Consider the following 72,089-nt stretch of genomic DNA (forward strand, 5'->3'; position numbering starts at 1 on the left):
GTTGAAGAAATGATTCAGTTCATTTGCCCACCTCACATCCCTCCCAGGCAGAGAGTTCTGATGTTTGTGGCCCGAGATGGTTCTGAGGCCTCTCCAGACTTCACCAACGTTGTTTTGTTGAAGAAGAAGGAAGAAGGTGTACTTTATTGGTCCCCGTGGGAAAATCCCTCTCTGCATTTAACCCATTCACTCAGTGAAGCAGTGGGCAGCCACTGGGCGCCCGGGGAGCAGTGTGTAGGGACGGTACCTTGCTCAGGGGTACCTCAGGGTAGCTGTTCAGGGGAATCGAACCCCCGACCTTCCGATCATGGGGCCACCACTCTACCTACTGAGCTATCCCTGCCCTGTTGAAGCTGGTTCTCCATCTTCTGCCTGTAGCTCTCCTTCCCATTCCTTATCAGTCCCCTCAGCTCTCTCTGCACCCTTTTCAACTCCTCTTTGTCTCTGGATTTGAAGGCCCTCCTCTTCTGCTTGAGGACGGTTTTAATTTCTGGGGTAATCCAAGGTTTGTTGTTGGAGAAACACCGTACAGTCCTGGTAGGTACAGTGTTATCCACACAGAAGTTTATATAGTCAGTAATGCATGTAGTAAGGCTGTCGATGTCCTCTCCGTGGTCATCACAAATCACCTCCCACACAGTCGACTCAAAACAATCCTTAAGAGCCTCCTCGCTCTCCTCTGACCATCTCTGTACTGTGCGGGTGGCTGGTGGCTCCCTGCGCACTAAGGGCTCATACACAGGGACAAGGTGCACCAGGTTGTGATCAGATCTGCCCAGGGGAGGGAGAGGTGATGAACTGTATGCCTCTTCTGCATTGGCATACAGTAAGTCCAGTGTTTTATTGACTCTGGTTGGGCAGGTCACATACTGGGTGAAGGTGGGCAGTGTGGAGTCCAGTGAGGCATGATTGAAGTCCCCTGATATTATGAGAAGGGCTCTCGGTGATTGTGTTTGCAGTCTGCTGACCACAGAGTGGAGAGAGTCACAGGCTGCATCCGCGTTGGCCGAGGGGGGGACATACGCTGTTATCGCGATAACATGCGAGAACTCCCGGGGCAGGTAGTACGGACGCATGCTAACGGCTAACAGCTCAATGTCTCTGCTGCAGAGTTGCTCTTTTACAGTGATGTGCCCAGGGTTACACCATCTGTCGTTCACAAAAACTGCCAGTCCCCCTCCTTTCCTCTTACCGCTGTCTCTGGTCCTGTCCGCTCGCAGCAGCTGGAATCCCGGTAGTGTCACGCTTGTGTCCGGAGTTAGCGATGTTAGCCACGACTCCGTTAGCATCATGATGCTACATTGCCGGTACTCCCTCTGTGACCATTTTGGCAGCAACATGAACAGCGCCACTGTAAGCGGCACTGCAGAAACTTTTCAGCCATCGGAGTATTCATCCCACTTTAATTCACATGACATCAAGTTGTATATCAAAAAAAATAAATAGGTTAAATATTACCGACCCGTATAATGCTCCTGGCATGCTTTTCAAAAGTATTTCAGCATCCCAGATCTATGCCATCCGGACATACATACCTTATAAACTTCCCATCGCACTACTCGGGGGACTCTTTAAAAGCCTACAAAAGCCTGGAGGGTTACAAATGGACCCAATCTGGCTTTGTGACAAACATTCGGCTGTGGAATCTTCAAGCAAAAAAAATTCTTCATCATCACTGGAAAGGTAAGTGTCATATTATCCCAGGCAGTGTAACGTTAGCATTGTTAGCGTTGTCCTTTGTTTACATTAGCTTTGCTCAAACGCCTCTGGTTGTCAGTAGCCATTTTGTGTTTTTGGTGTACTTAACCAAGATTTTTAACATTTGTAATTGTATTTATAGGTTCAACATTCCCAAAGGCTAAATGACCCACAGTTGAAGCCATGGGTAGTAGTGAGAAAAGACGGGGTTGTCTTGGGAGCACACTGTAACTGCACAGCTGGCCTTGGTGAGAGCTGCTCACATGTGTCAGCTGTGTTGTTCAGCACATGGCAGCATACCAGTGGAAAAAAAAGAAGAGATAGCTGTTACATCTAAGAAGTGCAAGTGGGTCATCCTAAGTGAGGAGTCTTTAAAGAAAGTGGAGTATCAGCAATGCAATTACATAATTTTTAACAACTCTAAACAAAATAAAAAAGAGAAATCTGCAAAAGATCATCCTCTGAGCTTTCCCACCTCTCCTACCTCTGACTGCTGCTGAGCAAGACCAACTGTATCACAACCTCTCCCAATGTCGCACACAAGAGGGGAAGATCATCAAACCCTAAATTAAAATTCTAAATTAATGCTATTTTTGTTATTTATATAATTCAGCGTTTTATATTGCACCTTACCACTGAAGCAAGTGGCTAGTTTGTAGATTTTTGTTCACTGACACAGGCAATAAAACTTTTTTCTGATTTTGGTTCTGATCTGTATCTGTTAATCAAGAATATGAAACGTGGTTAGTAGAAATCATTTAGATGGATGTGAAGAACAAAAAATAGTGAGCCCAGGTGACGTCTGCTATTCTCTTATTCTGATATCTGTAAGTAAGAAAGCTTTCCCTTCAAAAGTCAAGTCACAATAAGGAAACAAAGTGAGAGCTATAATGTGTATTTGTTGGTTGAGCACATCAGTCACATCATTTTCATTTACATCACTGGAAGGGCACCACAGATTCACCAAAGCAGCTAATAAAGCATAATGAAATACAATTTTGCCTCTTTCTTGTGAGATTCTATAATAGAATGAAACAGTAATGCCAGTTATAAATAAAGACAATAAATTGAATGAATTACGAAACACTTATTTCTATTACAGCTGAAAATATTGTGTAATACTACAACCTGAAATGACAAATAGATTGCGTTGGCCTGTACAGGAGATAAAGAAAAGAAATTTAACAACAGCTGTGAAATGGAATAGTCCAAATCACCAAAGTAAACTGGACCTGGGCTTGTTGCAGGGAGCTGAAGTTAATAAACATCTTGTGAGTGTATGCACTCACACTTAGGACCATATAATAATAATAAATATGTCCGTGATGAAAGTTGTTCAGCACGCTAACGTCCTTAGTCCACTCTGTATGCTAGTATAGGTCTAACCGTTTCACTCCTTTGATTTTTTTCCTCGTACTTTTTTTTTTTCTTTTTGTCTAGTCTGTCTTTGTACAGACCTGCCGTGTTCTCCGTCATTTTGTACAAAACTGTTTTTGGGGCAAATAAAATGCAAGTAGGGATTAAAACTGCAGAATTAATGATTACCGGTGCTGGAAATGCTAGCGCTTGATGCAGTGTTTTGATTTTGCTGCCACTCATGCCCACAATGCAATGCGCGAAAGTCATGTGGTCTGTCAATCTCTGTTTGCTCTATCCATTGTAGCTTTGCTTTCTGTCTTCTGTTGAACACATCCAGTCTTATTTTTCTTCTCCTCTTCTCTGGAGATAGAACGTAGTTGAAAAAAGCTGGAATAAAGTCCGGACTCAATGGATTATCGCTCTTTCTGCCTAAAAAATAAACATAAACATTTCAGTATTTCTACTTTAGAGCTTGCTAACTTAGAAAGCACGACAGAAAGGCCACGATGCATGCAACTATGTGGTTTTGCACTCATCAGAAACCACAATGATAGTCTAGTAAAAAATGAAAATTCTTATGTTAGAAAGCTTGTATTTGGTAACTTACCCGATATGAAATGATTGCTGCACAAGCGGAATCCGACGGTTTTCTCTCTCTCCAAACAATATTGACTGAACCAGCAGCCAAAGACCATCCAAATTACGCTGCACGTTTCGCTTTACATAAACATTGTCACGTATTTCCTCTTACTTTTGCTGTTTTGCTTCCACCACGATAAAATCACACTTCATGTAGAGCTCTCTCTAAATCGATAATCAAAACCCACCCCTACTTCTTACCCATCAGTCTACGGTGTCGGCCGCTGTTTTTTTTTTGTTTTTGTTTTTTTTTTACTTACTTCCAACAAGAAAGCCTCATTTCTGCTGTTCAATACTGAACAAATTTAAACTTTTTATGCAAAATGCTTACGTGTTTCTCTAATCAAACCTCTGTAACTTTGCTCTGCTTCACTTTGTTATTGTAGCGGGTCAGGGCTGTTTGGGGTTTTGTTTTGACAGCTATGTTCTGTTGTTCCAGGCGGCAGCGTTATGTTGCCATGGTTACAGGTGATGCTTTCTCTCTGCAACTGTGTGTTTCTGGATGGAGAGAGCGCCTTTTTTGGTTGTTACGCTAGAGCTGCGCCGAGCAGTTGTGTTAGCGTTGTGTGTTCATCTGTTAAATGATAATAAACGGCTGTGCTCGATGGCTAACACTGCAGGAAGCAAGACTAGACGTTACCTCTGTCTCCTCCTTGTCTGAGCTCGCCACAATATTTTTAAGGTCATCTACTATAAAAACCCAGACCAGGAAAACCTCCTTCATGTTTTTCTGTGTTTTACCCTCAGTTACTTCGACACAAAGGAATCTGCTGTGATGCTTACACCTTTGATAAAGCCTCGCAAGTGTCAGCTTTCTTTTAATAGATACAAAAATATAGATATGTACTGATAAGTGATCAGAATTATAATATTTCTGACTGTCTGAGTCAAAAATTTCCCCGATTCAAGTCGAATCGATCGAATCATGGATCGAATCGATTCGGGACCTTGTGAATCTGAATCGAAAAGATTCTAGAAATCAGTGACGATACCCAGCCCTAGTTATTACCCATATAGTATGAAAGATAATGTCACAGCTAGCCAATGTAAAATACTTATTTATTAGACACTTTTTAAAAATAATTACATAACAATTATAAAGTAAAAAATAAAAAACAAAAAAAATAAAACATGACATACAGTAGATAACAAATGATGTACAGACCACTGAGTTTCAATGCAAAGTGCATTAACAGAACAATCTGTAGTGGAGAAAGCAGGAAACAGCATGTTTCAGAATTCATAACAGCAGTATTTATTTTTTGAAGAGGGGCCATATAGGATTTTTAGGATATATTTAAAGGGTAGATGTTGATGAATATAATATTTCATGTTAAAACTTTAAAAATGTACCATATGGTTGGAACACAGGTTTTTGCCAATATTTTACACAGGTATAAAACAGCTTTCAGTATCATTCTCCATGCAGGTGTATGACTTTAAGGTGTCCTCTGAAAATGACAAATAAAATACTTTCCCAATTCTGCAGGGGCCCTAATATGACTGGAATGCAATATGCACTTTATAAATAATGACTGTGTAATGACTGCACAAAGGTCAGTCAGTTACTGAAGGTTCAGCTCTAATGATCAAAATGGCTGCAGTCATGTTATAAATTAAAACATGACGCAATATATAAATTTTAAAAACATATTCTTTAATAAATACCTTTCTTAGAATGAAAAAAAGTGCTTAAAAGGTTTGCAAATTGCAATGATTAAAATGACTACGTGAAATGGATTTATATGTCTAGCATGGTAACATCCCACAATCACCTTTATGTCAGTCCTGACAGCAAAATTAACATGAACAAATGTGACTTCGTCAAAATCAAAATAATCAGAGTCATATTTTTATGGTGATATCATGCACAGACACAAAAATTATAAAATAAAATGATGTTGGTTCAATTCACACAGCTTTAAAAAAAAAAATTCAGTCCTTGACGCCCTATCAAATCAACACAACACACAGAGCAGAAAAGCTCACACATTATAACCACAAATTTCAGGAGCAGTTGTTTAAAATCAACAAAATAATGGATCTGAAACATTATTTGAAGGAAACTGGTGCTCACAATGATCTATGCCACATCAGCTAAACCAGTAGGGAGCAACTACCTGGTGTCACTCTTGATAAAGTACATCAGTAAAAGAAGGAAGGATGTGTGTGATGGCACCTATATAAATCTACACAGATGCATACATTAGTTTATTTGGAGTACATGCCCTAAATTAAAGGCTTATTCGCTCTCTTTTTTTTTTAACTCTTGTCTAACTTTTGACTGGAATGGTCATAACCACAGCTAAGACTAGTTTTCACAACAAAACAATGTAGGGAAAAAAAAGATATATTGGTGAATAGTTGACAAAACTTATTTAATGTGCTCAGTATGATCATCGCTAAATAAATAAACAACAACATAACACAAAAACAGTTAAGCTACCACAGTGCATTTTGTCTTTCTTTGACCTCAACATTTACATTCTTGATTGTGCCGCTGTGGTTTTCTCAGCCACGAGAAAGACAAAAGCAGCGCGTACTTATCTGAGGTCTTTCAATGAGGTTTTCTCAGCATTAGTAATCATTTTGAGTCCTTACATTTTTGTCTGTTTTAATTACAAACGTGTTCATGTTCTACCACATTCTGCTAAGAAAAGATAAAGTTGAGCACTGCAAAGGGCAGTCACTGGAACAAATAGAGGCAGATTAAGTGGGAATGGAGTGACATTACCATACTAAAGAGATGCACTGTAACTGGTAATACAAATTGTGTGCATAATCTCAGAGTTGCTAACCTCTTATAATGTTTAGGTTAATCTATAACTGTCATGCAGGTTACAAGAATTTACTGAGCCAGTATTTTCAGTCACAATATAGACATGGGTGCCATCACTTTGGGCATCACTCAATGCCACTGTATATGCACTTGCCTTAATCATTCCCTTACAACCTTTGAAAAACCAAAATGTACCAAATAAAAAAGGGGGAAATTACATTACACATTAGATCTTGACGAATTAAGTATTCAAGTAAAACAATCTTTACTGACATACATTGTGTAGTTTTTTCAGAACAAAACAACCTAACAACAATCAGTAAAAACCAAACTCATTAACCCTCTGGGGGCTGGATTCAAAAATCACAGCAAAGATCATAGTTACAATCATTCAAGTGTTCCCTTAATTGTCTTAGCACTATCCGATTGTTCAGTCTGACGTCACTAGCCGTGTCTGGGTCTAAACTCCGCTGCAGGTCCATATATCAAACGATCACTATGGCATTACTGAGAGTTGAAAAACTGTCTAAAGTCTTTCATCTTTAATAAAATGATCGGCGTTCTGCTCTACCAGGTGTAACAATTGAGTTTAACATCCAGGCATCCATGAAAACGGAATTTATGACATTTAGCGGAGTTAGAAGTTAGCAGGGAGTTAGCTCGCTAGCTTCTATCTAAATACAATATAGCATGTCCTGACTGCGGGGTTTTGGAAACAAATTAAAACGTACAGCTCTGCTATCACTTCCAGCATAAATGAAGACAGAAAACTAAACAGCAGTGACGTTTGTAGGGTTACTGAAGTTGGGCTAGCTGGTATATAATGATGTGCTACGTGACAGCTAGCGACACAGCTATGTTAGCATAATATAAACAAGCTATCTTTTTTCCCACTCGATAAAAGTTAACGTGAGTGTTGTCGGTGGTCAGGAACAAATGTAATCGCATGGCAGGATGCTGTAAAAGGACCAAACTTCAGCCAGGAGAACAACTGAGATAATCCATCCATAATACGAGGTTAGTCATTCATATACTGCTGCATGGGCTGGGCTGTAGTTACATCCTAAGGTTTTAAAAACTGAGCTTAAATAAATGATTAGTGGTAATAAAAGCCGAGGGAGGTCAACAGTGATCACTGACTGTTTTAGGAGCTTTTTGAGATCAAATAGAAGAAAATACGTAACATTAAACATGTTAACAACACAAAAGCCATATTAAACGCAGACTACTTTAGACCCGGAAGTAGGATTCGTCGCGTCATCACTGAACAACCGGATATAGTATATATAAATTAGTAGTCATTTTGGTACTTAACAATATTTAATAAACTAATAAATACAACATTAAGAAATTAATGAAAAATAATTTACCACATTTCCTTCATTTTAGCAAAGTGTGAGAGAAGCTGTGCTTTTCTCTTTGCTGCTTTACTGTGAAATTGTTTTTAATTAATTAGAGCACAACTTTTCATTTTATTAAAATGCACTAAAAGCTTTGCAGCATGTGACGTTAACAAACAAAATGCCAAAAGACAAGCTGGCACAGACAGCACCGTCAACTGCACTTTTCTGTCATCAGCTGACTTTGCCAAATCAAAACTAATACACAGAGCACTGCAAACAAACAAACCAAGCAAACCTACTGGTGTAGGAATCATGAAATGCCTCCACTTACCCTTTACTGTTGGCTCCCTGCATGCTTTGTTAGTTCTTGCTATTAAAATGAAGCTATAGTGGGTGTTGGTGGCCAAAGATTGTATATTAAAAGGGCGATCGTGGCTCAAGAGTTGGGAGCTCGCCTTGTAATCGGAAGGTTGCCGGTTCGAGCCCCGGCTCGGACAGTCTCAGTCATTGTGTCCTTGGACAAGACACTTCACCCGTTGCCTACTGGTGGTGGTCAGAGGGCCAGAGAAATCAGATTTTATGGAAGTAAAATAACCCTACTTTTCTACTGACTTATGACCACCGTAAACACTTTACTAATGAGTTTATGCTTTCAGTCATCTTATGTAATACTAAATTATGTTCACTTTGGAAACTGCAGTCGCATTCAGGGTAAAACTAGGGAAAAAGCAGGTTACTGTAAGAGCACTGTTGTGTATGTAATGACTAAGTGTCACAACCACCACTCGTTTGCCAGTTTAAAAAAAAAAAAAGAAAAGAAAGAAATAATACTTGAAGTACCCAACATCAGGCTTCAAAACAGGTGCCCAAAAACCACGATGTTCTATATAATTGTGTGAATGTGTGAATGACTGAATGTAGTGTAAAGCGCTTTGGGGTCCTTAAGGACTAGAAAAGCGCTATACAAATGCAGGCAGGCCATTTTACTATAGTCTATGTTACGTATTAAATATTCCTATAGTAAACAGAGTAACACAGAACTGAAGTGAACACAGTGACCCCATTTACCCACCAATCCAATCCAGCTATTAGTTAGTTGCGCTGATATATGACACAAAAATCAGATGTGATGTACTGCATGGGAAAAGCAGCATCATCACTTAAACTGCCTTTTACAGCAGGCTTCCTTTAAAATAACTCTTTTCTGTCTGTTTTTCAGTAAGTGGCTGTCTAACTGAATCATTTGTTATTTGTTTGTATGGCTTTTAGTGTATTACTGTAAAGCAATTACTATAACCCTCAGTCCAAATTTTTTTCTGGGAATCAAGTCAACATTTTACAAACTTAATTTGTTCCCTCGTGCTTATTCAAGGCTGCTTCTTTTGGTCAGAATGGATCTAACTGGTGAAACCTGGAAGGAATATACACTAGATTTTTTTTTTTGAAAAAAGTGTGGCTAGCATTTTGTACACTCGGTGTACAGTTAACAACAGCTCCAAATATAGAAAAGAATGCTTCATCAGATGGGCTTATAAAGCAAGGTGGTGACATATTTCTTCTTATAGCGATGTGTTGCACTGAGTACCATCACTCCGTCCTGTGACAGAAAGACACAACACACAGGAAAAGTCAATTTAAAACCTCACGCAATGCATGCTTTCAACTAGGATGGAAACAGTAGCATCAGTCTTACCATGTACAGTTCCACCATGCTATAAGCCAGTATGGTTAAACTGTAATTGGTAGGGCTATGGCTTTTTTAAGACACACATGAAACCAGAATTGCAGCATCATGGTTGCAGGCCTCCTCCTACCAGTCAAGTAGCAGTTCACACCCAAGTCTGTTCAGACTCGCATATAAATGTAGATAAAGAAAAAAAAATGAAAGAAGAAAATACTGGCAACCGCCAGCCTCCTGGTAGACACATCTATGGTATTGATTTCAAAATCCTACGTCACCTTGTTCTGAAGTTTCTCGTATTAACAGTGTTGGGTTTATCTTGGCACAAACCCCGCTGGAACGCGAGACCAACAACTGCACGACAAACAAGGCAAGAAGGTACTGTCCGTGTTTGTGGCTTGCAAGGGAAGCCAGCCAAAGTTGAGGAAAAGATTCCTTCACCTGAACTCAACCAACTTCAACTGATTCCTTCGCTAGAGCCCTTTTTATTGTCAGCAAGCAATCATTCATGAATATGCAATTACAAATACACGTGACATTCTTAAGCTGGCATATCTGAACAACTAGTGATGGGATTTCCGGCTCTTTTTAGAGAACCAGCTCTTTCCGTTCGGCTCACTGAAAAGAGCCGGCTCTTTTGGCTCCGAACTGGCTCTTCAGGTTGATTTGTTGCTTTAATTAATTTATTATTAACAATAATATAAAATTATGCACAAAAGGAATTACTAATTACCTGCATGAATAAACTTTCTGAATCCTTTATCATCTGCAACTGAAAATAGGATGATTACTATACCTTTCTAATGTGAGGTTGTTGTCCCTGGCTCTTTCTCTGTCTTTTACATTTTACATTGTACATTTGTTCCATATTTAGAAAGTAATTCTGTAAACACTTTCTTGCTTTTAAAAACATAATTTCCTTTTTATTTTCAAATTCTTAACATGGATAATGATGGTAACATTTCTTGGTTTACTTCAACAAGCTTCTTGGAAAAAAAATCATATAAATCAGGCCAATGTTGGAGGTACAATTGAAAATGTCACTGAAAAAACATTAACGTTAGAGAGGTGTAATGAACTAAAAACATGAGCATATAAAAACATTGTGCCAAAATAGAAAAGAATGTTACATAAAGTCAATAACTTGCTCAAATGGCTTTTTTCTTTCCAGTTGTTAGAAGTTTACCTTTGGTAATAATAACTTTTGAAGCAATTTCTTTCCTCTGTGAAACAAAGACGTGCATCACATTTTTCACAGAGGGTGGTAGTTGCATTCACCTTGCAATTTTTGCACCGACCTCGCTTTTCACATTTTACAGGCCAATGTGCAACCTCATCAGTCTGGACATCCTCTGGAACTCCAACACGAACTCTCTTGGGTGGTGGAGGTGGTGATGAGATGTTCTGTGATGGGCGCCCCCTGTGTGATTTCCAAAGGATCAGGCTTGTGGCAACTTCTGCCTGGAAGCTTCTTTGTTTCAGTGGCTTTTGGACACCAAGTAGCTTGCAGTCACGACGGTAAATCAACCATGCGTTGACAACACCGAGCATGATGGTTTGCCAGAACAGGTAGAGATACCACCTCCGTGACTTCATGTGGTACTTGTACCTTGCAATGCAGGCGTCAAGCAGGTCAATACCTAGAATGTGTTGTACTCCTTCACAATGTGTGGCCTTTTGACCTCAACAAATGCCTTGCCCGATTTGCTCCAGCGACGGATTGTATCTTGAGGCTCAGTTGCACAATAGGATGAGATGAGGGTAACAGATTTGTTGTCATACCACTTCACAATAACCATGCTCTCCTCCTTATTCACCCTGGCATCAACAGATCCCCTGCCTCTCTGGGCAAGACTTTTTTTCATCTTCAAGCTGACAACCTGCTAAGCGATTTCCACGAAGTGTTCCTACAAAGTAGATCTGTCGCTGAAGAAGTGTGAGCACAAGTGGGGCTGAGGAGAAGAAGTTATCAGCAAAAACTTTGTAGTTTTGCTCAGCTGGCAGAGTTTCACACAACTTCACCACAACATCTCCTCCAATCCCAAGTAAAGTCTTCTTCCCAGTACCACCTTGATAAACAACAAAATCATGGAGCATACCAGAGGATGAGCACCGGGCCCAGATTTTCAATCCCCAGGGGTGGGGCTTTCCCTTCACATACTGCCTTATTGGGCTGTGTGTCCCCTTGAAGGGTACCATTTGCTCATCAACAGAGTTGTACTCCTCTGGGACGATATCCAGGCATTGTTTGCGAAACATTTCAAGCCATGGACGGATCTTCCAGCACTTGTCTTCTGCATCTCTGTGTAATAAATCTGTATTGTCAGTGAAATGTAGAGATCCCAACAGGGTTTGAAATCGGTTGCGGGACATGTTATCTGCTACCATAGGACACCTGGTGTCATTTTCCCAGTATGCTCGATTTCCAGGCATTTGGCATAGACCCATCCTCAGATAGAGACCAATGAGTATTTCTAGTTCTTTAACAGTGGTATTTCCATTTCTCAGATGGTTGGAGTTTTGTACACTGTATAAATTTGTTTGTTCCATTAACAACAGCAGCATATCATCTGTGATGAAGTTTTTGAAGTACTCTAGTGGAGTGTGGATCTCATCTGGAGGTTTGGCACAGGGTCCCTTGAATGTGGTCTCAGGGGTTTCGAACATTTCTTTCTCCAGGAGAATTTTTGTCCTTTGATAGCTGCCTTGGGCTGCCCAGTGTCCATATGGCTTGAATGTGGCTCTGTCTCTAAATCACTTGAATCACAACTGTCTGAATCACTGGATTCACTTGATTCATCACTCTCCACGTCTTTGTGGGGGATGTAATTAGGGTCTTCAGAATCTTCATCTGAGCTACTTTCACATCCCTCATACTCACTGTCCTCTGCAGTGATAAACTCCAGCGCATCTTGAACACTATATTTTTTCTTTTTATCCATTCTACAAAAGAGTGAAAATGATAAAAAAATGGGGGGGTAACTGAAAAACGCCTCGACAAAGCTAAAGTAAAGTTCCATCACAAATTTAGGTAATTTAAAAAATTAGTTATGCTTGAATTTAGTTAAATATGACTGAGAATTAACAACAAAGAATAAATTTACTTAAAATAACTGAATGAGCTAAACTGACTAAGCAAATGATCAGTTTTTGTCTTTTTGTGACAAATATGTCACATCAGTTTTTTTAAGAAAATTTGGAGTTTAATGCCCGATGTGACATATTTGTCACAGCGATGTTTAACAAACTGATTCTAGATCAAATTGGTTCAGAAATATTACCAAACTAGGTTACAAGGGACCTATGACATCTTATCTAAAGTTTAGAATTGCTGAATGAGTAAAAGCTTACCTTTGCAAAAAGAAAAGAAAGTTTTTAAAATTAGCACAGCGGTCTCATTAGCTAACCAGGTGGACCAAGACTTTGAAAATGGTGTCTTGAACACCCAGAGTGCCTCACTTGTCACATGACTGAATTAGTTTGTGCCTTAGACGTCACTTAGGGACTTTATTAGTTAAAAGTCAAAGTTAAACCATTATAAATAGTTTTTCTTTAAGTGTAAAGGGGCAGTGACACCAGTGTCACTGTGGGTCCTTAAGGGTTAAAATCAATCCTTTGATTTTTCTGAAAATCAACAGAGCCCCTTATAATCCCGTGTGCCTTATGTATGAATTCTGGTTGTGTTTACTGACCTTGAAACGATTTTATGTGGTACACGGCGCTCAAAAATCTGTCAAATGTTTCAGTACGACTTTGCTAAGCTACGAACCCGCACCGCTTGATGGATTGTCGGAGCATTACGGCTATCGTAGGCAGGAGCCTCACGGAGTGATACGTACTGCGCTTCAACATAATATTACCGTATTATGTGTATAACCTCTTTTTAAGTTTTGTGGATATCATACATGGTTATGCTGAGGATATGTCGGCCAATTTCCACTGGAAATGCCTTTTGGTTAAACTCTTAGCAGGGAATTTACACTGTTACATTTTTATATAACTTTAATGCACATAAAAAACAGCTGCTTGTTTAAGTGAAAATACATTGATGGGGTTCTTTGCACTAATAAAGTTGTGGAGTTGTAAAGTATTTTGTCTAGTGTCAATTATATCGTCAGTTATATCGTTATCGCAAATTTTCAAATGTATATCGTGATAAATATTTTCGGTCATATCACCCTGCTCTACTAATAAGGATATGATTTTTATCAGCACACAGATGATTATATATTTCTAAGCATAAATGATTATATGTTTCTAAGCAGAAATGACAATATAGAAAATATCACCCTTACAAACAGGACTTTCAGAAAACATGACCTCTGACCTTTAAGTTGAGGTCATGTTTTCTGAAAGTCCTGTTCAGAAAACTTTTAGTAAATACACTTTTGGCATCAATTTGAAGGTGATGCGTCACATGAATGAAAGGGAGTCCTTCATCAAATCACCTCTTCAATAAGCTCTGACATAAAGTGACATTATTTTGAAGCATTAGATTAATAATATACATTATAAATAAAATATATCAATTAAATTGTATTACTATTGAAATGTGTCAGATATATATAGTAAATATATATATTTTTTTATATATTTAAAAGAAATGTATAAAAATAAAAGCTTGCTTTTTTTCCTTTTTTCTTTCCACAGGCCAGTAACACTGAGTCACTGACCTGGGATTGTTAGGCTGCAGACTGAATTATCCTAAACATTAACTATTAACATTAATTACTAACATCTACACTATCAGAGTGTCTGTTTGTGCAGCAGGAAACGTGACCTCAAACCTCAGTTCTGAGAATGGTGATATGCTCACTTTTCTTCATTGCAGCCACCACATGCTCCTTTAAAGGTTACGGACACACACGATAACTCATTCACTAGCACATTTAAACACACAGACACACATGGAGGTGCACAAAACACACACATAAACACACTACCTCATCCAGGAGAAGCAATACTGTCAGAACTTTTTTTTTTGCCTCCTAACGTAACAAAGACTTCCAAGAAGACCAAGTAAAGGCTATTTTATATTATGCCTGATTTTTGTTTGACATTGCTGTACTATTTATTGTTGCATTTGATTTCAACATCTCATGAATACAATGAAAGGGTTTATTTGTTAGTTAAGTTTTAAGCTATTAAAAGCACTGCAATTTCTAGAATTGAACTGTCTGAACAGTTTGTTTTAAAGAACCTATTAAAGGACAGAAGTATTTTTTAAATCAGATTACTCAACCAAACATAAGACATAATGAAATAATGTGATGCATATTCAAGATTGTAACTTTGCAGCATTACTAATATATCAACAGTCATTAAGAAGATGAGAAATTACAATTAGTAAAGTTTCAACAGAGCCACTTAGATTGTCCCCAAAATGCAAGTTTTTCTCACAGGTCACACTAGTGAACATAAAGTCATTAAAAAATGTGTTTAAGCTAAATACAGCAACATTTTATCTGCTTCATGTACAACTACTTAACTACATTACAAGAGAAACCAAATGGAAAAAAGTGAATATCTGACCACCCACTACCTGAAATGGAAAATACACATAGTTGTTTTCCACTCCTTTTTTTTGTTGACATGCAGACATTTGCTGTGGCTATCTTGAAATGCAAGTAAAGTTTGTTTTTCCTGTCAGAGAGTTGAAAGAAGGAGAATTATCTGTCCTTCATCTGTTCTTCTGTCCCATTTATCAGCCTTTTTGGCAATGCATAGATTCAATCTGCTGTGCCAACAACGTGCAAGCTTGCTAAAAGCAAAAGCATCAGCAGCGCACACTTTCTGTTAAAATGCTTACAAAGCCGATCAAGTTTTCTCACACGCTACCGAAAAACATCAAACACAAAAATCTTAAAAGTCACCCTGAAACCTTACCTTAATGGAAAGTGCATAGAGGTGGTTGAGCATGACATGGTTGGGTTCTGGGAGCAGTGCAGGGTCACACTGAAACAATGACAAACAAAACAACAACATTTAAAATAAATGATCTGTATTATTTATTCTTGTGGATGCATTTTTTTTTTTTTCACAATTTTGTTGTACGTGTACAATGACAATAAAGGGCTATTCTATTTTTATGAAATGCAGGCAGGGGAAAGTGGGAATAAGCCAAATTCATCTCAGATTACAGCTACTTACAGAAATCCCAGTGTCTTTGTTAAGGATGACCTGTAGAAGGTGAGGTGGAAGAATGGGTGGAGATTTTAACTTCTCTTCCTGTTTAGGGACATAAGCATCCTGATGATATGGCCCAGGAGGAGAGCTAGAAAGGTCTGAGGGGGGGGAAAAAGGGGGGGAAACAGTATGACAAGAACATTAAATTATTTTCAAACCTATAGATTTTAACAGCAATGTTGAAATCCATTAAAAAAGGCAGGAACAAAAAAAGTTGGTCTTTAAAATGAATGAAGATTCTTTTTGAACACTTTTATACCCCTGCTTTCCAGACATGTAGTCTGGATCAGTAAATGTTTAAAAAAAAAGCACAGATAAACAGTGGCTGTCAGCACTCACCTGACATGTCAGAGCATTTCTGCGAATCCACCATTAGCGCATCAAAAACCTCAAAGTCAGTCTTCTTTACCTGAATGATATTGTTGACTGTGCCTAGCTGACTGGTTACAACAGGCTGTTAGGAAACAGGAGACAATAAAACTCACAAATAAAGCTCAAAAGTATAGACCAAAAAGACATACTTTATATAATAGCAGGCCAGTGTTTGCTTTAACAAGCATCATGATGTGAAGCAAACCACTTAAGCCTCTTAAACTAATGTCCACTCATGACTACTCTACCTCTAGTCATGGCCCTCCACTGCACCATTTGTCCTGATTACCATATGTGTGTGCTAATATTTTATACACTTGTTACTATATTTCTGAAGAGAGAAAAAAAGATGTTTATTGTTAAAGCATGACATCAGATAAGGTGACTCAGATACATGCCTGCAGTCAGTCATGAAGTCAGCTCATCATAACCTACACTAGTGGCCTTAATACACTCACAAGTTATTACTCATAATGTAATGATAATATTAATGCATTAGTGAATATATGCTTTTGTCTACCCAGACTTTACAGGAATGGCAGAGCTGCAGTGCCTTTAAAAACTGAAACTGCTGCAGATTTTGTGTTGAGGTCTAGGTAAGTAAAGTAAAATATGCTTGTTTGACAACAGGTCATAAATGACTGTGAGAGTAACGGCTTACCTCAGCTGGGTCGTGGGTCCACTGACCATCCACGTAAAATTTGTACTGATGCTCCCCCTCAGGTAGATCGACAATTGCCACAAAGGTGTTCTGACTTTGATAGATCACAAACAAAAGAAAAGAAAACATTTGGCACACAGGTAAGTTAAACCAGCGATTAACAAAGAAGAAGAACTCACATTCTTGGCTTGTTCTAGTAAACCTTTCTCATATGCAAATAGGAATAAAAGAAATCTGTTAAAACTCGAGTTTAAATCTCAAAAGATAAACAGCCAGAAATTCAACCTGAAAAACATGTTCAGATTTATAACATGCTCTCACCTTCTAATAAGGGGAATTTTGTTGGTCCAGTTGTTGAAGGATCCAGAGAGGTAGACCTCCTTTCCATCTCCTTTCCAGCGAAAGACTGTCGGCCGTTCCAGAGTTGGTGCTTTGTCATCTGATTCTAAGTCTTGCTGCCAAGCAAGGAACTCCTCTTTCTCTAAGGGTGCCTTAAATGCACATCATACACAAGAATATTATTTATCAACAAGGATTAGAGTTTGAAGAGATCTACAGGGCCAAGAAGGCTATAAATTCTACCTGATATGCACCTCTAAGAGAGCAGCCCAATTTACCTTTATGTCCTCTCCATGAAAAATATCAGCATCCTCTGGGCTATCCATGAGGATTTTTGGCCTCTCGCCCTCTTTGATACCTCGGCTGTCCCTCCGCTGCGCCTTCTCTCCGTGGCCCATTGCAGCCCTCTCACTGCTTGTATTCCCCATGGCTTTGTCTTCTTGCAGGCTGTTACAAGGTCACTGCAAGTAGAGTTGATTCAGCTGTGTAAAGAAAGCCGTAAAGTCAGAAGAGACTACATAACACCTTACAGATTTATTTATAACTGCTAAAGGCTTACTGGTTAAAATGTTGCTTTTTAGGCCTGCAACTCTCAAAAGAGACATTTTAGGTACCAATGCTATTTATAGTGACTTCTGCAGTAGAACAAGCTGAATCATGTGGGCAGACTACAACTTTTCCATTTCTAAGTGTATCATACTGAACAACTATGAGTTCCTTTATTGACTCCAAAACAATCCCTGGGACGTTAATACCAGATATCTTGTATATGTTTCAGTGTCAACTGTCTTGTTATGTTAGTTTAAATGTGATCCAAATAAAACACGTCTTTCAGCATGATACCTATTTCCTCTAAAGGATGGGTGTATTTGTTTGAGTATACCATTCTCTCTGGAATACATTTACATTACTGCAGGTCATTTATAGGCCTATAAATATAACGCTGTTCCTTACACTTTTAGCTTACACTCAGTTATCTGCAATATAAAAATACAATTACAGAACAAAAACAATTTTCTAGCCAACACTCTGACCACACTTTGTCGTTCTTTTACTTATAGAACAATATCACGGAATCTGCACTGCCTGCTCTGTCAGTACACACAAGTAAAGGTAAGACAACCTTTTTAAAAGAACAGCAGAAACCATAGTTACAGTAATGGATTACTTATTATTGACCTCATAATGTTATACAATGAAATAAAACTCTACCTGAAACACTCCCACAAGTGACACTGGAGGTTTTAAAGTCAAATGATGTTTTACTGTTATGATATCTGCCAGTTTATTTTACTTTAGAAAAAGTATGAAACTGTATTTGGAAATACCACTGAATGGGAGTGTTACTGGAATATTCTAGTACCCTGCAACATGAAAACATTCCCATTTCAGTTTCCTTAGAATAACTTGGCTATTTTTGGTTATATGATGATATTTATGGAAGACGATGTCAAACAGGTGTGTACATGTATGCGCAGCGTGTTTAGATCTTATCAGCACTGTGTTTACATACTAGCATCAAAGGTTGTGACATGCCTGCGGTTATGTTAGCTCATCTTAACGTCTAAGCTCCATTCCAACTTCCTGTGGCCTCATACTCTAAATTATACCAAATAAACACGAGGCTGTTGTAAGACACATGAAATAGAAGCTATGAAATACAGCGTTACTAAAGCTAACATTGGGTAACCTACTAGCATATGTAGCCCAAACATGCTATCTGCTTCGACTTAAAAGGTGACACCAACTAATAAATACAAACACCGACAAGAAACGTAGGGTTATTTTGTTTACCTGAGAAACGTTTGCCGTCGTAGATATCGATGTCGACCTGTCAACTACCTTCCATCCCGCACGAAAACAAAAACATTTGATCCTTCTAGCAGAATCCGGCCCCTGTTGCGCATGCGCACTTTATCCAAATGCAAAATATTAATGCACCCTGACCTCGTGAAAAGCAAAATATTATCCGTCACTACTACCGTCGTTTATTGTCTCATAAACTACTCTTATCCATAATAAATCTTTTGGTTTAATGTTCGACTATTATAACCTTTTACAATTTAATTCTCTATAATGACAGACGTAATGTCACGTACTCAACACTAGATGGAAGAGTGGGTCAAGTAGCCTGCAATGTGGGTCAGTACAATGGATATAGAGTTGTGTTTAATGAGCCAATAGAAGCATGAGACTTTTTTTCTTTAATACAGTTTAATGAAAATGTGCAACATTTGCTATATTTAAAATGCATATAGCAATCCTTCAAATCCATAGAAAAACACTTCTTTCAGCTTTGATGATCCGCAGACTACCTGCCTCCAACTTGACCTATCCCTGGCATCCTTTGATATGACAACCCTCTGCATAGTCACCTTCACTACATCCATGAATCTTCTCTGTGGTCTTCCTCTTTTCCTCTGGCTTGGCAGCTACATATTTAACATCATTTGCCTATTATATTCTCATATCCCTCCTGTGCACATATCCAAACACAGACTAAGCCTGAACTGTACTCATTTCTAATCCTTTCCATTCTGGTCACTCCAAATGGAAATCTTATCATCTTCAACTCTGCCAAGTCCAGCTTTGCCTCCTGTCTTTTTGTCAGTGTCATAATCTCCAATCCATACATAAACATAAATATAGATGCAGATACTGATAGAATATGTTAATAGGTCTAAATATGATATGCTTATACATTGTGTTTCATACCACCAGTTAGGCTAATGATGTCTTGCAGCCAGTGACAGTGCTTTGGGAAAATTTAGACTGCTGGTATAACAAAAACACAGCAGCTTTATCCTATCCCTGATATCTATTATGAATGTGTTCCTTGGTATAATTGCCTTTAACACATTTCACAAATGTAATATGAGGAATCAGATCCAGCTGTGAGAATGCCTAATACGGTCACCTAAATAATTGTTTGAATTCAAAGCCATGCTTCTGTGATGATTAAAGTATCAATGCCCTGTAGAGATAAAGAGATAGAGACGAAGCAGCAAATCACCAGTCCTTGTAAGGCAGCCCGATCTAACTGTTGGACAGTGTGAAAACTCATTAGGTTGCTGTGGTGGCAAGCACCCTGAGCAGTACTGTGGTGTCTGTGTGCCTGGTAATAAAAGAAAAAGCAGGGAAAGAGAAGGTGCAATTAATAAGATCAAAAAGTATTCAGATTTAGCTTTAGTAAAGTGCATTTATTATAAGTCATACAGTAACAGCACACTGTGTTGCTACTTGTAACACAGCAAATAGATTGTCATTATTTTTATTAACTACACATTTTTATGTTCTGTTACTTCGGCAATACAAGTGGAACATTTAACAGCAAATGCAATACTTTTTGCTATTAGTGTTCGCTCCCTGTCTGTTGTTATTGCACCTCATGGGGTACATTTCTGTTACAGTATCTCCTGTTAGCAGTCACACAAAACTGCAGCAAAAGCTTAAAAAAAATCATTTGATGTTTGTTTGTCCCCTCACCAACATTCCCTGACTTTATCAACTCATTTTTCTCAAAGTTTGACAGAGATTTAAAAGAGTTAACGATGTCTACCCCCAATGGCACAACAGTATCCTCGAGACACAGGAGGCAGAGAAAGCTGTGCAGCCTTTTGGCACATAATGAGCAGCTAAGGCTCTGTTTTTTTTTAATGTCCAGTAGAGATGTTTGAGCTGAGGGGAGGTGGGATTTCGCTGGACCGTTTTAAAAGAGAAGAATTTACATTTTCACAAGGCCCTCTTATCTGCGCATGTTACAGCAGGCACAGCCCCAAATTACATCCATGGCCAGCCACACTTGACTGCATCACACAGATGTCGATCCACATGGGGTGTTCAATTACAGAGATTTAATTTTTCCCTTCACAGCTTATGCCTTGTTATAGCCAGCTTTTGTTGTTTTTTCTTCAACTTTATTTTTTAGAGATGCCAAAACAAAAAAAAGCATGAGCCAAAATTTTAAATGCATATTTTTGTGCAGTGGACAAATGCAACACTTTCACTGAGTACATTGAATCAAATTAGCTCAAGAGAAAAAAAAAAGAAAAGAAAAATTAAAAAAGAGCAATGGCTGTACTTCCTGGAACCAGACGACTGTAATTGGCTCATGTCAGTTGCAGAGACCGAGTTGGCTCCAAGGAAAAAGTTGGCTGTGCTGGTGGAAGTAGGATGTGAATTATTTGCTTACACGCGGAGGATGATCTAAAAATGGCATTGGAGAAATAGAGTTGGATGGCAAGTATCCCCACTGAGGTCTTGTCTTGTTTTTTAGTGAGACTGGAGTGGCTTGTGTCTGTATTCCCATGTATGCAGATGACCTTCAAATCAAACTCTACGATAAGGCATTGCCACTGACACTCATTATCACCAGAAAAATTTAACCTAATAGTTGCCAATCTGGAACTCACTGCCTATTTAGAAATCCTGCATTGGCACTCAAACCAGTCTGTGAACTCCATGAAGAAACTGTGCGCTGACATTTTACTGCAGCTCTCCTCTGGCTCTGCCTCCCCAGAGCTATGACCGCACTGCCACACTTGTTTACCATTACTCATCCCTGCTGAGTGAAGCCATCACACAACAGCAGCCGTCCGCATCACAGCACCTCTGCCAGCAGCTGGCCCTGTTACACTCCTTGTAGGACACGCCAGATAACCTTTGTACAGAGCTCCTCTGGATCACACATGGGGAGAGATGACTCAAAAGAAAAAAAAAAACCCAAAAACGGTTGTTTCTTTGATACTCTTACAGGCTCACATCTGTGCATAACACATTTGGCACACTTGTAGACTAGTAAGCAAAGACTACTTTTATTAAAGCGCTAACATTCAAACATGATGGCATAGAATCATCTCACTATCATTAACTGAAAGGTAAAGCTCTGTTCCAACAACATTATTTGTTTTCTGTTGAAGATGTACTTTAAAAAAAAAGATCATAAATACAGTATAGAGGTTACTGGGGACACTGAAATCAAACAAAAGTCAACTGTGCAGTTGCTGGAGACAGTTAGGAACAAATTAATGCACCATCAAAATGTATTTATTTATTTATGGAAGCAAAATTTGGAAGTGACGATAGTTCCCATGCTTATGACAACAGAGCTCTTCACATGTAATTCACTGACTTTTTTCATAATGCACTTAGGAAAAGGCCATGGTTTATCTACTGTAGACAGAATTGGATTACTGGTTATTTTTATTGATTGAAACTATAACAAAAATGGAAAATACAAAAAAAAAACCAAAAAAAAACCACACCAAAAAACAGTCATCTCCCTATAAAACAGAACAGTTTGGATTTCTAAGATGTAATAGCTTAGTTTGCATGTTTTACATTCTTGGATTAATTGATTGGTAAATTGGCCATGCATCCTGTCATCATTTGTTTTGGTCTAAGAAAAGTTTAACTTGACTGACAATGGGTGAAAAGCAAGATAGTCCCTGAACAGGCAGCAGGGCAGACCACTACAATGCACTTTTATTTATTTATACTTCTTCTGCTTCTACTCAATATGACACTGATTAAAGGAGAAATAGATATTTTTATACCACTCACTGCTTCGAGTTGCTGTTTCATGCTTAAGGCTCCGAAAAATTAAGATTGTTGAAAAGTTGTTTGAAAAGAGCTTAGTGAAGTCAGAATTTCTGCTTTGCTTTCAGCTCTTTTCAAACAACTTTTCAACAATCTTAATTTTTCGGAGCCTTTGTTTCAGCAGAAAAAAAAAGTACTCAGTCATAAGCTGAATATCCCAAATGATGCAAAGTCCACACAAGGGGGCTTCAAACAGTCTTTCTCATTAGCACATTAATTTATGAGGCTATTTAGGCGGGATAACCTTGAATTAATTCAGAGCTCAAGTTTCACATTTGACTCAGCATTTAATGCAGCAATTAGCCTGGTCAAGAAGATCATCATTGAATCTGTTATGAAACAATTACATAACATCCTCATCTAAATGATTTCACTCCCACGCTCGCTCGCTCTCCGTTTTGCCTTTTCTCTCTTTCTACTGCTTGTGTGTTTGTCACCTACAGTTAGTTTGAACAGTCTGACCTTCAGTCTGACCTTCAGTTTAACATCTGGTAGATGTAACTGCTGAACTCTGTTCTATTACTAACAGATAAAAGTAAAAAGCCTGAGAGCAACTGGGGAGCTATAGGGTCCGACAACTATTTCACTGTATATTTTCCCTTCTCTATTTTTACCACCTTTACTTTCTGAGGCAAATTATACTCTTTTCAATCAATATATGGAAAGTCGCTTAGCACAAAGATGGTATAACCTCTTGTAGGTATGAGAGAGTGTTGTTTTAATTTTAATTGTGTGTAGGTGAAAGTTCCAGTGGTCATACACTTAAAAGCAACACTTAGTTTCAAACTGCTCCATGAAGGGCCACTTCTGAATGTTCTACCTTCTTGACCTCCATGCTGTATATTGAGATTTTATGGTTGAGGTTTTCAGGGAAAGCCTCTTTATACTCCATGAAATGTGTAATCTTCGCAGTCATAGCTTTGTTGATGTTGCAGCAATTCTATCCCGTCATGCTGTCTGCTTCAGCTGCTTGGAAAAAGAGTGCATGAGGCAATCAAACAGAGTCTGATAAGTGAATTTTAAACAAGTGTAAATTCAGTGCTACTCTATTGCTATGTTACGCTTGTCAAGCTTTTCATTCTACCATTGCACAACAATGGCCATTCAATTTCACACAGAAGCAAACAAAAGCAGTCTCATTTCTCACCAACAGCAATGGATGCTGTCAGATGCAAACGTGTCTGAAGCATGCAAATTGTTGGGGGGTTTTTTCAGCAAATGCAACTAGTTAGCATAAGTTACACTGGCCCTAAGAGTTGATCAAATATTGTGTCATTATAGGTCTGGTTTCAGATAAATCCCAGATGTCACATCGCACATTACATTATACTAAAAGAATGAGAAAGCTACCAGTTCCAAATCAAACATTAATACAACATTGGTAAAGTAGTAGTGGTAGTAGTTTTTCCCCTTTTTAGATAATCCTTGGATGATTTGGAAGCTTATGAACAATACAGAATTTTGAGTTTGATTTGCATGTAGTGTGTTTAACTGTGCCAGTAAAGGGCTATTTCAAAATGAGAAATAGGCTTGTCATGGAGTTTATACTCATTTCCTGATGCCGTTTCAAGCTGCACTTTCAAAACAGTTCTGTAGTAGTGAAGTGATCTCCTCACTCCAGAGCTGAAGAGTTAACAGCTGAACCGATTTTACAGATTAGAGTTCTATATTATGGAGTCACTGCCAGTGAAATGTGATCCAACAGACAGAGGGCAACGCCTTGTATGCTTCTTTAATGTTTGTAAATTTGGACCAGATTTTTATTTTTTGCCTCTGGTCAGAAAGTTCACATTTTTGTAGTGGTTAGCCAAAACAGTTTGTACATCTGTGTGGTTGAGGTCTGTGTTCCTTCCGGGTAAGGATTGGATTGAGATCTGGTAACTGGAGGCCATTTGAGTACAATAAACTCAGTCATCTTCAAGAAACCAAGTCTGAGATGAATAGACTTGGCTTGTTATCCTGCTAGAAATGGCCATCAGAAGAAGGGTAGACTGTTATAAAGGGCCAGGCAGGCAGGCAGTATTCTTTAAACCAGGGGTAGGCAACTCCAGGTCTCGAGTGGCGGTGTCCTGCAGGTTTTAGATGCGTCCTTGATCCAACACGGCTGATTTAAATGGCTAAATTACCTCCAACATGTCTTGAAGTTCTCCAGAGGCCTGTTAATGAACTAATCATTTGATTCAGGTGTGTTGACAAAGGGTGATATCTAAAACCGGCACTTGAGGCCTGGAGTTGCCTACCCCTGCTTTAAACAATACTCAGTTGGTATTAAGGGGCACAATTTGTGCTTAAAGAATACCCCACCCCATTACACTACCAGATGCATCCTGAACAATTGATAAAAGGCAGAACAAATCCCTGGTTTTATGTTTTTATGCCAAAAATTCTACCATCCAAATGTGGCAGCAGAAATCAAGACTCAAAAGTGCCATCTTTTCCAATTTTCTATTGTCCAATTTAAGCAAAACTGCAAATTGTAGCCAGTTTCCAGTTGTTAGCTGACAGGAGTGGCACCAGTGTGGTCTTCTGTCGCTGTAGCCAGTCTGTGTCAAGGTTTGATATGTTGTGCATTCATTGATGCTCATCGGTATACCACTGGTTACGGTAACCTTCCTGTCAGACATGGTCATACAGTTTTATTTTAGGTTTATTTTTATTAATTTTTCCAATTAATATTTGATCTTTGATTTGAGCCTCATGCCCATTCCATTTAATTTAGTTTTAAAATGAAAAAAAAAACCCTAAATCTGTAAAGTTTTAATTATATTTGCTGATACTTTGAAAACAAAGAGTCTCAATATTGCAAATACTATGCAAGCATTTCAGCACTGCACATTATCCCTCAAACCACAATTTGATTTAATTACCATACTTTATTTACTTCAAAAGAACCCAGCATAAAACCTCCATTACATGGCATAAACACTACATAATGTCCTATTCATTACAGTAGGTTTCTAGTGATTCAGGGGCAGGATCGCGTGCCTTAAAATTATCGTGTAATCTGTTACATTATATAATTTCATCTCGTTTTCCATAGCAGTTTTTAAAGAGTGCTTCTGCATATTAGCAAACGACAAACTTTTCCAGCAGATCTCAGTCTTTCAGTACAGTGATTATGTCACAATAGTCCAACTACATCTCATTCTTACAGTGCAAATAATGACATTAGAATACAAGGAGTGGCATTTACACCTTGTTATAGTGCAGCTCAGAGAATAATACCAAAATGCACTATATGGCAGTATATACATGTCACTTACAGGGTTAGCTTTCTTTCCCTTTCACAGTTAGCATTTTCGTGAACACAGATTCATGGGTGAAATGGAGAAAACAGGATACATCAGAGGATACAGGAATAAATACATCTTTTTAAATGCATGATAATTTATACTGGTATATATAGCAGTTCTCTTATAATGTATGCAGATAGCTTTCAATGTTGTTTGGTATATATTCCGTTAATGTAGCTGCGTGGTTAATCTCCTCCCACAAATCAAACACTACCAGAAATTAATTTGCATGTGCTTCTGTGTGGCGTGATTAACAGTTTTAATGGTGCATAACACAATCCCATTTCAGTTGCATGGTGTTATAATTAGGACATTTTGGGGCCCAAAGGAAAGAACATGTGAAAGAGTAGAAGCCCAACACCCAAATGTGCCCACCCAGGGGTCTTATGGAGCTGTAGAGTCTAGGTTGGCTCATGTGATCATCCTAGGTGCTCATCTGACTGTGCGTGATCATTTAAAGTTTAAGAAATATCACCAGCTGAATAGGTTGTGAGTGGGTTGTCTTACTTGTTCTAGCTTTCACATTTGTTGGAAGCTGTCAGGTTTTGGAGTGGGGACCTGTGACAGCTGCTGTCACTTGCGTCTGTGGTGTGTCAGTCAGCGTGCATTGTCAGTGTTGTGGTGTTGAGGTGATGCAGAGGAGGAGAGATTCTGTCACTGGCTTGATCTGCTACCTCATTGCTTCATCCAGTTCTCTCACTTGCCATCCTCATGTCACTGTATAAGCATGTCTATCCTCCCTCACTCAACTGTAGACTATAGGGGGTACATCCTCCATCTCTCACTCCCTCTGCTGAATGCAGTAGCGGATCCTGGACTATAGAGGCAGTCTGATGTGCATGGCAGAACTATTAGGCCGTGCAGCCAAAATATAGATGCCACTCTCCCTCAGGAAGTCTGCCCAGGTCACTGGCCTGTGTAAAAGAAAGAAAGTTTAGTTAAAAAAAATTTGATTGTTGAACAAAATTAATTGTGTTTGCTGATAGTGTTGCATTTTTTTTTATTTCTATACAAGAGCCAGCAGTTGTACATCTTTGTAACTGCAAATGAATGCCATGAAATAATACACCACACCACAATAGGAGTCATCCTGGCACCTCACTATAGTGACCATAAGAGCTATAGTTCTTGATCAGTCCTACTGCATGTACTTTACTTTGTATGACCATGAACTGCATAGCAGTATTTTCTCAATACTGATATGCCCAGCTGATAATGGTCCTTTTAAGACATTTTTTCCTGGGACATTTTTGTCTTTATTTGATAGAACAGTGGAGATTTTTCAGACGGGAAGGTTGGAAGAGTACATGGGGACACCAAGGGGTCCGGGGTTGGAACTGAACTGAGGCCCCCGCCTCAGTTCAGGGCCTTGTGGCATATGGTCACACGCTCAGGTGTCCTTAAATAATTGCAATTTGATACATGTAATGATGGAAAAAAATAATAATAATCACAGGTTAGTCTGGGAATCTTAATTTAATGCATTCTTACCAGTGTTGGGACTAACGCGTTATTAAGTAACGTGTTACAGTAACTACGTTATTATTGTGGTAACGAGCACGGTAACTAGTTATTATGCCAAAATCAGGAACGCGTTACTCGTTTCTGGGATTTAGATAGGGTCGTTATTCGCTACTTCGTGTGGTGGCTATCACGGAGCTTCCACAGATTCAGTAACATTAGCAAGTAGTGGAGGCCAGCAGGTGGATGAAGGAAAGGGGAGGCAGGAGGAGCAGAGACCCGAGGTGGCCGCCGGTCCGAGCGTCAGGTGAACTGAACTTCAGGTAAGAAGTTATGACCTGCAGTCTATCTGGCAGTGATGTGTCTGTCGTGAACAAAACGGCGCGACGCGAGTCGGCTCCTTATCGCGAGCCGTGGGGTTTTTTTGTTGTTTTTTCCCCCCCTCTTTCTCTCACCCTGTCTCTCGCACTTTTTTCCGCTTCACTCCGCATGCAAACCTCGTGCTTTGCACTGGGAAGAAGGGGGGAGGGGCGGTCAAAATGCCCGGGCCGATTTTTCTGTCCCAGTCCAGCCCTGTATGCAGCTCATCTGCGGTCTGGTGTTACCTACATCATCCTATTCAGAAGGCAGAATTTCCAAGTTCTGAGTACAATCAAAAGCACCACGACTGCAGTTTTCGTGTTGGATGTAAAAAGCTAGTTACTAGTTAGTTACTAGTTACTTTGAAAGTAACGAGTAACTTGAAGTAACTGAGTTACTTTTGATAGAACTAGTAATGTAACTAAATTACTAATTTAAAGTTACCCAACACTGATTCTTACACATCATGGTTTTTGGAAAAAAAAAAAAAAACAACTTACAAATGAAGTTACTGCTGTATTTAATATAAAACCCAGTTAGACCTCTACCTAAGAAACTTCCACTAGTTTGTATTCATCCTAAAACACTGCCTGCCTGAACAGCTTGCTAATTGGCTGCAATTATTGCAAATAAAAATCTCAAAGTCTCAAAAGCCATGATATGGCAAAGAGGATTCACCCTAACCTCTTGGCGACAGCTTAGAAAGTGAATTTGAAGTCATTTGCATTGGAAACAGAGCTTGCAGCAGGAAGTAGGCAGGTCACGTCACTGTCCATGATGCAGCCTTCTGGGCTGACTTGTTTCACTCAAAATTACTCCTACGTTTCTGCCCAAGAAAGATTTTTACCACACCAAGGTCACAATGGACATGTGTAGACTGGTGAGAAGCATGAGTTAGGGTAAAAATTACTGCAGGCTTTTAAGGTTTCCTGTAAGAACTTCAGAAATTGGCATCTACTAAAATCATTTATATACTTTCCAATAACTGATCACTTTGACCCACAGACTGACAAATATTAAAAAAAAAAAAAAAAGCAACAAACCTGCTGTCGTCATTCTTGCTCCTTTCACTGCCAGAGCTGGCTGGACTGCTCTCACATATGGGGCCAACATGACTTATACTGTACCAAAGAAAAAATGTCAAAAATGAAGTGGCAGTCAATGAACAATAAGACAGCTGCCATTGCCTATGAGGAAAAAAAGGAAATAGAAGTTAAATCATCATGTTATGATGAACGTGGCGGCACTTATGTTGGTCTTACTGGGAAATTGGAACGTCCTACTTTAAGTCTTAAGGCTTTAAGCTGAATTTCCATTGACAATTAATATAGATCTTATTCCATGATTAACCAATTATCAATCTGTGTTAGACTTGTGACCTGTACCAGGTATAATGCAGTCTGAATGTATGGAGCTTGGTTACACAGTATCCCTTAATTTGACAAGCTGATGATGAATGATTACCCATTTATTTTGTCTCCAAAATGTAAGAAATGTGTTTATATGATGAAGAAATGCAAACCATATGTTTTCTTAACTAGCTTTTTTTAGAGATGTTTTTCCTCCAGTCAGCAAATCATTTAATGCGGTCCTTTCCAGGCAGTGAGATTTGTTTGACGGCATCAGCTTTTCCATCCAAAATCAGGATGTTCGCATGAGATTTAAAAAAAACTAAATAAAAATGATCTAAGATTTTATACAAGCCATATAAAATATGGTTCTTAAAACATTGCAACTGCCTATTTCATGAGGCTGTCTCCCACAAGTATTAGTCATTTTTTTAGAAGCTCTTAATAAATTCTGACGCTTAATCATCAGAAGCTAAAATTCATTTTACCTTTTACACCATTGCATGTGAATTTGTGCAATCCAAGGGAGCAGAGTTTTCTGTTTCATTTAGTATATTTGCTTTTTAATCAGCACAAATGCATATGGTTGTACTACATAGGGTTGCCCTAATGGACACTGTGCTCACCCAACTTCCATGCATGTGCTCTGAAAAGTAAGAATTTTAAGGAGAAGCACTCCTAAGGAGAAGAAAAGGATTTCTTTTAATCCCTATAATTAAAGGCCAGATTGAATATTACCCATGTCTCTGTATAACGAGACCTGATCATCTCAGTCTCATTAAACTTGAGAGATTCACGTGTCTATGGTAGCTTTACATCCAGAAAGAGACACTTTGGAGTTTCTCCTTCCCTTAGGCTCCTTATGAAGCAAGGGTTAAATTGCACATTAAATCTAAACTGAGGGATTCTCCGAGAATACTTGACTGAGTAGTGCTCAAGGATGTTGAAGTGAGGGGAAAAAAGACAAGCCATGCAGTGCTGAGTCACACTCACCCACAATTCATAGGAGAGCAGAATCCCATGAGTCTGTGGGGGGATGCCGAATAGGTGAGAGGGATGGAATGGTACAGCTTAGATTTGACAGCACAAGATATCAAGTGGTAAACGAGCACATGCAGGCACACAGTGACCGTGATGGAAAGTGCTGCATTTATTACAGTACAAATCTGAGGACATTTCAGTACATTTCTGACCTGCAGTCAAGCACTTTTGCATGTGGCAGTTACATCTTTAACATGCGAAAATCATCTGAACACGTATTCGACTGATGCACATACACTGTAAAACAAACAGAAGTAACCCCACCAGAGTTTTTTTTTTTTTTTCCATTATTACTCTGATGGGTCAGTCAGTGGTTACACTGTCAATTTTCCTTTCATTATTCCATCTACTGGGGAAACTAGTTGGGGTTCCTCACAACTTTAACCATAAATAAAGCTACTCGCTGCATTAAGGGGACACAAACATCAGCTGTGTAGTTCAGTCAAGCAACAAACTGCTTGTCTTGAGGTTATGACTGTTTGTCAGAGAGCTTTGTCAGTTTGCACTTTGTAGTGTTACACTAGATTGCATTATGTTGTGAGACATATCTAATATTGTGACTCAATTTTGATGCAGTCTCACATAAAGCCTTGCAAAAGGCAATTTATCCATGTTTATCCATGTGCCCATGTCAGCGTTAGAAACTTAGGACTCATACTGACAGTAAAATACTCTATTTAACAGTATACATAAAGGAAACATTACCTCGCCTTTGATGTACATGGGGTTATTTTTCAGTTTAAATATTTTTTTGATATTATTGAAATGTACTATGTTTAATAAAAAAAGATGTAGAAAAATATTTTAATTCTAAGGACTCTTGCCATTTTTTCAGTGTTGCAGTGGTGCAAGCAGCGCCAAAATAATTTCTTTGAAGTCCTCTGTTATGTCTTCACTGAGCTAAAGGGAAATTGAACTGAAGAGCTTCTCTGCACCAGGACAAAGAAATATTACACCCCAGTCCTGTTACAGTCCACACGTGCTGTCATGCATTGTCAGTGGCAACAATGACATTTAGTTTGCTTAACTCATTGTGGAAATGGTTATCAGAAGAAACCACAGTTGGATATTTTGACACTGCACAAATTTGGGGGTTTCACTCCATGCAGATTTTCTACAGTGGCCAAAGAAGTGCTCATCTTAACCCAAACGCTTAACGGGGATAGTTGTTCAAACCAGAGTCAGTTTTTACTGTAAGAATAATATTTGTACATTTTGGTGACTTATTTGATAATCAATATTCTCCTCATTATCTTGGAAACAAAGAATGATGAGATGCAAATTATGTAATCAGCAAATGTTGCAGTAGGAAGAGTACTGGATGTCTGCATTAACTGACATTTCTCCTTCATTTCGGATGTTATCATAATCTTTGCTGATTTGCATATAATAAAAAAATATTGACAGCAAGTCAATTATGGAGAAGTTCCATTGTTATAACTAATTATCTTTATGCAAATGTACATGATGAACACTACTGTGTAACGAGAAAAGCTTTCCTATAGTGTAGATGTCTTGGCAGTTTGGATTAGCTCCTTCAGAGTTTTGCATTTAAAATAAATAAATAAATAAATAAATGAATAAATATCCAGTCAGGTAAATACAACCCCAGTTCCAAAATGTTGGAATGTTCTGTAAAATAGAAAAACAGATTACAATGTTTAAACTGAGAAACCTTTGGATTTTAGGAAAAGATCATTTTGAATTCGATCTCACAGACATCTTAAAAGTGACTACTAGCCACACTCTTAAGAGGTGCACTTTGTCTTACTGAAATATGCCAAGGCCTTCTCTGCAAAAGTTGTTATCTAGATGGGAGCATGTTGCTCTTAAACGTGTACCGTATATACCTTTCTGGATTGATGGTCCTTTTCTGATGTGCAAGATGTCAATCTTAAGAGGCACTGATGCATCAGAGATGCAGGGTTTTGAACTGAGTGCTGACAGCAAGCCAGATGGCCCCTTATCTCTTGTTGAGAGGACGTGGCGTCCATTTTTTCCAAAAATAATTTCATATTTCAATTCACCTAACCAATAAACACTTTTTAACTTTAAATGAGTTTTATCCCAGAGAAGATGCGACTGCTCTGGATCATGTTTAAATGTTGCATCTTTGCATCACAGAGCTTTAACCTGCATTTGTGGCACACTGAATCAGTCACATCATTCCTGAGCCCAGTGATCCAGTGATTCCATGACAGAATCAAGGCTGTTTATTAATGTAGTGCCATCTGAGGCTTAATCAATGGTATCCAATATTAATTTCAGCATCCCAAAGATTTATCAGTTTTCTCCGAAGCTCCTGATTATATTATATTGATGATTTATTCAAAGTTGTAACCATGACATAACCATTTATATTGAGGAACAGCATTTAATGCTATTGGCTATAGCAGTTCTGTCAGAGTGAGGAAAAAGAAAATTAAGTTGGCTGACAGCTAAAGTCTTTGTGAGCCCAACGTCACAAGGTACTCCTTACACCAACACGTTTTCATCCCAGGGTGTCAAATATTGCCATTCCGTCTGACGCAACTGGGATCACAGAGATACGCACAAGCTGTGCTTTGGCATCTGTGCCTTGGTGGATCAGCTGTGGCAATACAGTATGCCAAGACCTAACAGTCTACATGAAGAGGTAGGAAGGGTGGCAATGACAGTGGTATAAGTCACAGGCTGGGAAGCTTGTGTCCTGTGCAAGTCCTTTGTATTCCATACTTCATTGTACCGACTTTGTATTCAGTTGTGGGCTAGTTTTATTTCAAGCTCTTTTTATAACTTAAACTTTCACTTCCTGCTTGATTAAAACCTCCCACCATTAACCCTGCATTTTCACATGATCCAAGGCATAGCGCCAGCATTGTGCTCTTCTCCCAGCACATTGCTTTAACTAAATATCCATAATTCAATTATTTTTCAAAGCCATTTTGTAAGATTGATCTTTGCATTTAAAATTCTACATCATAAAACTAATTAGGACAATTTAAATTGAAGCTAGACATCTCAAGGTTAATCTCATGCATTAACATAAATAATGAATTATAAGATGGGAAAGAGTATGGCATTTAAAGAGAACTAATCAGTGGGTGTAGTTTAATTCAAAATGCTGTCATATTGTGTGTTTGGATAAAAGATTATTGCAGCAGCATTCTTAAGACAGACTTTTTTTTTTCTTAAGACTGACTTTATGGCATTACTAGAGGTGGGTGTCACATTCATGTTATCTTGTTTCTATTCCCTAAGTGCCCAGACCTTTTATGCCATCTGCAGTTTGCATACAAATGACTCCCTAAATTCCTTCCAATTATCCCTGTAAGTGGCATGTGGTCTACTCACCTCACATTGCAGGACTGCGAGTCTTTCTTGAGCTTCTCGAACCAAGACTGCTGAGCTTGGCGGCATTCAGCTCGTGTGATTACACCATCTTTATCCAGATCCAAACCCTGAAACACTGACCTTGCAGTGTCTCTCTCCTTGGCAGTTAACAGACGCACCAGTGAGTTCTATAAAAAATAAAATCCAAGAAGTGTAAGAATAGCATTTACCTTTTAGTGATTTAAACAGCTATAATTCAGTAAAATTTACACTTTAGGGCTGATCTTAGCCATTCTTGGTCATTTCCTGTGACACTTTGACTGTCTGACATATTCTGCCAACATTGCTTCATCCCGTACTACCCCAAAGTCTCAGACAAACTTCAAATTTAACCTCTCAAACCACAATCTGGGAACCATCAGCTAGTCTGCAGCCTTAGCCTCTGGGGGGGATATCCAGATGGGATAATAGATTTCTATTCATCATGCATGGCTCCATCCTCAGACATTGTTTATGCATGAAAAATAAATTAAAACAAAAAGCTAAAAACTTGCAAAATAGTTACAATAACTGTTAGCTTCAGGATTGCATTTAGGAAAAATACCCACTTTCCACACAGTATTGCAGCACAAACAGGGTTGTGATTTAAAAAAAAAAAAAAAAAGAAAAAAAAAAAGGAAGGTTCATTGCATACAGACTTCACGTGCAAATACCTGTTTATAGAAATTAGTCAAGCCAAAAACAAACAAAAAAAGATAACTTATTGTCAAGGGACAAAATGAATAGTTCAGCTGTTGGATGCAAGCCAGATTTTTGGGCATTTTTTGCCTTTCAGTTAGTTTTTAGATTCAGACTGAAAAATGAGATCATTTCATCAACAGCTACAACGATTATTGTTTAAACACTCCCTTAGTCTGTAAAATTTAATTACATTTATATATGCATTTTTTCTATATCACAAGGAATAGAGTATTTTGAAGGTTTTTGGAGGTATAATTAAAGTGTTCTACAACAAAACTCATCAGGGCTATGCAGGCCATGGCTGAGTGTAAACCCAAACAAGAGTCATGGTAGTGGAAGAAGACAGTTCAGGTAGAGTTTAAAAATGCGGTGCTGATTTATCCCAATTATCTTGTTTCCTTAATCCACAACTATACCTCTGTGCGAAACTTCCTTAACACTGCCAGAGACTCAAAATAGAGAAAGTCCGACCACTCGATGTGTCCCTTCTTCTCAGGATCCAGCGCAGCAAACTGGGCCAAGACTTCCTCTTCCTGCTCATCAGTCAGGTCCTTTTCAAACTGCTGCTTGGATACAAAGTGGCGGTACTGAAGCAGCTCGTCTGACACCAGGCACGACTCTATAGCAGCAGGGAACAATTCATCACACAGGTCCTAATTAGTCACCTGGCAGTCTTCAAGATACATCATCTTATGGTGAGTGATTTTCAACAAAATGAAAAGCATCCTCCCACTGACTGCCATCCAGCAAAGTCACAGCCTACTACACATTTCAAAGTAGACTGGGTGGAGGGCAAATGCACTTTCTCAAGGAAACAATGTTGTGGGCAGTAAACGTCTGAGGTGACCACAGACCAGACAGGTGCTCAAGATTTCATCTGGGATCTCTTTGCTTTTAATCACCAAGCATTCCGGACATGTACAACCAGTGGCAAAGCAATACTGCAATGGCAGTACCAATTTGGGTCTTATGGTGATTTGTGTCATATCATCTTGAGAATATAATAGGTTTCGTTAATTTTTTTTTTTATATAATCAGATATGCAAACTTTGCACCAACCAACAGTGCTGTCCCGTACAGTATATCAATAAAAGGTTAAGTATTAAAGTTCTTGCATGGCCAGCGTTACTACCATCTACCAAAACCAAATATCTTTAACCTGTATTCAGTAGCTCACCAGGGATGATCTTGCACTGCTTGAAGGTCTCCATGAGGCTGTACATCTCTTCTTCTGTGAGAAGTAGATTGAGATTGTCCTGCAGGAAGAGATGTGTGGGAAGAGCAGAGTATTACTCTTAATGCAGTCTCTTTTACAGTCAATTGGCATGCTGGCACTCTTGATAAGAGAATATACTTAAACTGGTCCTGGGAAAGTCTTTACAGGAGGTGAGATGAGGCCAGAGTATTACGCTTTGTAACATGATGCTCAGACCATTTCTTTTATCGCAAGTGGCACATTGCTTGATGGATGAACATAGTATGCTTAAACTAGTCCTTGCAATTAGCTACATGCATGTAGCTTTGACTAATGAACCCATTTCAGTGTTTCCTGGGTAATTCATGTAATGTGCCTTTTATGTCACTCTCCATAATGGCATCATAATTAAAAGAAATAAAAGGTTTTCCAGATGTTAGGTTCACAATGACTTATTTCATAAATTTACATATAACGTTGTTAGCACTTAAATCCATGTGTCAACAAAAAGCAATTTGGCTTTAATAGGAGAAAAGACAGTTATGCACTTTTTGTTTAAATTAAGAGATTTCCAGATACACACAGGCCAGAGAAAACCAGAGCTGGAAAGACAAATGTAACCAAAGATGTGAGATAGTCATTTTATTCCCCAACTTGTTCGAATATCAGCAAAAAAGATGCTGCTATCTAAATTTCTACATTATTTATCACATAAGTGATGTGATCAAACTTTAGTCTCCTTGGGATTATTGACATAAGCCAATTCTAGTGTGTTTACATGGTCCTTGATCACCCTTACAATCTGTCAGGGCTTCATAGAAGGCACATTATGAAATCCAAATGAAATTCACAACCGCCCACACTTAGAAAAACAGATGAAAAAAATACCCTTAAGCTTGGCAAATTGAAGCAAATGGTATATGTAATAAGGCCAAATGAATAAAGCACATATGTCAGCCAAGTGTGATTAAAGTATGAGTTACTGTATAGCAAGTGTGTTGAGTGTTTCAGTATCAGTCTGACTAACACTCCTGCCAGTATCTGCATTTCCCCAAATATAAACAGATCGGATGGTTAGTGTAAGAACAATGCATTCTAATATAAAAATAAAGGGCAAAGGACACTAGTGGTTGGTCAACATGGGCACAACATCTTAATTTTTCTCTTCCTTTTCAATTTATAATCAAGATCAAAGTAACTATCATCTTATCACCTTACTGTCTGTATTTCAAGATCAAATGTATGTATCATACTTTCCACTCACTGGGGTGCTTGAGCAGGCTCAAACACCCTCATGAGCTTGAAATGGATAAGCAGTTAAGCACAGGGATGAAGGGAAGTATGGACTGTAATAAATGTAATTTCATATTTACTATAGAAATTGTGGCTCTATAAATATCTAAGAGCTGAAAGTGGGTGGTTCCACTTAAACAGTTAATCCCACTGACAAAATTAGTCACTAATTTAAAAAAGATCCTCCATTCATTGGACCGATTCATTCAAACTATGCACATCTGGTCTTGTTGGTCATTCCAGTCTGGGACACTCCGTCCTGCTTAAACTTGTGGCACTGGCTATACAATTTTAACAGGCTTATTACTACAAAGTGTCTAACCTGAGTGAGCTACAGCCAGACAGTGCAGTAAAGCTCCGCTGGTGTCACATTGTAAAAAACCTTTGTGTTCCTTCACAATGCTTTGTACTTTTCTTCCAGTGTGGATTTGTGTCCTATGGTATGTGCTATTCAGTTGTCTGTGCAGATATATTTCAACAAATGACAGCCAATTCTGAATCAATATTGTATAAAAATCAGTTTCATTAGTCATCCGTCTCCTCTCAAGCACAGAAAATCAGATATTGGGTCTGAAATGCAAATTGCACTCTGTGCAAATCGTCTCCACCAAATGCCTCCACTTCAATCCAGCACAAAGACTGTGTGAAGTTAAATGCCATGTTTGTTTTTAGAGTTTAGCAAAAACTGCTAATCCAAATTTTATTAAACTTTGTGGGGAAAGGAAGATATTAATGTGTGTACTGTTCTAGGCAAGCTCCTGCTGTAAGATTTTGCCTGATGTTAGGTATCAGAAACAATCATAATTTTGAGGTTGGTGTCAGTTTCTCCAAATTTAATTTCATTCACCAACTTCTGCATATAAGAAAAAGCCAAAGAGATGCTTCACTTATTGTATTGATATAGCTTATTGATATATGTGCTCTGGGGTTGCTGCACCTTAATAAGCTTGCAATTAACTTCATACATGTTCATATCTATTTATTTGCATGTGTCTGTCATTCAAGGAGTCAATTAAAAATCAACGTGGGAGGCAAAACAAATTGTGCTTTAATCATTAAAACTGTGTCCTTTGTCTTCAAGACATTTTTGTGCATCTGTAAGCCATTATGTGCATCAAGCATTACCTTTAGTAACACCAGCTGTCCGCTGAGCAATAAAACTGCCCATCAGCTACAGATGTCTTATTTGTCATCCAATATAATGTGCAGAGGAAATTTAAAATAGATTTAAGGGTTCATGCAACATCTACTGGCAGCATCTGAGAAAAAAAAAAAAAAAAGCTCTCTAGGAGACAAAAGGCCTGCAGGGAACAAGGTATAAAAATAACACTTTCTAATCTTATGCTGGCAGATTGCATAAATAGCTATCTGAGACTGTCCTGTTCAAAAAATACAATGATGCGCTGGTGATGTGTTATTGCAGACAACTTTAAATAATCAGCAAGCCCTTTACCCAAGAAGTTATAAATATGAACAGGAATACTGTTCATAAACAGTATTTCTGTTACTAATGACTCCGATCACCGTGTGATCTGAAAGGTTTACTTGTAATGCAGTCACTTTATGAGGTAGTAAGAGTACGAGAATCATTACCACATACCTAGCTACTTGAAGAAATCAAGAGGTGCCAGGAGAGAAGAGGTGGGAAAATACAATACGGCAAATACAATAAACAAACTGCAGTTTGCCATGTCTTGGATAAATGATCCCTTATACTGGCATCTCATCAAGAACAGGAGTCAAAAGACATTGCTCTAGAATCAGAATTGCTCTATAGAGCCTTTCCCTATTACATGTAACTTGCAAAAGGGTGAATTCATAATAAATTATGAATAAAGTTACTGCTTTTGTTCCACATGCATAAATGAACACAACTCCTGTAGGTGACCCCATGTGGAAGTTATGGACCATACAGGCCTAGTTGCAAGCATCAAAGTGCTATAAAGACGGGTCAGTTATATCCACAGACCAATCCTTCTGCGCGACTGAAACTAAGCCACTATTGCAATCGCCTACTTTGAAGACTGTAAATCCACTTTCAAGGGAACTCAGTCCATCTGCCAGCAGCAGCCTGTAGTGCCTGTGTGAAATTAAATGTCAGATATGATAGAAGGGTGTGTGTGGGGAGGGGGATTTGAAACATCTGACTGATACACTAACAAAATAACTGGTTTCTTTGGCTAGGAGGACTAGAATTTACAATTTAAATAAAACATTGCTCCCGCCCCCTCACTGAATTGTCTCCTTCCGCCCTCATTCCTCACACACTGAAGAAGCTAGCCAAAGAACGAACCTTTCAGCGTCCTCTCGCAGATTGTGTGAAAACATCCCTCTTGCACAACTTTGGCATGTGATTTTGCTTCTCGGGGCTATGGCGCCCTTACTCTGCTATGAAAGGTCCCCTGGCAAAAGCGCTCTTTAGTTGTTTACGCTTGAATTAAAACAGATTGCATTATGCCTCTCACGGGGTCATCGGGGAGTCGTGGGTTTTGGCACTGGCACTGAATTTCTGATGAGAAACTGCCGTTTGTTTTATTGTTTGAATTACAGAAAAATCTGCCAAAACATTGCCTCAGTCTATATGAAATCTAACTGTAATAATCTAGACATAAAATTATGGAGACTTGCAATTTGTGAATATGATAAGTGCTTCTAACTATTGCCCGCCACAAAGTGGGATCAAATCCATCTCCATCATCTTCTGTGTAATGATCTAAATGATATTGCCGATTTTAGCCTATGCTCTCCACATGCCTTTACACAAAAGGCGTATTGTGGACTATTCCATATGCAATCTAACCACATGTAGAAAACCACAACCTACCACAAGACTGATTTTAACATGGCAAAAGCCACCATTTCAACCATAACTTCTATATCTGACATGAATTAACAAGCAGGAATTGAAAGCTGAAGGCAGCAACAGTTGTTGTCAACAGCTTTAATGACAACTGGCAAATTTACTCAGCTGTACTTAATTAATACACTAAGTCACAGTCTGTGACACTAAAAGGAAACAGAGGCATCATTAACTGTATTAGTTCCACCTGAGCTTTTCCAGACGTGACAAGTCATATTTGCTGTCAGAATGATACCTCAAGCAGCTACAGTGAAAACCAGTCGATGTGTTCTCACACCAGTAGTGTGACATTTCAATGATTGAGTTTGCAAATATTTCTATAACTTGCTCATTATGTTACTAAATTATGCCATTATCAAATTTAACAAATTAATGTTCTACTTTACCAATATATGTCCAATCTCCGTTTTGGAGCTTGGACTGTGCAAGGGCATCAGAGATGTTGGGTTACTTGGTGATTCTAAATTGGTTTCAAGTGTGAATGTGAGCATGAATGACTCTCCAATAGGCAGCTTGTTCAGGCTCTACCTTCTCATCCCATGACAACTGCGATAGGCTTCAGGTCCTCCTCAATCCCAAACTAGACAAGCAGCTAAGTAGATGAATGGATAGCAGTTCAGATTTTTCTGAATGACTGGCAAATAAGAACTGGTTGGCCTTTAGTGTTTATTACATATATATATAAATATATATATTTAATACTAAACTAGTTAAGTTTGTGATTATGTTGCAAACATGACAAAAATAGCTGCATTTGTAAGCACTGAATGTTTTTAGCAACGAGCCCCGACTTACACAATAGTAGCAGCTCCAGCCAGTAACCGTGTGGGCTGTATCTCTCATCTCCTGCAAAGCTTCAGCACGCAGGTAGCCCAGCTCTCTCAGGCAGCCATCGTGAAATACCCGAGTGCAGATCCTGCAAGGGTACAGGTCGTCAGCAGTCCACACCTCGCACACGTCACACATCTCATCGCTTCGTGGCTGCAGGAGAAAGATTGCATCAGTGACAGAGCTTTTTTTTTTTTCTAGTTCTGCATGCTTCACAGAAATGTAGTGTCCCCCCCCCCCCTCATTTAGAAAAAAAAAAACTGATAACTGCAATTGTGTTAACATGTAGTTTCTAAACTTCCTGACGTCCTTTCTTCATCTCCCATTAACCAAACCTCTATGTAACAGGTTACCGAGAAGAAATTAAGCATCAGTCCATCAGTGGTAGGAGTGTGGTGGAAGTGGTATTATATAATGTAGTTTGTGTCACGTACAGCACTTAACTGTCCATCTCAGGCTCAAATAAGGACATCACTACCTATGATGCTGTCTAATGTGTTTAGTGTCGGTTTTTAGCCAACCTCCTTGTAAAGTCAGCCAGGCTGCACTCTGCTGTCAAGCCAGGGAAAATGACTGCTGAATGCTTGGCTGCTTTAAACACAAAGACATTGCAAGTTTTCTTGGTACTTTTACACATCTATAAAAATGCTGCCAGGGCCATAGACAAATCCCTCTTGTCATATTCCTCAGTAAGAGTTTCCCTCTTATATGGTGAACCTTATCTGACCTGATGACTGTTCAGCAAGCCTCTCTATAAAATAATAACTTCTAAGAATGAAGTAACACTGCAAACATGCACAATATGGTACTTCAACCAAAAAGAAAACTTACCACTTGTCTGGGAGATAAACACATTTGCAGTTGGCACCAATTAAAAAGACCCTCATCTAGTAGAAGCAGTAGCCTGGCAAAAATTGGCACACAACTGACTTTGTCTAACATGAGTTTTTAAGGTCTTTTTAGGTCTATAAATACTTGAAGAATTAAATTTTGTAATGTTGCCATTTTATACTACTACAGTGGATTTTAAAATCAGAGAATCAAATTTTTATGGTGGCCCTGAGAGGCCAAACGGACTGTCACGTAAGAAAACACCAGCAATAAGAAAAATGCTGCAAAAGCACACAAAACAACAGAAATAGGAAAAAAAAAAAAAAAAAAAAGATTTCCAAAAGCACAAGTGAAGTGTTTCTGGGGAGACAATAACCCGACGGACCAGTTGCAGGAACCAAAATATAAGAATTGCGCTGGGAGACACTTAAAAGAAGTGGAGGATTTATCGGTTTTGTGAGGAAAGATAAGAAGTGTGTTAGCCTAACTATTAGCCTAAAATCCGCCATCAGTATGAATCATGATAAAACACACCTACCGTGTTTTGGGTTCCTGCAACTGGTCCGTCGGGTTATTGTCTCCCCAGAAACACTTCACTTTTGCTTTTGGAAATCTGTTTTTTCCTTTTTCTGTTTTCTTTTTTCCATTGTCGTTTTTCCTATTTTCGTTGTGTTTTGTGTGCTTTTGCAGCATTTTTCTTATTTCTGGTGTTTTTTTAAGTTGCAGTCCGTTTGGCCTCTCAGGGCCACCATAAAAATTTGACTGTCCGATTTTAAAATCCACTGTAGTAGTATAAAATGGCAACATTACAAAATGTAATTCTTCAAGTATTTATAGACCTAAAAAGACCTTAAAAACTTAAATCAGCTGTGTTGGATCAAGGACACATCTAAAACCTGTAGGACACAGACCCTGGAGTTGGGCACCCCTGCTCTATGCCATGGCTTTGCCTAAGCCATGTTTGGAGCTTTTCCTTTTCTTTTCCATACTTCTCTACCCGTCATTCTTGTACAAATTAACCTTCGTTTTATTTGTCTAATCTTGTAAGCCCTGTACCTACATTCATGAAAGAGTAGACTGACTAAGTGCTTGAAACTGCTAAATGTTGTGAAGTCTCTCTTAACCTGAGAAAGAATTTGAGATTTTCCCCACTCGAGTCAACATCTATGGTTCTCTAAGCCTTTTGATATTGCAGAGCTTGTCAGTGCACTCCTATTTAAGAGCGTGCCAGCTGAATTAGGTAAGGTTTTTATTTTTACTGGTATACTGAAAAAAAATAAAAACCAAATGCAAGTTCAACACTTGGAATAAATTCCTAAATTTTCATCTGCTTAATTTTCCATGGAACAACAAGAACTGGCCTCACCTGGCCATGCGGCTGCTTGACACTGAATTGTCCCTTTAGATTTCAGTATATGTATATGCAAAGTTTTCCTTACTAAATAGATGTTCTACTCTTAAAATAAAGTTAAAAAGAGTGTTACATAATGAGTCAGTGTCCGAGTATTTATGACCCTCATGTATCAGTCTTCTAACATTCCAATAGACACATCTATTACTATTGCAAGATAAATGTTTAGTGCGGGATTGTAAGTACAGTAAGTTGAAGCCATGTTTATTTATTCTAAACAGAAAACCTGATGGGACCATTGCTCTTGTGAACTACATGCTCTGTTAGTCAGCGTCACCCTGAATATGGCCACCTCTCAGAGCCAGCCAAAGCAGCCCGCCTACAGGATGCTCACTGTGAAGAGCCCTCACACACAATACATCACAGCCTGTGTAGCTATTAAAGGCCCAACAGCAAACAACTTCAAACTCATACTTTCTCACCTTCAACAAGGATGTTTAGATAAAGCTAAGGAATCTCTTTATGGATTGCCTGTGCTGTTCAATCATGATGCCTAATGTGAGGGAAGAAAACAGGTCACCAGATATAATAACCTGCTGTTGCCATAGAGATTATTTAACATCTTGTAGTCATCCGTTTAATCCCACAACTGTGAACCATCTTATTTGATTTTTTATGCATTTATTTATTTACTTTTTAATATATGACAAAGACTAGCTGCTACTACTACTACTGACTTTTGTTATTTAATACCTCCTCTTTCTTATACAGGTCCACTTCTATAGGCTGGTCATCATCAGGTTCCCTTTTGGGTCGCACAAAAGCAGGCGGTGTGAGCTGATGAGTCTTGTCAAGATCTTCCGGCTCTACTCCCTTCCCATCCCGTAACCTCGACCAAGCCTCCTGGTTGACGTTACACTCGTCTCTCGTTGGCGCTGAGGCCTGCTGGGAAGTTGATGGACTTGCGCTATTGTCATTCTCCTCTTGCACTGCGTCCTCTGTATTTTTCTCATCAGGATTGGTCTTGGCATGCCCTTCACCTTCCTCCACTTGCCCTTCTGCCTGTTTCACTGTGACAGCACGATCTTTAAGGCCCGCCTGGAAGGCAGAGACCACAGCGGTGCATTTCTGCACCTTCTCCACCTGCTGCTTCTTTGACATGAGCACTCCCATTGCTGTAGAAAGATGAAAGTAGAAGGAATAAAATGAGGAACTGTTACAAAATAATTATTCCCCCCCCAAAACTGACTTGTAAGTGACAAGTGATTGATAGCACCAGCTACAAGCCCACAGATGGCACCAAATTTCACTTCATATTTTGTTAAAAATCAACCCATGGAAATATCTCTGCACATCAGATCTTGCCGTTACTGAATGTCTTTAGTTTTTCCTGTTAGCGCCAATCTAATTCAATCAGCAGCAATTTCCCTGAACTCCTCTCCTTATTACTAATAAACCCTGACCATCTGCTCCGGCTCCCACATTTCTATATCATTCGGTAAGAAAAAGTTCAGTCCTTGTGCAGTGTTATTTACATGATTCAGATAAACAGAAAGCTGAAGAAAGCAGATCCCACAATTCACTGGAAAATAAAAAATAAAAGCCTTAACCTCATATTTCATAAAGTTTAAGGATCCAAATCGGTCCTTCTGCACCTTGAAATGATGGTACATGTTTGACAATGCATAACGAAATGTATCTACACTGCTTTTACTCACAAGCCACCTAGTTCATATCACTGAAGAGATCTATACATTACAGTTCCTCATATCCAAGCTATGTTCATTAAAAAAAAAAAAAAGAGTCAAAAATGATACAAGTTGACACTTTTGAAATGAACATATCTTTGATATTAAGGAACTGTAATGTACAGATATAAAAATAATGTTTTTGCTAAAAGGTAAATTCTGAGAGCTATTAGCTAAAAACTTGGCACCTCAGCATGATATGGCGTTGATCCTAAATTTGAGAAAATCAGACGAGTGGAGACAAAACAGAGTATCATTTGGGCACAGGCAGGTTGGTATCATAGGAAAGGTGGCTGTTAAAAGGCAGAGGTATACCGAATTACACAAGTGGATAATCAGTGGTAATGGGTATTATGGATTGAGGAATCTAAAAGTTTGTCAAATCATCATCAACATGTATAGAAGAGGTCGAAAGAAAAAAAAAAAACATATCTACAAGCATCTGTAAACATGTTGGGCCAACCAACATTCAATGCTTTGAATGCCTTTTAAGAAGCTTGAAAAACTATTCCTGAACATTAAGGTTGCGAGTTCAGGCTGTGTTGAAGAATAAAGCTGCTCCAACCATATTTTGACTTTCAAGCTTATTAGAATTGCATATAATTTTACCTCATATACTTCATTTCCATGTTTGTTTGCACATAAATCAATAAATTGCTTCACTCATTTGTAATTTTCTTATATATAAGGAAATAACCAAAACTTGCTGCCTTCAGCCAGCTGTAGATATCGCACAGCACTCCTCTTCACCAAATAAAATTACTCAAAATAAGATAAGATCAACTTTATTGCTCCTAAAGCGGGGGGAAAAAAAATTACTTCACCCCTTTGGCAGGTTTTAAATGAGATTTTGCCCATTCAGACTATAGTTTTTTTCCTGAAACCCAATATACAAAAAAGGTCTCCCAGTTCATGACACAGAGGCTATGATCAACCCTAAATAAAGTGCAACAGCTTTGACTTTTCTGAAAACTGCAAGAGAGCAGTGTTTTTTTTCCTGCAGTAGAATGAGAAAGACAGCTTTTTTTTTAACAGACTTCACTTGACTCGTGTTTGTGAGGGTTTGCATTTCTGTCTTTGCCCATGTATAGTTTGTTTTTGTCTGTTCTGTTATTCGTGTTCATTAATTTGGAGTCTGTTGATTTTTCTTTGTCTTTGCTTTGGTGCCTCTCTCACAATCTTGGTTAATCCACCACCTGTTACCAACCTGTTCTTCAGCCTGTCTTCAGACTTTGTCATTTCTTCTCCAGTTTTACTTTCTTTTTTGTTGCATTTTTAAGTGAGCATCCCTTCTAGTTCTCTGCAGTAGCTTTTGTTCTCAGCTTTTTCAGTAGTAGCAATAAGGCTTCAAAGCTCAATTTCCATTCGGACTGACCTCAACATCCTGAAGTTTGATCAAGTCTGAACCAAGTTACAACTCCACCATTTCCAGGAAACTTAATACTGAATACTTTCAATCCCTAAACACATTTAGTGAAATCATGAACCGTAAGATGTGGTAGAGTGTTCAGCAAAATCAGACCGAGATCTCATTTACACTTAAGAGAAGCAACCTTGAATTGCATTATTGTGGGAGGGGGGTGGGGGGCGGCATTGTGGATTCAAGTTGATTACAAGGTACTTCTGGGACATGTGTTTTTTGCTCTGAAATACAATCCCATCCAACCATGCTCCACATACACTAAGTGCTTGTGTGAAATTTAATCACATTTATCGAAAGTGAAATAGGAGTCATTCCCCTCTCTCCCTTCCTAGGTTACAACTAATAGCCTGTCAGGCCTTATGTCGTCAGACTGCTATGGGACCCATGCTTCATAGACTCCAGAAACTACACTCATTTTGCTTGTGCCCATTTCAGCATAGCTTCACTCTTTATGGTTCCATGCATTTAGCAAAATAGAAAACCAATTTAGAATACATTTAAATCAAGTTTTCAAATGTACAAAGAAAAACAAACAAACAGAAGCACACCATTTTGTTTTGGATGGCATGCACTAAGTAGTGGTGAAAGGTCAATTCATCTGAGGCATAGCATCCCTGCAGAGATTAATTAACTGCAGCCCATCAGAACAGTAGTGTTTATTTAGCATATGCTATATAAGCTTACTGGGAAAATGCCAAAAATCATGCATAACCTGAAATATTTCCCACTGGGATAATGCCAAAAATCATGTATAATTTTGAATCTCAGCATGCTTATGAAAATCTAAAATAAATGGAGTTGGTGCTCAGGAGTACTAAAAGTAAAAAAAATTGCAGGCAATCAGGAGACTGTTCTCTGCTGCTTGGAAAACCTCATTTTATTAGACATGTGAGTTTTATGTCTACTGACTCCCAAGTTCAGTGGGAGATTTTGGGACACATTGTCTTCCTCAAGGACAAGCACCTCATTTAGAAGAGCCGTCTTTCTAGGTACAGTGCCCTCCTCAAGCCCAATAAATGACCGAAGCATGCTGAGAATACACAATCATTAAAATACTCTGCTGGCATACAGAATACTGAATAGCCAGCACCATAACTGCAGGGATAACAATAAGCTCAGTGGGTTGTCTTTTACTACAGATGGGGTTAGACTAAAAAGGTTCTGCGTTCAGTTTCTTTTTTAAATGGTTGTAGTTGACATTTTTCTTAACTGCTTATCTCTCCAATATGGCACTTGTGCTAGACTCCATGCTTGCTGTCAAGGATTAGGGAAACAATTACATCAAAGTGAAATAACTTATAATAAATACAGTTGTCAACATACTGAAAAATATCACTGAAGAAACAAGAATAAAGGTGGTGGTTGTTGCTGACAGAACATCTGATGTGGTGGCACATTTAAACAATTGATGATGAATTGGAAGACTCAATGAAGGGATGATTAGGTGGATGGATGGATGATTTGGGAGTTTTTTCTATACATAAAAATAATGACAATTACAAATAAAGATCAAACCAAATTACAATACCACATGACTAATGCATCCACCATTTTGGAGTTTGTCTTTCCATTATGGAAGGCAACAATACAAGGACTTAGTATAATATAATAAATAAACATTCAACTGATGAACTATCCATTTACATTGCATGGCAATCAGGCAATTAAAGGTTTAAGCAGAGTCTACTTAACTTACGAGGTCCTATGTTCGCATTCTGGTAGACATGCAGTAAAAGGCCTAGCAGGCCCAAAGGGTGGAGTTATATAGACTCCTGGGTGTGTCCAACTGATTGATTGGTACAGGATGTATGGTGGGTGTGGTAAAGGATTTAAAACTTACTATTTTAACAATCACATCAAACACCAGTTCGATCTTACATTTATATCTGTTATTTGAACAAAATACATATGAGCATATATTAGTCCGTTATATTTAGTCCGTGTGCTAGCACTGTGCAGATGTTGAATATTCATTCTCCATTTGGCATGACTGAGCGGATGCAACAGCATGATGCACTTGAACAGTGCAGTATCAGTCAAACTTCAAAAGTCAGAAAATAATTAAGATAGTGGGAAGAAAATATGCCCTGTTTGATTTATAATGCATGTCATGATTTATTCATAACGTCTGTTTCAGTTTTGCTTTTTTGAATACACCTACTTTTCCACCTTAGAAAACCCTTTTAATATTTCTATCATAGTTGTGGGGTTTTTTTTTTTGTTTTTTGTTAACCCTAACCATAACCCTCACAGTCCTTAAATTGTTACAGTTTACCTCAAAATTGAAAAAAGAAATATCAGAGAAATATTCAAACAAGAACGCTATAATACAATAGCTTAGATATGTTTTGAACAGCCTGACTGCATCAAAGCCTTTGAAGAAGACACTTGCTCATAAAGAACACATATAATTAGAGGAGAAGTGGTGATCATAACAGAGGAAGGCACCGTGACTATTATGAGGACTTAATTATCCACTGAAGTGACCTTTCCACTCAGGCTCAGAGCGGTTCTGGCATCAGCATAAGGCAGTGACAGCTTTTAGATGCTAGAGATGCCTGCAAAGACCATGCTTACGCTGCTGGAAGAAAAAAAAAAGTTTAATAGCTTTTGCATGCTTGAGGACAAGGCTTAAAATAACCATACCATGACTGATACATTGGTTAAATGCTGCTAGCACAGCTGGATCCTCAGCTGGATCCTCAACTACTGTGCAGTGCAGATAACAGGCCATGCCACTTTTAATGGCATAATCAACAGAAAACAAATTGTTGTGTAATGGCCAGCAAAGTGAATAAGCTTCATAAACAGAAGTGGCGCGGGGGGGGGATGTAATAATAACAATAAGCTAAATGCTTATATGAGACCCAAGGTTTTTGTGCACTCTATCGAATCAATGCCATCTATGAAAAGCGTGCATAATTTCAATATGCTACAACGGCCAAAGTGACGGTCTACCTGTACTTTGAAACAAAAGAGAAAGAAACACAGGGATCACAACATTACCAGCTTCATCAATAAACTCCACAACCCAGTCCAGGGTTTAGGAAAGTAATGATAGCTTTCTACACTTGTATGCAAATTATATATTGCAGAAGGAAAGAAGAGGTCAGGTTCTTTGTTTTCAGCATTTGTATTCTCCAAACAATGCTGGAGCTGACGCCACTCCTGATGAGCAAACGCATGTGCAGACAGAAGACCTTGTCATTTTCAGGTTAGCTTATGAATTTTAAAAATACTTTTTTTTCTCCATGTGCAAGTTGATTCTGACAGAAATGGGTCAGCGCTTGGCTTTGATACCATAGTGCATTAGATAGAGCTGACTAACCTGTCACTCGCTCACCTTGCAAGTCTAAAAAAAAACCAAAGCGTTGGACCACAAGCCTGTCAAACCAATCAGCCCTCTTCCTGCCCGGCTGTCGGTTACATTTGTGAAGCTCAACATCTGCATCTGCGTCATACTCACGAGAGAGATGATCTCTTTTTTTTGGTGTGTGTGTGTGTGTGGGGGGGGGGGGGGGGGGGGGGTTCATCTTTGACACCTTGCCTATAAATATCTACATCAAATCATCTTTGAAAGGATCCATGCGAGTCAGACTGGGTTTTTTTTCAGGCTACAAGGAAAGTTATAATTTTGTAGTGACACTGCTGAAAATAGACAAAATGAAGGTAAATTAACCACAAATTGACTTGACTACACATTTGCTTTGCTGTCATTTGTCGTTACCCGAAAACAGAAAACTGCTTAGAAAATGTTGATGAGCTCCACCAACTTGTTTACAACCTTTTTACTCACTCAACTGCTTATATTACTTTACCTATTGACTTTTTTTAACCCCCCTTCAGGTGCCAACTGTATTAAAAAGTGATTCCACTAAGGCTCAGCAGTCACCCACATTCACCCTCTATATTACATCTGATGGCCAATACAAGCAGAAGCGAGCAGGATAAAACTCTCTCAGGCTTGACGATCACTAGACTCCTGCAGGAGCCACTGCCTCGGCTACTCTGCTCTCCTTCCTGGACCTTTCTGAATGATTTAAATGCCCCTGAATAAAAAAAGATCTGGACCAAAGGGACGTAAAACAGGGCCATTCCTTAGAGCAGAACTTGACATATATGTCTGAGGAAATCTTGTACTGTGTGAGAATATTCTGAAGATAGTGAAGTACATCAGCAGTTTGGTCTTTTTTAGGTCTTATGTGATATATCCTGCCTTTGTCCATACAAAAGCCAGGTTTAGGGGAGTTTACCTATATGTTAATTTTATTTCCCTGTTTTGTTTATTTTATGTATATTTGAGTCCTAGAAAAATCAACTGTGCATTTCCGCTCCCGATTCATGTTGGCAAATGACTATGACTAGTCCTGAAATGATGATTCTCTCAGGAGCATCTTGATTTAATTAAAAATTGATAATTTCAGTGGGAGGTGGCGCCAAAGTGCTCTTGAAATCCTTGTGATTTTATTCTACTCCTCTGAGTGGTTTTTTTTTTTTTGTAAGTGTCCACACTTCATTCATTTATTTAACACTCCCACGCCACATCAGGCAAAACATCCTAACTTCTTCTAGAGTATCCACTGACAGCAGTAACACCACACCATTTATCCGTGATGGTACTGTGTTTATAGAATTTGTGAAATGTTTATTTAAAGCAGAATCAATTTTCTCTTGTAGGCACAGGCCAACATTAAAGTCTGTAATGGAATTAAGTCTTCTGCTATACAAGTGACACCATGTGTAGGTTATTGAGCTCACTGAGCAGCCATTTATTAGACTGAGGAAAAACAGTCTACAGATAAAGATGAAAAATAGTTGTGATAAAGCACAACTGGTCTTTTTTTATTCATTATTCATTAAGTTAATACTGGTGAAGTAAGCTGGACCGTTATATTCATATCTTCCAAGGAGGTTTGATTAATTTTATTTTCTAAGAATCCCAAGAAGATGCTGAAAGCTCAGGTTAGATCGGTGTATTATGTGGCAGTATGGGATGTTCAGCAATTTAGTTGAAGCAACTTCATCTTTAAAGAGTAATCTTTTACGGGCACTGATTCGCATTGGCAGGACATCTAATCGCTTAAGAAGGCTACAAATATAGGATGATTTTTATAGATGGGGGGTGGGCGGTACTTGCTAGGATATAATCCACTCATAATAATGGGTGCACTCACCAAATTATATTTGCCCAGTTTAATATATAAAAGCATTTTTTTAAGACAATATCACATCCGATAATTTATATCAAAGCTTTCAGCTGTTTTGGATGGATCCTTTGGAAGCAGAGAGAGATTACGGCTCCAATGTGAACATATCTTGTTAGCTTGTGAGCAACCAAAGAGTTGTTGTTTTTTCTTGACTGTTTCATTTGAGGCATGGTGCAAACTTAGAACATTTAGTGTATCCAGTTCTTTTAAAGAAAATAGCAAAACTGAAGAGAAAGAAAAATGTTGATGTTCTTTCTCCATTATGCATTTAACCATCTTCTAAAAGCTCAAAATCATACAAATAGACACAATTTCAAGCCACATTTGTATGTCTCCTTATTACGTGTGTGTGCATTCTCCATCATAAAAGCATTACAAGGATGCTACACTGTATGTGCCATTTCTCTTGTGCTAGGATTCTCTTCCCAAAGCTGTTGGATGTCACTGGTATGTGCTGATTAGAATCCCAACCAGCCCTCCTTTTCATTCCTTGTTTCAGTTGAGGGGGGGCTTAGAGTTTTTCAATGGAGGCACCACAAAGCATGCCTTTTCGTGGGAATGAATCCGCTTTTAGCTGAAGACCTCACCCACAGACCAGGGAAGCAAAGATCTGGAACTAATTACACTAACGAGTTCACCCAGATCCCTGTAAGAGCTAGTGAGTGAAATCATTAACACTCATCTAAAATACGCAGATGTACGTGCACCAGGACATAGAAAGGAACCTAAATCAAGTCAAAGAGCTTAAAGTTGTTTCTGTTGCTTTTTCTTGGCCTATCCTGATCCAGTTCTTCAACCAGAAATCTGCCCCTCTGTGTTTACCCCCCCCCCCCCCCCCCCCCAAAAAAAAAAAAAACCCCAAACAGTTCTCCCTCTGGCTTTTCATTGTCTGTTCTCTCTTCCATCTAAAACATTCTCCATCTTATGGCTCTGCAAATGCATATAGGGGTTTGAAATTCAGTTTGTGAACGGCCAAAAAAAAAAAAAAAAAAGGAAACAGAGAGGTGTCTGAATGGAGGTGGAATTTAAATCTCAATGCATCCTTACACGGGAGACATCATGTTGGCATTCAGGCTCTGCCAGCCAGAGAGCCTGAGCCAGCGATGCTCTCAAAGGCTCTGAATAAGCACAGAACAGGCGGCAGTGAAGCAGGTCAGGCTGCAGAGATCTGCCACAGAACGAGGTGCAGCACTGCCTCCTGGGTTAACACCGAAACTGGCTTGTTTGTTTTCGGACGTATGAGTTGTAAACAAAGACTGATGGACAGCAATGCTCCCCTGAGTGGGGCAGTGCTGGGAAAAACAATTGAAGACGGCAAACTACAGTTAAAGAGTGTCTGCTACAGAGAGGGGCATGAGTTCCAGATGACTTAATTGTGCCATTAGTTGCAGATCTCCCATCATAAAAAAAAACATATTTTACGTGCACCAGCTGTAGTCCAAGAACTTCCCTGCTTTCACCCTCGTTTCCTGCTGATTTTGGTGCACTGTTATGAAATGAGCAGACGGAGCTACCAGGCTTTGCAATGAGAACTCTCTAGTTTGATGCCAACCGCGGCGCGCATCCACACCCATATGAATGCTGACCTAAATATGCTTCCCATGCACGCATCTGTGTTCAGGGTTCCCCGCAAATCATCAGATCATCAGAAACTTTATTGTCATTGTCATGAGAACAACGAAATTAAGAATGGTCCCCGATCATTGCATCATCCCTAGCAATATCAAAATATAAATAAAACAATAAAATTCAATAAATAAAATAGATAGAATACTTAAAATACTAATAAGATATAACAGTAAAACATTCACATACATTCCCACACACATGCTTCAGACCGTACATAGATTAACACAAGAGTGGCGTGATAACACAAGAGTGGCGTGATAACACAAGAGTGAGTTCAGTCACGGCTAAATCTGAATCAAGACTGGCATTTTTTCCCCCCATGCAACATTTTACAAAGTGGTACAGAAAAGCAACGGCTCTTATATACGTTGACTCACCGTAAAGGGTAAAGGCTGCTGTTCACCGCGACTTTCTGGCGACTTTATCCTTCCTGACTCAAGCGTGGCCGTCGGGCATGGCAAGACTTGGCCCGAATGAAGTATGTGAGCCTTTACTCGTTCGTCGGTACCCCCGCAGGGAGACGAATGGCACAGCAGTTTATTATCCCTTGCCCTCACAGTCACACAGAGAAAATTTACAGCTTCTTCCCCCTTTTAGCAGGAATAGAGTCTTCCCCAAGACAGCCGCGGACAGCTCCGGTGCTGAAATCTTGTTTCCTTTTTTTTTTTTTGTCTTTTCTTTTTTTCACCCACCCTCCTTCCTGAGCTACTCCCTCGGCATCTGAGGAGACACACAGCCTGCTGGCAGTTCAGTTTAGGCAGGATGAGACGTCGGTGCAGACTCACAGACGGCCAGTGGAGTTAAATCAGAAATTTATGACCATCTCGAAGCCCCCCTCCCCTTCCCGGGTGCCCCGACGACTTAGTCCTGATCATTCAGATTAATAACTTGTAGGCTACCCAGTCTTGAACCTGGATAGTGTTGATTGGCCAGAACCGTCAGGACACTGCAGTTCCCCCCTCCAAAAAATGACGTTGGGAAAGAGGCTTCCTCAGCAGCCAATTATTTCCAACAGAAATTTAAAACGTAATGGATGCTTATTTTAAGAATCAGAGTGCAGCTTGGAGGTGTCAGTCCCATCTGAGACACATTTAGCATGATGCGTGACATGAAGACAGCTGATGCAAGCAGGTTTGTAAAATGCATAATGTAGATTAAAACCATAGACTGTGATATTTTACCACTTTTAAAAAAAATCTGGTTAGCAATCCTCACTGTTATAATGATCATGTCCAGGAAATGTTTTTGTTTTTATGTTTTCCTCGCCATTCTTTTATTTGGAAACGGCAACAGAGCTTATAACCTCTTCTTCACTAGCAGGAAAGATCCATTAGAAGATATTTAGCATCAGTTTCTCAGTTTCTTTGTTATATAAATAAGAAAAGTATCAGTAATTCTAGTTCAGGATCTGCAATCAATATGGATGACAATGGCCACTATTTTATTCTTAAAAGCCCATAGCTTTGAATTTGCCAGAATGTCCACACATAATAAAGGCAATAATGTATTGTTAGTTTGACACTTACTAATCCATTCGGTGTAATAGCTGGATATCAGAATTTCTCTGAATTTATGTTTATAATATTGGGATACTGGTACTGAATTGCTTGGCATTTTCCAGTGTATATTTTTATATTGATTAAAACTTTAGGAGACTGTTTCAGATACACATTATGCCTGAATTTATTGCCATTATATAGAATAAATGTATGGACTGTAATGCTTTTCAAACTCAAATAATACAATACCAGTACTTCCCAAATCATTACGTATTTACAAGGCAAGTACTTAATTTGGAAATCCATTACAATAAGAAAAAATCAATCGATGCAGAATACCGCATGAATGTGCTTTTCCTTGCCCCACAGCAAACCATGGAATAGCCAAGCGCACACACTGATAAAACACATGCATGTGTCGAGTGACAGCAAACAAATGTAAAAGCTGAGTCAGTATCATTACAGCGGTTTTCAAAGGGAGGTTCTCCAATGCTTTTCCACAGCAGTATATATGGTTTATGTATGAACAACTATATATGCCATGCCTGACTGTGTTGTTCTACAGCCTGCTGGTTCAAATGGAAGGGTATGCAATATTAATGAATATGTGAGTGCACAGTGACTCACGTGTCTTAGCGTCTTTTCTCAGTGGGAGGGAGGAGAAGAAAATGGTAGCATTTTACCGAGGTAATCTGACCCCTCACCTACCTCTCAGAGAACCATTTCACTGTGGTTGCTTCAGCATAATTTTTTTTTTAAAATAACTTTAAAAAAATTATTTTCAGTTTGCATTATCTTACATCCAGAAGGAGTGTTTTATGGATTTTTACACAAGCAGCCAATCCTGTTGTCTAAAATTTTGTATGCATTTATGTAAAAATCGAACACCTTGTGCATTTCAAGCTTGACATTTAGAGCTCATTGTTAAAACTTTTAGTTAACTTATACTTTTCCATAAGTGCCCCTCTAAATGAAGACAAACTGCAGAGGCAATGCCAAGCCTGGGGCCTTTTAAAAAGAAGAATTAGGCTGGGAAAACAAATAGTAATGGCCTCTGTTCCTTTTTCAGAATAGATAATGGTCTCTGTGGAGCAATCTGCCAGTATTAGCAGTCCATTCACAGTCCATTCTTATATTCTTATATACACAGTGCATTCTTAACAGCATTCCCATGGATTTAGAGTTGGACTTTTGGAGCACTGCAATCAGTGTCTTTTCAGCACTGAATTACTTTCTCCTCCGAATGAGAACAATTGGCCCGATGGCACCTGATTGGTCCGTTTAAGTGTGCAGTGATCCCTACTTCCTCTTCTTATACTTTCACTTGCTCTGTTTTTGATTTGAACAGAATTAAATGTACCAGTTACATTGTGCCACAAATCATCCCACTAATTAAACCTTTGATCTTGAATGTCCACAGAATGTGGACAAAAACACAGAAATCATCACTTGTTTCTGAAAATAATACTGCATGCTATGTTTTAGCAGTAAAAGTCAGGGGTTTGATAGGTTAACTGTTGTCATTGGTTTAGAAAATATTATAGACTTATTCTCAAGGCCTTCAGAGATGCTTTCCTTATTTTTAAGCATGCAAAAAAAAATAAAGACTATTAAGCAACAAAGCTGCAAGCCAAGTGAGTATTTCAGAGTATCAGTGTCACTTTCAGAATCAGTAGTTTTGTGCATTGGAGCTCACTGAAAATATTCAGTTCATATGTTCTGGCTTAAGGAGTACTGAAAGACTGCTAACACCATGGGATATTTTTGAGGCTGCGGCTCTGCAGCAAACTGGTGTTTCCTGTTTGGCCTTTTTCAGAAATATGTGAGGATACTAAGATGACAATAGCTAAAGGCGGTACTCACCTATCACCTCCTTTAAAGTTCACAAATCATATCAAATCTCTTCCAGTTGAGACTTCAGAAAGTCGCACTTCCCAGCCAAAAAGTAATCAAATGCAAAACTCAAAATTTCTGTTGATTAAATAAGATACATATAATATCAAAGCTTTGCAACCTAGTGGATATTAGTGTGTATATATAAATATTGTGACACTTAAACTGCAGGTGATGCTGTCAGGTTTATGCAATAGCATTTTCCCCTCTGCTTTACCACTCGTTTAACATGTTTTTTGTCTCAACCACTGACCTAGTTATAACTGTCCTTACTTGTTTCTGGACGCTAGGGTCTCCATTCAGTTCAGGTCTGGTAATCTTACGTTGTTGTCATATTTCATTCCAAACACCCTCATTTCATTTCTGCTTTCTCATAAATTAATCATGAATTAATATGGCTACATAGCCTAGAGCATGTATTCTTCCACTGCAGGAACTGACTGCATCAGGTAGCCATGCAGCGTCTTTGTATTTCATGGAAAGCCCTTATTTCAGGATGGTACTTATCCCTTAAAAACTGCACTGTATGATATTTAATGCAAAGCATGCTGTTCAGCCCTTACATGTCCTCTTTGACAATATGCATTGACATGAAAGAGGCTGAATATACAGTATTACTGAACACTGAAGGACAGGTCAGACAATGAAAGGGAATAAGGCTAAGTGGGCTGCTGCAATCCTTTCATTTAGTTCTTGACACAATGCCACTGATTACAGTGCATTTATATTAACATCCCAAGATTGTTAAGCATAGAAACCGATTCAATTAGAGTCTTGCAAGGTAACACTGTAGGCTCATAGGCCCAGAGTTTTTTCACCAACCTAATTATATTGTCAGAATGTAATATTTGAACAATTAAATATTGCTCAAATATCCACAAAAATATTTTAAAATTCTGTATGTTTATTTTTTTGTTTTTTTTGGGGGGTGTTTCCTGATGACGACACAGTAGTGCAGTGGTTAGCACTGTTGTCTCACAGCAACAAGGTCCCGGGTTCTATTCCACCAGTTGGAGCCTTTCTGTTTGCACGCTCTCCTTGTGTCTGCATGGGTTTTGTCCAAGTACTCTGGCTTCCTCCCACAGCCTAAAGCTGGTGGGGTTTAGTTAATCGGTCATTCTAAATTGGCTATGGATGTGTCTCTCTGTGATAACCCAGCAAAAAAACTCTCACCCCTTGGCAGTTGGGGTAGGATCCAACTCTCTTTGACCCGGAATTGTACAAGTGGAAGAAAATGTCTGTATTATTATTTTATGGTATCTGTTATGCAGGTTAAACTTTAAAACTATTGTTGTGACATAATTAAAATGTATAGCGCACTGAAACACAACAAAACTATTCAGTATTGTCACTAATGATTAGCGTGAAGATGTTTTGTCTGTAGTGAGATTTAACATGGATGGTGTATTATTTCTTTCTTGTCATAATTTCCGAGGTTTAAAGATGTACTTGATTTAATATCCCTTATATGTTGATTGTTGTATCAGGGGTAGATGTTTATGTAAGCTTTAGCTTCAACCTACACCTTTTTGGTTTGTTATTTAAATGAACCAAATAAAGATAACTGAATGATATGGAAATCAGAAGCCTCTGTGCTTTGACAACAATCTGAGCTGTAATCCTCCGTAGTGGGATTGCCTCAGGAAACCTAGTTGAAACATACATGACCGCAGAGGTGTGGACTCGAGTCACATGACTTGGACTCGAGTCAGACTCGAGTCATTAATTTTATGACTTTAGACTTGACTTGAAAAAATGTTCTAAGACTTGTGACTTGACTTGGACTTTTACACCAATGACTTGAGACTCGACTCTGACTTGCCTGACATTACTTGAGACTTGACTTGAGACTTGAGGATAAAGACTTGAGACTTACTTGAGACTTGCAAAACAATGACTTGGTCCCACCTCTGCATGACCGTCAACAGAAACTGGTTTCCAGTTTTAGATTTAGGTAAAGGCCCCACACAGTCAACAATCACTTTCTGAAATGGCTCCTCTACTACTGGGATAGGACAGAGAGGAGCTGGTGGGATTATTTGGTTTGGCTTGCCAGTCATTTGGCATACGTGGCAAGTACGGCAGTATTGAACAACATCAGATTTCAGTCTTGGCCAGAAGAAATGTTTCAGAATTCTGCTGTATGTCTTGTTAACCCCCAAATGTCCTGACCATGGATGGTCATGTGCTAAGGACAATACCTGGGTACGTTAGGCAGTAGGTACAACCACCTGATAAACTGCAGACCAGTCTGTGTCTTCTGAGACCTCACTTGTCCATCTGCGCATCAGAAGACCTTCATCTGAGAAGTAAGCCAGCTTTTTCTTCTTGGCATCCTGTTGACTGAAGACAGAAGAATGACACTTGGATAGGGTTACATCATTTTTCTGTGCAGTAATGAACTCCTCTCGGGAGACTGGCAAAATCCAGGATTGGTTGTGTTTTGTTAGCAGGTGGAACTTTGGCCTGAACCTTAGATCCAGAGGTAAATGTGATCACGAGCTCATTGTCACCAAAGGGATCTGACCTCATAAAGGAATCGGCCAAGTCAGGACCATACTTTTTTGTCTGGGCCCTCGTAACTACACAAGCTGGAAAAATGGCAGGCTGGTCTTGAGCTGAGTCAGAGTCCAGGCTCAGCTTGGGTCGGTCTAACACTTCAGGAACGGGCATGACCTTGCCTCCAGCAAGCTCATTACCTAGGATGAGGTCAATACCTGGGATAGGCAATGCAGAACGAATGGCCACTTTAACAATCCCACTGACTAAGGAAGACTGAATGTGAATAGTGTGCAAAGGGGCAGACACAAATCCGAGTTCTACTCCCTGGACAATGACACTAGACTGGCAAAATGACTCCTCTGAAAAGGGTAAGACATTTTCTCTAATGATGGACTGAGAGGCCCCTGTATCTCTCAGTATTTTTACTGGTTGATGATCTTGTGGATTCCCAGTCAGTGAAACCACTCCCTCTAGAATGAATGGTTTGAAACAGGCCAAAATGCCTGATGCCACCAAGGCAAAGACAAGTGAGCTCCCTGGGAAGCTTGCCTGCAGGAGAGAATGGTAGAATACAGAGAGAATGGTAGAATACCTTTTCAGGTATTCTACCATTGAAAAGGAGACCCTTGCTTTGTTGTGGGCCTTGCAACATTTTGAAGTCTATATAGAGTCAGGTCAGAGTTCAGTTCAAGTATTCACAGATCACAACCCTTTTTAGTGTTGTGGGGAAGAAAGATAAATAGAACACAAAAGCAAAGCCACATCTCTTGGCACGTAACAGCTGCCTTCAGTGGAACTTGCTCTCTACTAGGCTACTGAAGGAAATTGGAAATCTAGACAGGTTGAGCAAATGGTTAGTGAAATCATTAATCACTTTGCTTTACCGCTGTCTTCTCCTCTGTTGTTTTGACCATTATATACTTTCAGACCATGATGTTTATTCATGCCTGAGTCTTGATCTCCTTGTCCTTTTTTAATGCAACCACATCTCTGAATAAAAAGCAGAACACAGAGCACAAGAGATACGAAGGTCAGTCTTGCTCATTGCCTGAAAACACTTAAAAGCTCATAATGTTAAATAGTGAATCTGCATTATTTTGGGAAATGTTTAAGAAAATCTCTGAGTCACATTGTCTAAACATTTATAGACAGATTATGACTGAAGGGGTTTGGGATCAGTTCGAGGGAAGGTTTTGGATGAGATTTAGCTTTCCTCGATGTATGCATGATCATGCATCATTTTGATGCCTGATCAGATTAACTGGGAGATAACTCAGCCTCACATCTGAACACAAAGTGGATTAGAAGAGAGATGGAAAAATGTTATAAAACGACCTTAAAAATATATTTATTTCTTTATAGAATCCATTGTTTTGTTTCCTTTTCGTGCATTACAATGTTTAGCCAGTTTTATTGGCTTTTTTAAGTTTATAAGTTATATATGATAACTTTCTTTTCCAGTCAGAAACCAGTGTTGTATACCTACCACTGTCACGTTTAGCTGAAACGAGATGTAGTTTGGTAAAACCTGTTAATGCCAGTACCAACACTGTTGCTAGGTAACTGATCAGTGTGACAACTCATCAATCCATTTCAGACCATTTAATTTTTTCCAGTGTTTATTGTTGAGTTAAGATTTTACATAACACAATCGTGTCTGATGTGATTTTGTCTCAATAGTTACTCTGAGCAGTAGTTCATGACTCTGCTTTCAAAATGTCCCAGAAAATTTATTTTAAGAGGGTAAAAACATCCACTTGTTCCCATTTAACTATTTATGAGTTTCTCGCTTAGCAAAAATTTCACTGATCATTTGCAAGCAGAAACAATGGCATATTTTTAACATCTTTTAGGGTGGAAATTTCAGATTAGACCAAGACGCTGTCTAAATGATTTGCGCTCAACTTTTCATAAACTGGCATAACGATATTTTCCGAAGGGTTCAAAAGATACAGTGCTAATTCATGCTGTGGATACAGAGGTCCAGTAAGCAGACACAATGATTGGATTTTCCTGCTACCGTACAGTTAAAAGATCAAGGACACAGTTTTTGGGTTTGGCTGTTTGACTGTTTTGGAGCAAATGTCAGCTTTGGTGTTATGTAGTACTTGAATAGATTTCTTTTCAGGAATCGTCTGGAACAGTCTGACATTTAGTTAAAGAAAACATAGCCAGCTCCAGATCCAGATATTAGATCAGTAAGATGCATGTTTTTGTAGTTCAGAAAAAAAAATAGATCACTTTCAGATAACAAAAACAAACATGTGCCTACCATTCACTGTACATGAGCATCCATCCATCCATTCGCTTATCCTTTTCAGGGTCGCTGGAGCCTATCCCAGCTGTCATGGGGCGAGAGGCAGGGTACACCCTGGACAGGTGGCCAGTCTGTCGCAGGGCCAACACACAGGGACAGACAACCATTTGCACTCACATTCATACCTAGTGACAATTTGGATTATCCAATTAACCTATCCCCACAAGCTGCATGTCTTTGGACGGTGGGAGGAAGCCGAAGTACCCGGAGGGAACCCACGCAAACACGGGGAGAACATGCAAACTCCACACAGAAAGACCCCGGCCTGATGGTGGAATTGAACTCAGGACCTTCTTGCTGTGCGGCAACAGTGCTAACCACCGTGCCACCGTACATCTGTACATGAGCACAGATGTTTTATTTCAGTTGTTTATGCATTCCCTAAGGCTTGCATGTATATTTCGAAGAAGAATGGGGTAACAGCTACACATATATCCATTTCTGCTGGGCATTCCTGTGTTTGCACTGAGGATGTGATTAACGTTCTCCAGCTGGGATCTTTGGATATTAAACGGGCCTCAAATGATGGCAAATAATGTACATTTGAAATTTGGAGCCCTAGCACAGAAGGAATTAATTGAAGCAGTGGTGACATTATTAGTTTAGTTTCCATGTCTTCCTACAAGTGGCGTCTAGTTCCAAAGGAGGTAATTAATGTTTTTTTGTAACAATCAATCACTGTTAGTCATTTTGTTAAACCAGCTGTATGTAAAGTACAATCTTACCACTATATATGATACAAACTAGTAAATTATTTTTGTAATGTCATTAAGTGGCTGAATCATATAGAAAAGTAAAAATCTAATGTTTGTCCAGTGGGCTCAAACATAATGACTAAAATAATGGCAACAAACAAGGCAACAGTGTTTGGGATTGTTCAGTGGAGGAAACTGAGGTATGCAACTAAGAATCACTGTGCACATCCACGGATTCCTTCCTTGCTACATGATCCACATTTGAGTGATCAAATTAAATGTCCAAACAATTGGATCAAGGCTTTCCTGAGCTTCCTGCTAGTGCACTTGTTTCACTCAAAGCTGAAGATCCTCTATAATGTTTTTTATTGATATTTAACTGTGAATAATGAATGCATATCATTGCTGTAAATTGAGTGTTTGTTCCCTTCAGGACTGCTCTTTTCTGGAGTAGCTTTTCCTGCACTCACACACCCCTGCGTGATATGATAGAAGTGGTAATTGGATTTCCGTCCTCACACTGAAATCCGATAGTGTTGTCAAATGCTAATCTCTTATCTACCTGTCCATCATTGCAGAACAGTATGATAAAGCAAAGATGAAGAATGCAGACTAATCTGGTAGCTGCGCTACTTCTGGAGCACATCTGCTTTTTGTCACATCGTGGAGCTCTTGTACTTGTGCACAGCTTGCATTCTGACTGAGCACAGTTGGTATTATTTTATACAGATGCTACCTGCCAACTGATGCTCCTCTAACCTTCCCAGTAAATGAAGGATTTAACAAAACCACTGTGCTTTCTCCTCCCCGTCAAACTGCATCAGAAGATTTGCTCTGACAGACGGAGCATTGTTTACTTTGTGGTTTAGCAAATTACCCATCATGTGTTACACAATCTCAGCTTTTTCTAAATTGAATTTAAAATGTGGATGCACATGGCCATTTCCTCAATTTTTGAGGTTGACTAATGACTTGGACATGCATTCTTTTTCCTCAGACAATTCGACGTCTTCATCTGGCAATGTAGATTTATTGCAGATTTGACATTGCCCCATTATTTAGCATCACTCCCCAGAGCTGACATAGTGGATTTGGCACAGAAGCATTATGGACCTCAAAGATCCATTAAGACTGAAATAAGGAAGAGCCTAACACAACATCTGACAGCTTGAGCTTTTGAATTTAATTAAATGTGTCACAGGTTTCTGCCTATTTATGGCCTGAATGGAGAAACAGGACAGTATGAAACTCCTGCAAACACAGCAAGAGAATTTACCTCATTTGTCTCAAACTGTGATGAGAGAGCTGCATATTTTTGTGCAAGCATTTGAAGATTTAGCTTTACCAAGATTCTAGACTTGCAAAGTAGATGATTGGTGAGAAGATGAAGAAGATGTGGGATGACTGCTGGCTTTTGAATTGCTAAATCATATAGTTAGGGCTGGACCAGGTGACCCTGAATCCTCCCTTAGTTATGCTGCAATAGACGTAGGCTGCCGGGGGATTCCCATGATGCATTGAGTTTTTCCTTTCCAGTCACCTTTCTCACTCACTATGTATTAACAGACCTCTCTGCATTGAATCATATCTGTTATTAAACCTCTGTCTCTTTTCCACAGCATGTCTTTATCCTGTCTTCTTTCTCTCACCCCAACCGGTCGCAGCAGATGGCCACCCCTCCCTGAGCCTGGTTCTGCCGGAGGTTTCTTCCTGTTAAAAGGGAGTTTTTCCTTCCCACTGTCGCCAAAGTGCTTGTTCATAGGGGGTCATATGATTGTTGGGTTTTTCTCTGTATCTATGAAACGCCTTGAGGCGACTTTTGTTGTGATTTGGCGCTATATAAATAAAATTAAATTGAATTGAATTGAAATTGAATTGAATTTTGAAATCCAAGTAACAACACACTAATCTTCAAATGTCTAAATGTTAAAAATATTGTTTAGCAAATACATAAATCTAATATTTGTGTTTTAAAACAATCAGAATCCAAATCCAACTAAGCCAAAACTAAGTTGCTCAGGCAGAAATAAACTGTAGACAGAATTTTGTCTGAGCATTTGCAATGAAATTAACTTCATTTTCCAAAAACAGCAATTAGATTCAAGGGCAGAGCAAGTATTAGCTTCCTTTAAACAACTGAAGCAGACAGACGAAAAATGCATCAGAGGTCTAATAATCATTCATGTCTTGTTTTGCATTATGAGAACTGCTAAGTAGTACCATTTGATAGTGAAATGAGTTGTGCTTTATCTATTTTTGTAGCATTAAGGTTGCAGATCAAAGCTAAGACATAATTAGATAAAAGTTTCCCTCAGGATGCCAATCACGCTTACACAGTCTATAAGCAGGGATGAATAAATGAACAGAACTGAATTTTAGCTAGAATGCATTTAGCCACTTAAGGCCAGATTATGTGCACCATGCATGGTTCATAATCTTTCAGTACTGACAAAGCAAAGCCCAGTGATTGTGTATTGATGGTTTCTTGACACCCATACATGATAGCCGGGCAATCTGATCCATCCTTCCGTCCTTTTGATTTCAGTCTTTCTCGAAGATTTTGAAACCATGGCTGCAGGGATTTGTTCCCATTCATGCTCAAACCCATTAGCCGAGTGGGTCAGACACTGATGTTGGTTGATAATGTCTGGTTCACAGTCTGTCCTAATTCATTCCACAGGGTGTGGATGTAAGGGTTCTTTCACATAATTTCCTTATGGACCATGGTGCATGGACATTGTTTATGTTGAGACATGAAATGGACTGTTCCCTAAAGGTTTGCTAGAAATTTAGGACTAAATTATTTGAAATATAGATGTATTGTGTTTCAAGTAAGATTTTTGTTGAAGGAATAGTTAAATTGTTAAAACCATAACTAACACAACTCAGCCAATCCCACTAAATAGTTAGTGGGATTGAGTTAGCAAGTAGTTCAGCAGAAGCCTGACATAAAGAAGATAGAAATAGCTAGGCTACTTTTGCCCAAAGGTTTGAATTGGCTTTTTGTTTCTTCTGACCCATAATGTTTCAGCAGGCTTGGTTTGAAGGTAAATTCTACTTGGAACGGAGAAGGCAGTTGCCAAAAAACCTGCTCATCTCTTCTGATGACCATTTCTTTTCATGAGCTTGTTTCATTTCCTGGATATTCATAAACAATTGCTGGCATACAGAACAGGAGTTATTCTATTACAACAACAAAATATATAAATAAAAACAACAAATGAAAACTGTAGTTTGCAGAAATTAAACTAGATGACTTGCCCAAGGTTTCCCAGAAAGCTCCTGCTAAAATGGAAGAATCTTAGAACCATTGTGAGGAATTTTATGAAGCCCTGTTATTTGTATATTGTGGATATTTTATTCACCCTGAATAAAAACACAAATTGTTGTCTATTTTTGGCTGTTAGCAGAAATAATGACATGGGAGAGTGAAGAAGGGTAAAGAAAAATGCTGCCACCCTGTAGAAGTAAATGAGAAATACACACAGATTATATTTATTGTGACTGTATAATTTATTTTGTGTATTGTTACCAGGGGTTTCCACTTCTGCTGCCAAAGACTGCTGAGGAAGGAGTTGGTGGGGTTAATTAAACATACAGGAAGTGACAAAAACAGAATAGCAACTGAAGCCACTAGAGACCACAAACTTCTAATTTCAGAGAACAGAACCCCTGGAAGTTTTTAGAGGTCTCTCTCTGGTATTTAGTTTTTGTAATATATCAAGATTCATTTCTGTGCACTCCAAGGAAGGCAGTAATGAAAGGAAAAGCCATTAGCTGTGCGCATTAGAAGCACCTCCCTACCTCTCTCACGAGAAGACAGTCATCGTGATCAGAAGTAGATAATATCTGGAGTACAAATGACAGTCTATAATTCCATGGCATCGGCCCAAAAGAGCATTTTAGCACAATTTAATATTTTATATGGCTCCTTCCTGTAATGAAAACATTACATATGAGATACAGCTGATGGAAGAGAATCACAACACGAGAAAATGTGATCAGTAAGGTGTCACAAACACCCAGAAAACAACAACAGTCATTTACTAGAGTCATTAGATGTTTTTGGAGGAATTTTGTGGGTAACGTAAGCTTTTTTTCACATAAATAATTAAGTGGCAGTTTGTTAATTGAAGCCAAAAAGGGCACAAAAAGAAACCACCCCATCAGTTAAAATAATCACCCATCCTTTCTCTTCCTAATTTGAATGCAATTTTATTAGTCGAGTTTTTTTAAAAATGCCCATTTGGGCACTGATGACACTTTACTGAATGAATATTGTGTCATAATTCAGTGCTGGGTAAGTAATTATAATAAAATTGCAGTAGTGTTTCTGAATGGACGAAGAAGGAGGGCCCCGACAAACTCATTTAGGAAAATTGATGCAAAACAGACAGCTGCTGGCAAAACACAGCGTTGCAATGATCTAATTACTTTCTTCCGCACATCCTCCACAATTACGGTACAGCTGCCTGCCCAAATCACTGGGTATGTTAATAGGGAAAATATCTCATGCTACAATCCCACTAACAAAGAAGTCACTGAATAATTAGACAAAGCCAAGTGAAGTCCTCAGATGTTTATCTGAGTCTGTTGGGTATTTATTTTTGAGATATTATAAGCTGCTAATCGAGGTAAATTTCTTTGTTAAAATACAAAACGTGCAAAAAATAATGCATGCTAACATTTTTACAACTTTACACATGTCAATGTCTAGTGTTTGATAAAGTACCATGAGGATAAAGTAGAATTCAATCACCCGGTTGTGGTATTTAGTGAAATATGGGAGGACTGAATGAAACACACAGCAATACATCTTATCTGTCTCAGGCGAGTACGTGCAAGAGCCAAATTTGAGGGAAGAGGTAAGTATCAAGGCAGTATGAAGACACACACTAATGAAAATTCAATACAAAATAAATATTTATAAAAGAAAATGTATGTAGACAATTCAGTAACACATAGACTCTAAATAATTCTTGGGCAGATGATTGGGCTTTATTCCCTCTTTTGCTCTACATTCTCAATCAAGGGGCAAGTACTACAATGTTAAGTTACCCACATAGCAAAATTGGTATGGTCCGGATCACACAATGTGCTTACACATGGCCCACATACGGCAAAGAATGACGGCCCTTTGGTGGTCCAGATCTGGTTTGCCAGAGGTGGCCCACACATGGGCCAGCACAAGGCCAGTTGCAGACACATTGGTGGTCCTGTGCGGGCCCGTGTGTGGATTACCTCTGGCAAACCTGATCTGGGCCACCAAAGGGCCGTCATTCTTTGCCGTATGTGGGCCATGTGTAAATTGTGTGCAGCCACGGGCCAGGTGCAGACACACTGCTGGCCCTGTGCTGGCCCAGAACAGTTTCAGCTCTGGCCCCAGATGTCAGCCTAATGTGTACCCTAATCAAGCCATGTAATACCAACATGTGCCGGAACATAGTAGAGCAAAAGTAACGTGACGAAACTCTGTTCAGACAGTGAATCGACTGATTCTTATATAGCACTTTTCTACTTTCCTGGATTAATCAAAGTGCTCTATACAACACAACACATTCAGCCACTTTCTCTAAACTGAGTGATTCCTAACTACATTCATACACATTCACACTCTTGATATGCAGACTAGAGGAGCCAGGGATTGAACCACTAACCTTCCGTAATGCTCTACCGCCTGATGTGTTTTAAAAATACAGACTAAACAAAGCATAAAAAACAACAACATGTGTTTAAGTGTTAATTTAGCTCACAATAACAGCCATTCATGAAAGAATGAACAAAACGTGCCTATGTGGAACTCCAGCATATCTTGGATAGCTGGGACAACAACTCTGAACCAGGCTTCATCTCCCAACATCAATTGCCATGCTGCTTAAGGGAGTAAACCCCCACAGCTATACGCTAAAATCTCATTGAAGCTAGTTCAAAAGAGTGGTAACTTTCATAGAGGTATTTTTGATGCCCATAGATTTAGAAAACTGATGTTCTGACAGTTAATAATAGCATATTGGTGATGTGAATAAATTAACAACAGCAGGCTGGAGCAACTGCCTCTGTGATATGAAGTCACCACAAAAATAATACTATGAAAAGCTCTGCACTGAAAATGAAGTTTATTTAAATTTACTACAAGTACATGTACTCGGTGCAAGAAAATATCTTGCACTGGCTCAAAGCTACTTGTAATAAAGCAATTCTTGTACCTGATCGAATCAATTAGATTCTTCAACCTTCTTCAGAAAATTTTGGGGTTTATCTTGAGACACTCATTCATAAAATAGGCTTTGAAGGCTTTTAACATCATCATTAATTCTAAGATATTCTTGAAAGCACTCATCTTTCAGATCCAGTCTTTTCAGTCTCAGTGTGCATGGTTTTTAAGGATATTGGATCTATTTTAAGATTAAATCTTTCCAAAACGTCAGATGACTACATATATTTTCATGGTGACAGTTGGAAAAGCTTACTTTCCACAAACAAGGGAAAAAAATAAATCAAGGGATGTCACTTTGCCATTATACACAAACATCTTTGGCGCCACATCAAAATATCAGTCGTGATGCTCTCAGGTACTTCAGTAAGAAAGGCGTGCTTAGCTCACATGCATAATTGAGTCACTGGGTTAGATGAAAGACGGATATGCTGTTGTGTATGATGAGAAGCCGGAAAATAGAGATTCTCTTTGGCTGAGCCCTAATGTGAAAGGAAATGGACTGCCACTTATCGTGTGTGTACTGTTATGGATGTCTTGTTTCTTGTGCTTAGCCTGTCTCTCTGTTGCTTGTGTGGATCCATGATGGTCAAAAGGTTAAGAGAGTGGATTTATAAAAAGATTGGTTAGCTCCTTAAGTATATAAACTGAACAGACTTAATCCACCTGCACACCATTTTGCCCTCTATTCCAGAATATTTGAAATTGAAAAACAATAACAAAAAGTCAGATTTTGTACTTTAGAAGTCCAGCATACTCCTTGATGGATATAAATAAACTCTCACATTCCTTTGACTGTGACATGAAATATCTCCCATAATGGCAGTACATCTTTGGTGATCAACGTTTTATACCACTACCAAGTAAATTTGGGGCTTTTCTTCCACAAATGGCATTTTGATGTTATGACATCTTGGCCGTGAGAGAACAAGAATGTGCAAGTATTCTTCATTTTTCGTAACTCCATCCTGAAAAGTTTTCAGTTGATCCCTGAACAGCTTCACAACTGCATCTTGCCCACCAACTCAATGTAATAAGTCTATGTAATGCTGTAAAATGGATTTTGCAGGCAAGTTAAACAGACAGCTAGTTGAATAAAACTCTCAGTAGCATCACTTTGAAAAAGCTGCATTTCCCCTACCCTTTTTTGTCTATATTTCTTCTTCAGATGACAGAAGATTGTGTGGGTTGGTTGCAGATTCATGCACTTACACACGTACAGTACTGTGCAACTGTTTTGATCCAGCCCTCATTTCTTCATATTTCTATTGAGCTTGAAAGTCACTATCTGGTATGATTGCGTTCATTCTTCAATGCAGTCTGATGCATAGAAGGTGAATAAGTACCTGGGGTTAAGCATTGAAAACATCAGCCAGTGTACAAAAGAGGTGTAGAAGAGAGTACAGGTGTGTGGAGATATCGGGGTGATTTGTTAAGAGACGAATAGCAGCAAGAGTGTAAGGTGGCACTGTCATCTCATGTAAGGGCCACTTTAGTGTTCAAGTAGCACAAAAAAAACCCAAACAAACAAACAAAAGAACAAACAAGAAAACACCCACAAAAACTTCCAAAAATTTAGTTTTTTTATTTTTTTCAAATATATTCTATAACAACACAAAACTGCAAATGTGAACACAGTTTTTTTTTCTCACTTTCCACTAACTGAAACTTCCAAATGCACAGTAACACATTGGACTCTCTTTCTGGCCAAACACATGGCAGCACGTTTGCTACAATTTTGTTCATATTTAACAAAAAAACAAATGCAGACACATGTGTACACATAAGTTTTTGTAGAAGTAAGAAGGAATAAAATTGCATTCAAATGAAAATAGTTTTCTTTACAAATCACTGAACTAACAAAGTCATTCCCTCAACATGTTTGTACTCTCTGCTCATATCACCTTGATATTAAATATGCTTTTTAATGGATTTATTTTAACATTGCACTCATCAACAAACAAATCCTCCCCAACAAAAAAAGTAACTTCAAGGGCCAAATTGCATTATATTTTTTCACGTCAATATACGGGCCGCAAGTAGGGGTGACGTGGGCTGCAAGTGGCCCCCAGGCCGCAAGTTTGAGACCCCTGATATCCGGTTGTTCAGTCTGACGTCACTAGCCGTGTCTGGGTCTAAACTCCGCTGCAGGTCCATATATCAAACGATCCCTATGGCATTACTGAGAGTTGAAAAACTGTCTAAAGTCTTTCATCTTTAATAAAATGATCAGCATTCTGCTCTACCAGGTGTAACAATTGAGTTTAACATCCAGGCATCCATGAAAACGGAATTTATGACATTTAACGGAGTTAGAAGTTAGCAGGGAGTTAGCTCGCTAGCTTCTATCTAAATACAATATAGCATGTCCTGACTGCGGGGTTTTGGAAACAAATTAAAACGTACAGCTCTGCTATCACTTCCAGCATAAATGAAGACAGAAAACTAAACAGCAGTGACGTTTGTAGGGTTACTGAAGTTGGGCTAGCTGGTATATAATGATGTGCTACGTGACTGCTAGCGACACACAGCTATGTTAGCATAATATAAACAAGCTAACTTTTTTTCCACTCGATAAAAGTTAACGTGAGTGTTCTCGGTGGTCAGGAACAAATGTAATCGCATGGCAGGATGCTGTAAAAGGACCAAACTTCAGCCAGGAGAACAACTGAGATAATCCATCCACAATACGAGGTTAGTCATTCATATACTGCTGCATGGGCTGGGCTGTAATTACATCGTAAGGTTTTAAAAACTGAGCTTAAATAAATGATTAGTGGTAATAAAAGGTCAACAGGGATCACTGACTGTTTTAGGAGCTTTTTGAGATCAAATAGAAGAAAATACATAACATTAAACATGTTAACAACACAAAAGCCATATTAAACGCAGACTACTTTAGACCCGGAAGTAGGATTCGTCGCGTCATCACTGAACAACCGGATAGAGCTACTAAGCAGAGGAAGACCACAGAGAAGAATTGTGGATACAGTGAAGGAGCACATGCAAAGGGTTGGTGTGATGGAGGAGGATTCTAAAGGGATAGGGTGCGATGGAAGCAGATAATCTACTCTGGCTTGAACTCTGTTAGACAAGGTTTCTTGTATATTCTTAAACTTTTTAGATTTTATAACAGGGTCGTATTAACTTAAATTAGTTTTTAGAGCATTTTCTGCTTGACCATCTCAGATTTCCATAAAGATTTGATAATACAACATTTGAACATGTAATAAGTGATGTGTAATTATATCTATATGTACAAGAAAAAAAAATCAGGTGTCCATTTTGTGTTACTGACCAGAGCTCTTGTCTGTTCTCTGTAAATAACACAAGTGTAGAGGGAGAGTGCTTGAGCGTTCACAGGTTAGCTTGCCTTCCTTGCCATGACAAATACATTTATCTGAAAATGTTGAGGTTTGGACTGAAGGACTGAAGATAAGTAAAAAGCAGTCAATGGTCAAATAAAAACTTTATCCAAACACAAATGTGCAGTTTTGTTCAAACTCACGCTGATCAGTAACAAAAAAAAGTCGTAGGCATATTTGGCTTCCAGTTATTTCTCTAAACAGCTCTTCTTCTGGTGCAGAAGGATTATACAACACACAGCATAACTACTACTAATAATAATTTGCTGCTATTTTTTTTTTTCTCAAATCATTTAATGCTAATTTAAATGTTCTCTAGCAAGTTGCACCTTGACCACAGACTTTTAGTAGCATTCAGCAAGCTTCTGGCATAATTTTGGTTGAATTCTTGACTGCTATTCTAGGGAAGAAGTGAGTTAATACAGTTCAGAATAATGCTTTGTTTGCACAGATCCAACCTCTAAATACAGTCCACGCATTTTCAATATGTTTGTGTTCTAAACTTTGTAAAGGCCATTCTAAAAGCTTAGAAAAAGCTTTTATATCTGTTTGGGGTTACTGCCTTGCTGAAACAACAAATTATGTCCAAGTTTGAACCGACAGTTTAAGGTAATGCTGGAAAATTAATCTGCCTCTGAAGTGGAGGTTATTGCATCCACTCCGTTCACTCTGTTCTACTGCAGCAAAGAAACAAGGCCCCAGAACAAGATGCTACCACAGATGCTTAACAGTTTGTTTAGAGTTGAATAGCTAACCTTTAACCACCCAAACATACCTCTTGTTGTTGTAGCAACTCAATCTTTAGCCCATCTGGCCATCCAGCATTCCTCCAGAAGCCTTTCTTTTCTTTCACTTGAATTTTGAGAGACTATATTCTTGAACAGGAGTTTCTCAGTTCTTGATGATGTAAGTCTTACTTGATAATAAGCAGTGACAGTTATATCTCATACACAGTCATTATTGGATTGTTTCTAACCATCCTAACGTATTTCTTCTGTGACAGCTTGGGAAAGTGGCTACACCTCCC

General features: G+C 38.8%; 2 protein-coding genes across 3 annotated transcripts; both read right to left on the bottom strand.

Moving 5' to 3' along the window:
- Positions 1-4,909: 4,909 nt before the first annotated feature.
- Positions 4,910-18,950, bottom strand: prkab1a (protein kinase, AMP-activated, beta 1 non-catalytic subunit, a). 2 transcript variants are annotated; one of them, XM_085359675.1, is made up of 8 exons: positions 18,852-18,950; positions 17,336-17,518; positions 17,040-17,209; positions 16,719-16,812; positions 16,025-16,139; positions 15,650-15,783; positions 15,386-15,454; positions 4,910-9,415 (listed from the first exon to the last, which is right to left on the bottom strand). In XM_085359675.1, the coding sequence occupies exons 2-8, from the start codon at positions 17,483-17,485 to the stop codon at positions 9,338-9,340; spliced, it is 810 nt and encodes a 269-aa protein (XP_085215801.1). In that variant the 5' UTR covers positions 17,486-17,518; positions 18,852-18,950; the 3' UTR covers positions 4,910-9,337. The 2 variants fall into 2 exon arrangements, with proteins under 2 accessions (XP_085215801.1, XP_085215800.1); XM_085359674.1 differs by having other exon boundaries at positions 17,336-17,539.
- Positions 18,951-26,765: 7,815 nt separating this feature from the next.
- Positions 26,766-43,743, bottom strand: phf24 (PHD finger protein 24). Its single transcript, XM_085358039.1, has 8 exons — positions 43,324-43,743; positions 40,356-40,541; positions 35,390-35,468; positions 34,629-34,831; positions 33,493-33,659; positions 30,112-30,144; positions 28,813-28,890; positions 26,766-26,862 (listed from the first exon to the last, which is right to left on the bottom strand). The coding sequence occupies exons 1-8, from the start codon at positions 43,741-43,743 to the stop codon at positions 26,766-26,768; spliced, it is 1,263 nt and encodes a 420-aa protein (XP_085214165.1).
- Between the last annotated feature and the right edge of the window lie 28,346 nt (positions 43,744-72,089).

This window comes from Diplotaxodon limnothrissa, linkage group LG7 (genome assembly GCF_057381915.1).
Source record: "Diplotaxodon limnothrissa isolate DT_005_m linkage group LG7, D_limnothrissa_male_GT1.1, whole genome shotgun sequence".
NCBI classification, from domain to species: Eukaryota; Metazoa; Chordata; class Actinopteri; order Cichliformes; family Cichlidae; genus Diplotaxodon; species Diplotaxodon limnothrissa.

Coding starts and splice junctions, on each gene's coding strand:
- prkab1a (XM_085359675.1), bottom strand. CDS start 17,485: ATGGGGAATACAAGCAGTGAGAGGGCTGCAATGGGCCACGGAGAGAAG. Junction 17,210..17,335: donor TTCATGGAGAGGACATAAAG/GTAAATTGGGCT, acceptor TGTGCATTTAAG/GCACCCTTAGAGAAAGAGGA. Junction 16,813..17,039: donor AAAATTCCCCTTATTAGAAG/GTGAGAGCATGT, acceptor GATCTATCAAAG/TCAGAACACCTTTGTGGCAA.
- phf24 (XM_085358039.1), bottom strand. CDS start 43,743: ATGGGAGTGCTCATGTCAAAGAAGCAGCAGGTGGAGAAGGTGCAGAAA. Junction 35,469..40,355: donor GCTGGAGCTGCTACTATTGT/GTAAGTCGGGGC, acceptor CTCTTCCTGCAG/GACAATCTCAATCTACTTCT. Junction 33,660..34,628: donor TAAGGAAGTTTCGCACAGAG/GTATAGTTGTGG, acceptor TATTTTTTATAG/AACTCACTGGTGCGTCTGTT.